This window comes from Oncorhynchus clarkii, chromosome 20 (genome assembly GCF_045791955.1).
Source record: "Oncorhynchus clarkii lewisi isolate Uvic-CL-2024 chromosome 20, UVic_Ocla_1.0, whole genome shotgun sequence".
Taxonomy (NCBI): Eukaryota; Metazoa; Chordata; class Actinopteri; order Salmoniformes; family Salmonidae; genus Oncorhynchus; species Oncorhynchus clarkii.
In genome coordinates this window covers 44,593,076-44,665,164 of record NC_092166.1, presented here as the reverse complement: position 1 = coordinate 44,665,164, position 72,089 = coordinate 44,593,076, and the positions used below count along the sequence as shown (strand labels likewise).

Genomic DNA, 72,089 nt, shown 5'->3' with positions numbered 1-72,089 from the left:
CACTCCAGATCAGACTGCCCTCGACAAACACAAAAACATCCTGCAATAGCATCAAATAGTCCCCGCGATATGCAACTGTTCAGGGAAGTCAGGAACCAATACACGCAGTCAGTCAGGAAAGCAAAGGCCAGCTTCTTCAGGCAGAAATTTGCATCCTGTAGCTCTAACTCCAAAAAGTTCTGGGACACTGTGAAGTCCATGGAGAACAAGAGCACCTCCTCCAAGCTGCCCACTGCACTGAGGCTAGGTAACACGGTCACCACTGATAAATCCATGATTATCGAAATCTTTAACAAGCATTTCTCAACGGCTGGCCATGCCTTCCTCCTGGCTACTCCAACCTCGGACAACAGCTCCGCCCCCCCCGCAGCTACTCGCCCAAGCCTCTCCAGGTTCTCCTTTACCCAAATCCAGATAGCAGATGTTCTGAAAGAGCTGCAAAACCTGGAACCGTACAAATCTGCTGGGTTTGACAATCTGGACCCTCTATTTCTGAAACTATCCGGCGCCATTTTCGCAGCCCCTATTACCAGCCTGTTCAACCTCTCTTTCATATCGTCTGAGATCCCCAAGGATTGGAAAGCTGCCGCAGTCATCCCCCTCTTCAAAGGGGGAGACACCCTGGACCCAAACTGTTACAGACCTATATCCATCCTGCCCTGCCTATCTAAGGTCTTCGAAAGTCAAGTCAACAAACAGGTCACCGACCATCTCGAATCCCACCGTACCTTCTCCGCTGTGCAATCTGGTTTCCGAGCCGGTCACGGGTGCACCTCAGCCACCCTCAAGGTACTAAACGATATCATAACCGCCATCGATAAAAGACAGTACTGTGCAGCCGTCTTCATCGACCTTGCCAAGGCTTTCGACTCTGTCAATCACCATATTCTTATCGCCAGACTCAGTAGCCTCGGTTTTTCTGATGACTGCCTTGCCTGGTTCACCAATTACTTTGCAGACAGAGTTCAGTGTGTCAAATCGGAGGGCATGCTGTCCGGTCCTCTGGCAGTCTCTATGGGGGTGCCACAGGGTTCAATTCTCAGGCCGACTCTTTTCTCTGTATATATCAATGATGTTGCTCTTACTGCGGGCGATTCCCTGATCCACCTCTACGCAGATGACACCATTCTGTATACTTCCGGCCCGTCCTTGGACACTGCGCTATCTAACCTCCAAACGAGCTTCAATGCCATACAACACTCCTTCCGTGGCTTCCAACTGCTCTTAAACGCTAGTAAAACCAAATGCATGCTTTTCAACCGTTCGCTGCCTGCACCCCCGACTAGCATCACCACCCTGGATGGTTCCGACCTAGTATATGTGGACATCTATAAGTACCTAGGTGTCTGGCTAGACTGTAAACTCTCCTTCCAGACTCATATCAAACATCTCCAATCTAAAAATCAAATCTATAATCGGCTTTCTATTCCGCAACAAAGCCTCCTTCACTCACGCCGCCAAACTTACCCTAGTAAAACTGACTATCCTACCGATCCTCGACTTCGGCGATGTCATCTACAAAATAGCTTCCAATACTCTACTCAGCAAACTGGATGCAGTTTATCACAGTGCCATCCGTTTTGTTACTAAAGCACCTTATACCACCCACCACTGTGACCTGTATGCTCTAGTCGGCTACATATTCGTCGCCAGACCCACTGGCTCCAGGTCATCTACAAGTCCATGCTAGGTAAAGCTCCGCCTTATCTCAGTTCACTGGTCACGATGGCAACACCCACCCGTAGCACGCGCTCCAGCAGGTGTATCTCACTGATCATCCCTAAAGCCAACACCTCATTTGGCCAAATTGCAAAAATTGCTGAAGTTGGAGACTTTTATCTCCCTCACCAACTTCAAACATCTGCTATCTGAGCAGCTAACCGATCGCTGCAGCTGTACATAGTCTATCGGTAAATAGCCCACCCAATTTTACCTACCTCATCCCCATACTGTTTATATTTATTTACTTTTCTGCTCTTTTGCACACCAATATCTCTACTTGTACATGACCATCTGATCATTTATCACTCCAGTGTTAATCTGCAAAATTGTAATTATTCGCCTACCTCCTCATGCCTTTTGCACACAATGTATGTAGACTCTCTTTTTTTCTACTGTGTTATTGACTTGTTAATTGTTTACTCCATGTGTAACTCTGTGTTGTCTGTTCACACTGCTATGCTTTATCTTGGCCAGGTCGCAGTTGCAAATGAGAACTTGTTCTCAACTAGCCTACCTGGTTAAATAAAGGTGAAATAAAATAAAAAATAAATAAAATAAAAACCCTAGACCCACACCAATTTGCATACCGCTCAAACAGATCCACAGATGATGCAATCTCTATTGCACTCCACACTACCCTTTCCCACCTGGACAAAATGAACACCTACGTGAGAATGCTATTCAATGACTCCAGCTCAATGTTCAAAACCATAGTGCCCTCAAAGCTCATCACTAAGCTAAGGATTGTAAGGGAATTCCGCCCTATGTGCACACAAGTGACCACAGGAAACTTATTTGATCAGAGGTTAGTTTGTTTAATAAGGATTGCAATCCAGACTGCAACCTGGAGTATACACTTACAGTAGTTTGCAAGTAACACACAGTACAAAAGATGGTGTTCTCCCTTTTATCTCCTACTGAGGTTCATCCCGCCCAGGGTGATGTCCCTTAACTTTAATACCATATAAGCTCATAATTAATAGTTGCTAATACAAAGATGTCTCTGCTAGGTGGAGTTCAGTTTATTGTTATTTGCAGTTAGTTTCCCAGTCCTTCTTCCTCCTATTGCTATCATGTGCTAGCAGAGGTAAGACTGGAACATAGTATCAACAGGAACTGAAAGTATAGTTTCAACACACAGACATCCGACTTTTGTACAGTTGACCTCTTCATGTACTTGCAAAGTCTCTAACACGGATTCTTAATCTCAAGCAAAACATTCATCATTGTACTTTTGTAATTACAGGTGTTGCTATAATGTACAGATATTATAAAATTATTTTCAGGATCCGGCGACTAAACACCTCCCTCTGCAACTGGATCCTGGACTTCCTGACGGGCCGCCCCCAGGTGGTGAGGGTAGATAGCAACGCATCTGCCACGCTGATCCTCAACACTGGAGCCCCTCAGGGGTGCGTGCTCAGTCCCCTCCTGTACTCCCTGTTTTCCCACGACTGCATGGCCAGGCACAACTCCAACACCATCATTAAGTTTGCAGAGGACACAAAAGCCCTGTATCAAACGCAACCCTAGACTGCCATGACCACCTCTCATCTCCCCAAGAGAGCCCTTTAGCATTCAGTCCTCCTGTCTTTTTCCCTTTCATCTTTAGCATCAGGCCTCTTTATCTGTGTGTTCCTTTTCATTTACATTGCAGTGAGGGAAGGACAGTGGGTCTCTCTGATCTGATATAGCCAGGAGGGAGAGTCAGGAGAAACCTGAGGGAAGACCTGAGCCCCCCCTCCACTTCACAACTTTTGGGTTGATTCTTAAGAGTCTGCAAATGTTTAAATTACTGAAGGAAATTAAGAGGTAGTTTGCTTTAGGAATTTCCTGGGAAATCATTGTATTCCTCTCCCACCCTATTGTCAAAAATATGAGAGAGAGGAGAGGGATGGGATTTGGTCTTGGAAGGTCAAATGTGATGATAGCTGGAGAACACCAAAGTCAGGTATAGCACTTACTCAAGTTCTAGAGAACCTGCATGCATTCAGTGAGTCAGTCACTTTTACAAACTAAGACCTAAACTCATGCCAAACCATATTCCAACCCGTGGTGTTTTTTTCTTTGCATGACTTGATGTACCACAGTGTGTGCTGTGCTGGAGAACATTGTATTTTACTGAACAATTCCCCACCTCTCAAATGCTTCACTGTTCAGACATTGTCCCTTGAGGCATTGAGAAAATAATAATCTGTGCTATTTCCACCCGGAACAGTTAGCTTCAGTCAAAGAAAAAACAGAATAGTGCACAGGAGTACTGATAGTGGAATGAGAGACAGGGAGGACACTAGGAGTGTGTAGCTGCTTCTGATCCTGCATATCGTGGCTTCTCTCTGTCTAGCTAATTAGAATACAAACACACCCATTTCTCACCCTCCTGGCAGCATCGAATTGGCCACTTTGAACCATGTGACACGACGCTGATCGAGCTCTCCTGTCTCCATTTGGAACAATACAGCTGATTAATAAATGTATGCAAAGAGGCACTGCGGGTAAATGAGGGTAGGTTTTCTGTGACAGCACTTTAACCTTATTCTACTCAACCTGCCATGGTTACAACCGTCTTGTCTCACCACCCCTCCATAGTGCTGCTTCGTTACTCTGCTTTTTTGCAACTCTTGTTTTTCTTACGCCAAACAGCCATGGTGAACTGACAGACACAAACTATTAAGGTGGTCATTTGGATCCTGGAGGCTATTCTAGCAAGTATCAAGAAGTTAACCCTGGCCTAGCCACTTGTCCCCCCTGGTTAGCCTGCTTATAGGGTAGAGAATGGATGCAGTTGCTGGAGGACTTTGGAGGGTTGGCCTGCAAGTTGGCTTAGGGATCCAGATAGAAAAGAGCCTCTCAAGGAGAGGGAAGGTTTTGGAGATACCTAGGAATCATGCAGAAGCAGGACACATGTGCCGTTTTCTTTGAGGCCTACCTGAACACCTAAAGATATTTTATCCTGGTTCTAAAATGTTTAGGATGCCATCCTGATTTCTGCTTTGATAATCAACAAAAGTGACCTCTGTGCTGCCCATGAAATCCCCAACTCCCTAAACCATGAATAATGTATCCAGTTCAGGCCTGCTGTCCCTGCCTTGATGGTTGGTGTCCCTGCAGAGCACAGGAGGTTGGTGGCACCTTAATAATTGGGGAGAACAGGCTTGTGGTAAAGGCTGGAGCGGAATGGGTGGAATGGTATCAAATACATCAAACACATGATTTGAAATGAAATGCCACAGTGCAACCAAAGGCCAATGAAGTGAGCCAAGCATTCATCTTGTAAAAGAGCTTGCAACAGCTGCAACCAGCATGGGGCTCACTGTTCATCTGCCTCAGAAAATGTTAGCATGAAGAAATAAGGATGTTCAAAATATTGCAAAACGTTGGTTTGTTGCTTTGCGTCTGTCTTTATGTTTCTGCTGGCATTCATGCTATAACTCAGTGGTTCCGAAACTTTTTATAGTCCCGTAACCTTTCAAACATTCAAACTCCAGCTGCGTACCCCCCTCTAACACCAGGGTCAGCGCACTCTCAATTGTTGTTTTTTTGCCATCATTGTAAGCCATAAACATAAGAATGAGGGTGAGTTTTTGTTACAACCCGGCTCGTGGGAAGTGACAAAGAGCTCTTATAGGACCAGAGCACAAATTATAATATAATAATAATCAATAATGTTGCTCTTTATTTTGCCATCTTACATATAAAAACTTATTCATTCATCAAAAATTGTGAATACCTTACCACAGGTTAATGAGAAAGGTGTGCTTGAAAGGATGCGCATAACTCTGCAACGTTGGGTTGTATTGGAGAGAGACTCAGTCTTAAATCATTTTCCACACACAGTCTGTGCCTGTATTTAGTTTTCATGCTAGTGAGGGACGAGAATCCACTCTCACATAGGTACGTGGTTGCAAAGGGTAGCAGTGTCTTAACAGCGCGATTTACCAAGGCAAGAAACTGAGCACAGCCCTATCCAGAAATCTGGCAGTGGCTTCTGACTAAATTCAATTTTCACAGAACTGCTTGTTGCAATTTCGATGAGGCTCTCTTGCTCAGATATTGGTAAGTGGACTGGAGGCAGGGCATGAAAGGGACAATGAATCCAGTTGTTTGTGTTGTCCGTTTTGAGAAAGTACCTGCATAATTGCACACTCAGGTGCTTCGCTATTTATCACATTTGACATTGTCCGTAAGCTTGAGTTCATTTGCACACACAAAATCATACAATGATGGAAAGACCTGTGTGTTGTCCTTGTTAATGCAGACAGAGAAGAGCTCCAACTTCTTAATCATAGCCTCAGTTTTGTCCTGCACATTGAATATAGTTGCGGAGAGTCCCTGTAATCCTAGATTCAGATCATTTAGGCGAGAAAAAACATCTGTTTGAAAATGTGAAGAATTATATATATTTTTTTAAATCAAATATTTGTATTTTATTTATTTAAAAAAAATGTGAATCGCATTTTTATTTGGCGTACCCACAATGGCGCGTTTGGGAATACCTGCTATAGCTTATGGCAGGGTTCCCCAACTGGCGGCCCACAGGACGAATTTAGTCCACAGGTGGTTTTATTTTGTCCCCCAAGTTTTCAATAACAAAAAACACAAAGAAAATAAATATATATATATATATATATTTAAAATATATATATAAATATTGATATATTGTTGGACATAAAAACACTGGAAAAACATCAGGAAATCAGCTCCAAGTGATTTTCATTTAACAAATATTTTCCCAATATTTGTCTATGGAGACTGTGCTCGATTTTATACACCTGTCAGCAACGGGTGTGGCTGAAATAGCCGGATCTACTAATTTGAAGGGGTGTCCACATACTTCTGTATATATAGTGTATGTACATGTAGGTTGGGGTAAAGTGACTATGCATAGAAAATAAACAGAGAGTAGCAGCAGCGTATGTTAAGAGTGTGAAGGAATGTGTGTGTGCGTGTGTCGGAGTGCCAGTATAGTAAGTGTGAGTCTGTGGTTAGATTCCAGTGAGTGTACATCGAGCCTGTGCAAGAGAGTCAGTGCAAAAAATAAGAATAAAAACAAATAAAACAAGGGGCTCAATGCCATTTTATTAACTGTTCAGCAGTCTTATGGCTTGGGGGTAGAAGCTGTTAAGGAGCATTTTGGTCCCAGACTTGGCGCTCCGGTACCGCTTGCCGTGCGATAGCAGAGAGAAAAGTCTATGACTTGGGTAGCTGGAGTCCTTGACAATTTTTAGGGCCTTGCTCTGACACTGCCTGGTATAGAGGTCCTGGATGGCACGGAGCTCGCCCCCAGGGAGTTGCCATACCCAACGGTGATACAGCCAGTCAAGATGCTGTCAAAGGTGCACGATGTGAATGGGGGTGTGCTCGGCTCTCTTTCTCCTATAGTCCACAATCAGCTCCTTTGACTTGCTCACGTTGAGGGAGAGGTTGTTGTCTTAGTCCTGCATTGACGCTTTTGCCTGTTTTATGGTTCGTAGGAGGGCGTTGCGGGATATCTTATAAGTATCCGGATTACTGTCTCACTCCTTTAAAGCCTTTAGCTCAGTGTGGATTTGGCCTGTAATCCATGGCTTCTGGTATGTATGTACAGTCACTGTGGGGACGAGGTCGCATGTGACTGATATGGATAAACTCCTCATTGCCATCGGATGAATCGCGGAACATATTCCAGTCTGTGCTAGAGAAAGAGTCCTGTAGCTTAGCATCCACTTCATCGGACGACTTCCGTATTGAGCACGTCACTGGTACTTCCTGTTTGAGTTTTTGCTTTTAAGCTGGAATCAAGAGGATAGAGTTATGGTCAGATTTGCCAAATGGAGGGTGAAGGAGAGCTTTGTATGTGTCTCTGTGTGTCGAGTAAAGGTGTTCTAGAGTTGTTTAGCCTCTATTTGCACAGGTGACATGCTGGTAGAAAGGAGGTAAAACGGATTTCAGTTTTTCTGTATTAAAATCACTGGCCACTAGGAGCGCAGCCTCTGGATGACCATTTTCCTGTTTGCTTATGGCCCTATACTTCTCATTAAGTGCAGACTTAGTTCCAGCGTCGGTTTGGGATGGTAAAAAGACAGCTACAAAGAATATAGATGAAAATTATCTTGGGAAATAGTATGATCTACAGACACATGTATTCTAACTCAGGCGAGCAGAACCTTGAGACTTCCTTAGTATAGAAAAAACAGCTAGATGTATATTATCCACGTCCTTGTTCAGCCAGGACATAGTAAGATGGTGCCGGAGCAGAAGGCAGACGTTTTACATGCCCCCAACCGATTGTGTTTTTTTTGTTTGTTTATCTGTGTTGTTTGTAACTTATCTGTTTGTAACTTATTTTCTTCTTTCATGACTCTGACGAGCCCGAGGCGGAGGATATACGGCTCCCTCGGGAACAGTCCCCGACCCCAGTGATCTGCATGAAGAGGAGGCGGAGAAAGAGAGGCTGGAGAGCGGGCTGCCTTCTGAGAAGTCGGAGGCGATCGAATAAACCCCCACTTCCCCTCAATTCTGCTAGCAAACATGCAATATTTGGACAATTAACTGGACGAGTTACTGGGGAGAATAAACTACCAACGGGACATTAAAAACTGTAACATCTTATGCTTCACGGAGTCGTGGCTGAACGACGACAATATCAACATACAGCTGGCTGGTTATATGATGTACCGGCAGGATAGAACAGCGGCGTCTGGTAAGACAAGGGGCGGCGGTCTATGTATTTTTGTAAATAACAGCTGCAGACTACACTACCTGGCGAGAAAGTTTTCATCTATATTCTTTGCAGCTCTTTACATACCACCACAGTCAGAGGCTGGCACTAAGATAGCATTGAATGAGCTGTATTCCGCCATAAGCAAACAAGAAAACGCTCACCTAGAGGCAGCGCTCCTAGTAACAGGTGACTTTAATGCAGGGAAACTTAAATCAGTTTTACCAAATTTCTATCAGCATGTTAAATGTGCAACCAGAGGGAAAATAACTTTGGACCACCTATACTCCTTACAAAGAGATGCATACAAAGCTCTCCCTCGCCCTTTATTTGGCAAATCTGAACATAATTCCATCCTCCTGATTACAAGCTAAAATGAAAGCAGGAAGCAACAGTGACTAGATCTATAAAAAAGTGGTCAGGTGAAGCAGATGCTAAGCTACAGGATTGTTTTGCTAGCGCAGACTGGAATATGTTCTCTGATTCCTCCAATGGCACTGAGGAGTACACCACATCTGTCATTGGCTTCATCAATAAGTGCATCGATGACGTCGTCCCCACAGTGACCGTACGTACATACCCCAATCAGAAGCCATACAGTCAACATCCACACTGAGCTAAAGGCTAGAGCTGCCGCATTCAAGGAGCGGGACCCTAACCCGGAAGCATATAAGAAATCCCGCTATGCCCTGTGACGAACCATCAAACAGGCAAAGCGTCAATACAGGACTAAGATCGAGTCGTACTACACCAGCTCTGACGCTCGTCGGATGTGGCAGGGCCTGCAAACCATTACAGACTACAATGGGAAGCACAGCCGAGAGCTGACCAGTGACAGGAGCCTGACGAGCTAAACTACTTCTATGCTCACTTCGAGGTAAATAACAGTGAAACATGCATGAGAGCACCAGCTGTACCGAAAGACTGTGTGATCACGCTCTCCTCAGCCGATGTGAGTAAGACCTTTAGACATGTCAACATTCACAAGGCCGCAGGACCAGATGGATTACCAGGATGTGTACTGCGAGCATGCACTGAACAACTAGCAAGTGTCTTCACTGACATTTTCAACATCTCCTTGTCCGAGTCTGTAATACCAACATGTTTAAGGAGACCACCATAGTGCCTGTGCCCAGGAATACTAAGGTAACCTGCCTAAATCACTACCGACCCGTAGCACTCACGTCTGTAGCCATGAACGTCTGTAGCCAGTCTCTATTGCACTCCACACTGCCCTTTCCCACCTGGACAAAAGGAACACTTATGTGAGAATGCTATTCATTGACTACAGCTCAGCGTTCAACACCATAGTGCCCTCAAAGCTCCTCAGTAAGCTAAGGACCCTGTGACTAAACACCTCCCTCTGCAACTGGATCCTGTACTTCCTGACGGGCCGCCCCCAGGTGGTAAGGGTAGGTAACAACACATTCGCCATGCTGATCCTTAATACAGGGGCCCCTCAGGGGTGCGTGCTCAGCCCCCTCCTGTACTCCCTGTTCACTCATGACTGCAGGCCAGAAACGACTCCAACACCATCATTAAATTTGCCGATGACACAACAGTGGAAGGCCTGATCACCGACAACAACGAGACAGCCTATAGGGAGGAGGTCAGAGACCTGGCCGTGTGGTGCCAGGACAACAACCTATCCCTCAACGTGATCAAGACAAGGAGATGATTGTGGACTACAGGAAAAGGAGGACCGAGCACGCCCCTATTCTCATTGACGGGGCTGCAGTGGAGCAGGTTGAGAGATTCAAGTTCCTTGATGTCCACATCACCAACAAACTAACATGGTCCAAACACACCATGACAGTCGTGAAGCGGGCATGCCAAAACAGAAAAGATTTGGCATGAGTTCTCAGATCCTCAAAAGGTTCTACAGCTGCACCATCGAGAGCATCCTGTCTGGTTGCATCACTGCCTGGTATGGCAACTGCTCGTCTTCCAACCTACAGAGGGTACTGCGAACGGCCCACTACATCACTGGGGCCAAGCTTCATGCCATCCAGGACCTATATACCAGGAGGTGTCAGAGGAAGGCCATAACAAATGTCAAAGACTCCAGCCACCCTAGTCATAGACTTTTCTCTCTGCTACCACATGGCAAGCGGTACCGGAGCGCTAAGTTTATGTCCAAGAGGCTTCTAAATAGCTTCTACCCCCAGGCCATAAGACTGCTGAACATCTAGTCAAATGGCTACCCAGACTATTTGCAAGCTTTAACTTCCTGACTGATATTTTGAGATGTTGCTTCAATTTATCCACATAATTTTCCTTCCTCATCTATTTTGTGAAGTGCACCAGTCCCTCTTGCAGCAAAGCATCCCTACAACATGATGCTGCTGGCCCCGTGCTTCACGGTTGGGATGTGTTCTTCGGCTTGCAAGCCTCCCCCTTTTTCCTCCAAACATAACAATGGTCATTATGGCCAAACAGTTCTATTTTTGTTTCATCAGACCAGAAGACATTTCTCCAAAAAGTACAATATTTCTCCCCATGTGCAGTTGCAAACCATAGTCTGGCTTTTTTATGGTGGTTTTGGAGCAGTGGCTTCTCCTTGCTTAGCGGCCTTTCAGGTTATGTTGATATAGGGACTCGTTTTACTGTGGATATAGATACTTTTGTACCTGTTTCATCCAGCATCTTCACAAGGTCCTTTGCTGTTGTTCGTGGATTGATTTGCACTTTTTGCATCAAAGTACGTTCATCTCTAGGAGACAGAACGCGTCTCCTTCCTGAGCGGTATGGCGGATGCGTGGTCCCATGGTGTTTATACTTGCGTACTATTGTTTGTACAGATGAACGTGGTACCTTCAGGCATTTGTAAATTGCTCCCAAGGATGAACCAGACTTGTGAAGGTCTACAATTTATTTTCTGAGGTCCTGGCAGATCTCTTTTGATTTTCCCATGATGTAAAGCAAAGAGGCACTGAGTTTGAAGGTAGGCCTTGAAATACATCCACAGGTACACCTCCAATTGACTCAAAAATATGCAATTAGCCTATCAGAAGCCTCTAAAGCCATGACATCATTTTCAGGAATGTTCAAAGCTGTTTAAAGGCACAGTCAACTTAGTGTATGTCAACTTCTGACTCACTGAAATTGTGATAGAGTGAATTATAAGTGAAATAATCTGTCTGTAAATAATTGTTGGGAAAATTACTTGTGTCATGCACAAAGTAGATGTCCTAACTGTTTTGCCAAAACTATAGTTTGTTAACAAGAAATTAGTGGAGTGGTTGAAAAACGAGTTTTAATGACTCCAACCTAAGTGTACGTAAACTTCCGACTTCAACTGTACATGTACATACTACCTCAACTAACCAGTGCCCCCGCACATTGACTCTGTACAAGGTTATTTTTTTACTGCTGCTCTTTAATTACTTGTTACTTTTATCTCTTATTCTTATCCGTATTTTTTAAAACTGCACTGTTGGTTAGGGGCTCGTAAGTAAGCATTTCACTGTACAGTCTACACCTGTTGTATTTGGCGCATGTGACTAATAACATTTGATTTGATTTGACTCCGAGGAGCATAGTATATTACGCAAAAATAAATCATAATAATGAAGGGGGAAAATGTTAATAGTCTGGATAGCCATTTGATTAACTGTTCAGAAGTCTTATGGCTTGGGGGTAGAAGCTGATTAGGGGCATTTTGTTCCCCGACTAGGCACTCCAGTACCGCTTGCCGTGCAGAGAACAGTCTATGACTTGGGTGGCCTGGTATAGAGGTCCTGGAAGACATGGGTCCGGTTATGTCTAGCGAAAACCAAACACTGCATTCCACAGTAAGAACCTGATAACAACGATTAAGCATGGTGGTGGTAGTGTGATGGTTTGGGGATGCTTTGCTGCCTCAGGAACTGGACCACTTGCCATTATTGAAAGATCCCTGAATGCTGCTCATGTATCAGAGAATTCTAAAGGAGAATGTCAGGCCATCTGTCCATGAGCTGAAACTGAAGCTGAAGCACAGCTGGGTCATACAGCAAGATATTTATCCAAAACACACAAGCAAGTCTCCATCAGAATGGCGGAAAACCAACAAATGTAAAGTTCTGGAATGGCCTAGTCGAAGGCCAGACCTAAACCTGATTGAGATGTTGTTGTAGCAGGACCTGAAAGGAGCAGTTTATGCTCGAAAACCAACAAATTACACTGAGTTAAAGCAGTTCTGCATGGAAGAGTGGGACAAAATTGCTCCACAGAGATATGAGAGACTGATCAACAACTACAGGAAGTGTTTGGTTGCAGTCATCGCAGCTAAAGGTGGCACAACCAGTTATAGAATGTAAGGTGGCAATTACTGTTTCACACAGGGCCATTGTGTGTTCTATAACTATGACTATTATTCACTCAGGTTCCCTTTATATAATATTAGGTTTTGGTTGAAGGTCTGATAACGTTCAGTGTCAAAAATATGCAAAAATAGAGAAAATCAGAAAAGGGGCAAATAGATCTTTATTTGGTGTATTAAAAGCAATTATTGGTGCCATGATTGTCTTCGTAACATTTTCTTATTTACATGAAGATTGACCATGAATATTGGGGGAATTTTGTGGGATCCGGTTTTCTGCTAAGAATGCCTGCATTACACCGGTCTGCCTTGAATGTCCGTGGCGTCAATGAGGTGGGGCAGTCGTTCTCCCCTGGTTAAATCCCTGGCCCTGCTTGCTCTATATTTTCCAGTTAGAGTTGTAGTGCCACAGTGACAGGCTGGTAAAAAAAAAACATCCTACATCTCCCTGGTTGAACATCTGTCTCCATGGTACTGACTCCTCCATTGCTGGCTATGACACCTCCAGATGGAGAGCCCGGTGGGAGCTCTGAGGTATTACCGAGCAAGAGGACAGGAATCACACCTCTGGGTCTCTCACTTGTATTCCCTTGCCTGTTTTTGGTGGATCTGTCTCTATATCTACTGCAATCCCCTCCAAAGGCCCCATTGTGACTGTCAGGGTAAAGAAAATATACATATCAAATATTCTCTTTTTTAACATTGACGCTCAGTGTAAAGTTGAAACTGAAACAGTAATTAGTTGAAAATCTACAGTTGAAGTCGCAGGTTTACATACACTTAGGTTGGAGTCATTAAAACTTTTTTTTCAACCACTCCACAAATGTCTTGTTAACAAACTATAGTTTTGGCAAGTCGGTTAGGACATCTACTTTGTGCATGACACAAGTAATTTTTCCAACAATTGTTTACAGACAGAATATTTCACTGTATCACAATTCCAGTGGGTCAGATATTTACATACACTAAGTTGACTGTGCCTTTAAACAGCTTTGAAAATTCCAGAAAATTATTTCATGGCTTTAGAAGCTTCTGATAGGCTAATTGACATCATTTGAGTACATTTGAGGTGTACCTGTGGCCTACCTTCAAACTCAGTGCCTCTTTGCTTGACATCATGGGAAAATCAAAAGACGGTAGACCTTCACAAGTCTGGTTCATCCTTGGGAGCAATTTACAAACACCTGAAGGTACCACGTTCATCTGTACAAACAATAGTACACAAGTAGAAACACCATGGGACCACGCAGCCGTCATACCGCTCAGGAAGGAGACGTGTTCTGTCTCCTAGAGATGAACATACTGTGGTGCAAAAAGTGCAAATCAATCCCAGAACAACAGCAAAGGACCTTGTGAAGATGCTGGAGGAAACAGGTACAAAAGTATCTATATTCACAGTAAAACGAGTCCTATATCGACATAAACTATAAGACCGCTCAGCAAGGAAGAAGCCACTGCTCCAAAACCGCCAAAAAAAAGCCAGACTATGGTTTGCAACTGCACATGGGGACAAAGATTGTACTTTTTGGAGAAATGTCTTCTGGTCTGATGAAACAAAAATAGAACTGTTTGGCCATAATGACCATCGTTATGTTTGGAGGAGAAAGGGGGAGGCTTGCAAGCCAAAGAACACCATCCCAACCGTGAGGCACGGGGTGGCAGCATCATGTTGTGGGGGTGCTTTGCTGCAGGAGGGACTGGTGCACTTCACAAAATAGATGGCATCATGAGGAAAGAAAATGATGTGGATATATTAAAGCAACATCTCAAGACATCAGTCAGGAAGTTAAAGCTTGGTCGCAAATGGGTCTTCCAAATGGACAATGACCGCATATTTCCAAAGTTGTTGCAAAATGGCTTAAGGACAACAAAGTCAAGGTATTGGAGTGGACATCACAAAACCCTGACCTCAATCCTATAGAAAATTTGTTGGCAGAACTGAGAAAGCATGTGCGAGCAAGGAGGCCTACAAACATGACTCAGTTACACCAGCTCTGTCAGGAGGAATGGGCCAAAATTCACCCAAATTAATGTGGGAAGCTTGTGGAAGGCTACCCAAAACGTTTGACCCAAGTTAAACAATTTAAAGGCAATGCTACCAAATACTAATTGAGTGTATGTGAACTTCTGACCCACTGGGAATGTGATGAAAGAAATAAAAGCTGAAATAAATAATTCTCTCTACTATTATTCTGACATTTCACATTCCTAAAATAAAGTGGTGATCCTAACTGACCTAAGACAGGGAATTTTTACTAGGATATAATGTCAGGAATTGTGAAAAACTGCATTTAAATGTATTTGGTTAAGGTGTATGTAAACTTCAGACTTCAACTGTACATCCAAATCTCCATATTAAACGCCAACCTATTGCGTAACTGCAGCAACAAAATTTTGCCATGGCTTGACATTTGAATTACGCCATGTGGTGCCGTATCTTAGCTGTTAATGAAACTCTGAAAAGGTTAAACTAAAATGTAAGTTTAGGCATTAATTCTGAATGGCCAAAGTTAGGATCAAGATTAGGGATAGGGTTAAACATAAGGCTCGCACACATCCCACTGAATGTGGAGATAGCTTTCATCTGCTGATCATTCAGCACGCTGTGTTTTAGGGACCACCGCTGTAGACGTCTGGCTGCCGATTCTACAAGTAAAATCGGTGCACACTCGGTTCACAAATTAAGTTCAGAAGTGCTAAATACTCTCAGCCAGCAAACGCTATTGGTGTTTCTAAGCCCTTAAGTTTAGGCATGAATTCAGAGTGGTTAAGTTAAGGGTTAAGGTTTGATAAAGGCTTGAGGAGCGGCTGGTCAAAAACATGTATTTTAGTTTCAAAATGGACTTAATAGTGTAAATATTGTAAATAGGAGAATCAAAATATAGTTCAGGTGCATCCTGTTTCCATTGATCAACCTTTAGATGTTTCTACAACTTGATTTGAGTCCACCTGCGGTAAATTCAATTGATTGGACATTATTTGAAAAGGCACACACCTGTCTACATAAGGTCCCAAAGTTGACAGTGCATTTCCGAGCAAAAACCAAGCCATGAGGTCAAAGGAATTGTCCGTAGACCTCCGAGACAGGATTGTGTCAAGGCACCGATCTGGGGAAGTGTACAAACCCATTTCTGCAGCACTGAAAGTCCCCAAGAACACAGTGGCCTCCATCATTCTTAAATGGAAGAAGTTTGGAAACACCAAGACTTCTTCCTAGAGCTGGCTACCCGGCCAAACTGAGCAATCGGTGGAGAAGGGCCTTGGTCAGGGAGGTGACCAAGAACCCAATGGTCACTCTGACAGAGCTCCAAAGCTCCTTTGTGGAGATAGGAGAACCTTCTCTGCAGCACTCCACCAATCAGGCCTTTATGATAGAGTGGCCAGATGGAAGCCACTCCTCAGTAAAAGGCACATGACAGCCCGCTTGGAGTAGGCCAAAAGAAACCTATAAGACTCTCAGACCATGAGAAACAAGATTCTCTGGTCTGATTTAAGGACCTCAGACTCGTGCGATGTATAATATGTCAAAGTTGTTTCCAACTAATTATTTGCCTACTTTAGCAATGTCATCGTATTTCCATGCCACTCTGTCATTTAGAGGAAACAGTCACATTAGCCTCTGAAGTGTAACCCATGTCTAGGGCACAAATAAATATTGGATGGAGCTATGGTGGTACTATCTAACTTATGTCTGACTACAACAGTGTACGAACTAGCAGCAACAAACTCATACCAACCAACAAACTCAAACCAACCAAGGGACATACCAAAACATGTCACAGTTGGTTGCATAGTGAAACTGCGTCATTGCCTGAATCAAATCCAATCTGGAGTCAGCCAGTCTACATCTGTAAAGAATAGAATTAGCTTCCAACTGAGATTATACTATTTGTCTTGTTATGTTTATAATTGAGGGATGATGACAATCACTGTTTTTCTGTTAGACAAAGTTTGTTCCAAACTGATCCCCAGGTTATGAACATATGCCGGGACCTACCAGAAGAAGCAAAAGTGGGTATCATAACATGTCCAGAAATGTGATTGCAATGGTTTAGCAACCTCCAAAAATGATTTCATTCCAAGAGTATAAGCCAATTGGGTATGGTGAAGATGACCACAGATGGTATCCTGTCATGGCTGCCAGCATCTCTTCAGGAGCAAGTCAAAGTAGTTCAAATCAGTCGGTGCAATTCCCATAAAAATAAAAAAAAATTGTGCCTGGGATTGAACAGCAACCCTCAGAGCCAGAGTCTGTGGCTGGTTCAAGTGCTTAAATTAAGGGTTAAAACCTCTAAAAGTCTAAGCCTTTGCGGGTGTTCTACTAAGCTAACATATGGAATTGTTTTAACATGGTCATAGCATGGATCATTTAGCTATTTGATTTGGAATTTTATGTCCCCTGTAGATATTTAAAAATATATATATATAATATTGAATTTGACCTTTACTACTACTGTATAGCCCATAGAAATTATTTGAATAACACATTCCTAGAGCAAAGTGAATACCATCTTGTTCGTTAGAATCTCATCTTTACATAGAGTGGTCATATTAGTTTGTAGGCCAAACTGTTCGGACACTACAGAAATTTTCGTGAGAAGGACGATTTTCGGGATGTCTCATGGTCTGACAAACACCGCTGTAGCTCGGCCAACTTCCACCACAGATGCGGTAGGCCAACATAGGAGGATGTGGTGGATTGAGATGCAACCCATATATCTATTTTAAACTGAGGGATTTTGATGGGTTTAAAAAAATATATATTACAGTTGTGTCAATAACCTTTAAAGGATTAAGGTTTGGGAAAGGCTTAAAACAAAAAACAGTGCCTAGCACTAGGTTATAACACCCATCCACCGTCTCCCATCCACAACACCCTAGCAAGCCTCAAGCCTACTATAAGGTAATAGGCGCTCACGTTGCCTCTAGTGGATGATATAGCTTCCTCGTTTTGCCTGGTCAAAGCGTGATCTGCTACCTGCAGAATCGGCATCTCCTGGCATATTCCAGAAGAGAATGAGATGAAAATATATCTATTACTAATGCCAATTGTTAGAAGAGAACGTAAAAACTCATGTAGATGTATTTCAAATCCTCAGGCTTGCCTGCTGACTAGCTGTTCAAACAGTCTGAAGAGGGAAATGGGGAAAGAGAGCTTGAAAAGAGAGAGACAATGAGGGGGGAGAAGATGGCATGGGTTGTGGGAGGCTGGAGGCAATGAGGCAGATATGCCTTTTAATGAAATTATCATCATCTAGCACGGGTTCCATCTTTGTTAACAATTAATGGTAACATTTTGAAATGAACTATGATGATTATCCACTTCAATTGTCTAACAAGCCATACAATATGTAGAGGAAAAAATATCCCCTGCCATTTTTAGCCTCGAATATTAAAGGAAAAGAAAAAGAAGAGAGGGAGACCTGTAGTTGACTCTTCAAAGCCATTCTGGTGTCCTGACTGATTGACTAGAAGACTTCGTGAATCCATTTGTGGGTGAACTTTGAATGAACCTCAGCTTTGGTGGAGAGGGCACTGACAGGCCAGTGCCTCTGGGGCAGGAACTGTGCAAACCTAACAACCAGTGCAAATATTGAGACTGCCTATACCATCCGGAGATGAATGAACAATTATAACAATCAAAGAGAAAGTGGCAAGTGCAAGTGAGAAACTGTGCTAATTGTTTGTGGATCTCAGGGCATATGTTTTACAATGGTAAATATGAAAATAAAAGCTTCCAAATGAAACACACACCCACCCCCTTTATGTTATTGTTTAATAAACCATTACGTTTATTTGTGGCTGCGCTGTCCACTCAGTAGTAGGACTGGGGCTGAATTTCGGCCTTAGCTGAGCACCTTTACATATGGATTTTCCTTTGCACTTCCTAATTTTCGCCATTTGTTTGGCATGGATATTTTAATAAAAACAGCCTTTATTCCAATGCGTTCGATTTATCCGTTGATTTATACTTGGGGATTTAGGTCACTTAGGTCAGTCAGCTGTTCATAGTGCTAATTGCTTTGTTTTTCAGATGCGCACGGATACTGGCGTTCTTCTTGCCATCTGTGGCCAGAAGAAGTAGACCATTTAGTTACCTTTATTATTTTCTATCGATATTTGTGGTCGAGAATATCACTAGACAACTAACCTAGAGCTAGACACCAATGCGCATCCAATCCATCCAACAAGTAGGCCATAAGTTAATGACAGTAGGCCTATAAGGTGACTTTCGGTTAGAAGAGGTTTAACGTTCGGTTAGAAGCATGTGATTTTGCAATGGCATAGACCTACAATGTTTTGGATGTGTGTGCCCATGAGAACTGTTTTCACGGCGAAACGTGTAATATAGGCATAGTTACACTTACAGGCGTTAGTTACACTTACAGTGCATTTTCCCCGAGATCTCCAAGATCCATAATTTGTACAGGCTTTAAATGCAATGTTCTATTTGAATTGTTGAATGCGTAAGAATTACAAATAGCCTAACACTGTCATAAATGTCCTTAACGTAAGGAAAGAAAGGTAGTATATTATGTAACAAGATTTGTGAAGACTCCAAGCATTAACTCGTGAATTATGGACAACTGATGAACTAGGGTGTAAGACATGTTTTGATTCAACTCGTGTATTATATTGAATGTAGGTTACCTGCTCTGCGTGTGTTCACGTGTGTATAATTGCCTCGGCTTAGAGGGTAGGCTACCGGCGGTGGTGTCGTCTTGGTGGAAGGTAAACGCAAGTAAGCCCCGTTTACCCACCTTTTCAGAAAAATGCAGTGAAAGTATAGGGACCATTACTTAATGTATTTAATATACTTAATGTTTACCCACGTGTTTTTTTTACCACTAGCCTACATCACTGGCTACCAGTAGGTCAATTTGAAGTTCGTGGTAATGCACATTTTAGCCTAGACTAGTAAATTGACCGTGTGTGTTAGGGTGACCATCACGTTTTTCCTGGGACAGTTTCAGACCCATTTCAGGTGTCCTGACTTTTCAGGCTACAAAAATTGTAAATTTGTCAACAAGATTAATCAATTAATTTAGGCCTAATCAATGACAATTGCTGAATGTCATTAGGCACACGTTTTGGTGTTTTGTTACAGATTTATATTTACATTCATCAAATGGCTCGAATATACATGCAGTTTGGATGCTGGAATTATTTTGGAGTGGAAGAACATGCACAGGTAGCCTACTTTTTGACGTGATTTGTTTGAATGATGAAAATATAATGACTGGTTGTGTTCATGCCACATTAAAAGGTCATTCATTTTGACCGTTGAAATTATATTTTTATTAGCCCCATAAACAATTTAGAAATCTGGTAACACTTCTAGTGTGAAACCTGGCGCCCTGCAATTTGTTGTCATGTTTAGAACCACTGGATGTATTCCGATGTGTAGAGGTCATTAGTAGCCATCCCATGTGTAGTGAAAGACTTCTCGTGTCACATTATGCAAAGAAAAACGATGAGTAAAACTCAACTGCAAAGAGAGAGAACATTGTATATTAGTTGTAGTTTTATAATATATATATATAGAAATCAATAATACGAGATTGACAATCGACCTGATTCCTGATTTCCTGAGTAGCCTAATTTAAAATAGTTTCACAAAACAGCGATATATGTTGCTTTCAAAATAGTATTTGCATAAAAATAACACCAAGAAGAAGAACTATAGATTTATGTTTTTTTGTACCATATCCTGTATGGGAACATTCCGTTCACTCACAAATATGGAAATCAGCACAAATACAGACGTACATTTTCTAAACAAATATTTCATTCATTTTATTTCTCTCATAATTAGTTAAATTATACGTCGAATTTGTCTGAAAATACCATGTTTGAATAGTGCAAACATTACACTGAATTGTTTGTAGAAATTAGTGCGCCTTAATCCTACCTGTAAAACCTGAGTTATCCTTGAAAATGTGATAAGCAAAGTGCAGCACCCTGAGTGCGGTATTTCAAATATTATTTGTAAAATGATTGCTTTTGGGCTTCGAGCTTGGTGACACATCAGGAGAAGATGGGGTGATCTCTACCACATCATTAGCCGGTGCTGCGGTGTCTATAAAAACCGTGCCTGCTTTCTCTCGCTTTTTCTGCTTCATCCTGCGGTTTTGGAACCAAATTTTAACTTGAGTTTCGTTGTGCTCTTCAGCGGCAATTTCCACTCGATCGGCCCTGGTTGTTGAAATGGAACTCCTTCTCGAGCTCTGTCAGCTGCTTTGTGGTGAAGTTGGTGTGGATTACATTATTTTGGCCAGGGACTCCATATTGTTAAACTGTAAAAGTGAATGAATGGATGAAGGAACTGATTCAATAAATGTAATTTTGAACAAAGAAATGAAAACAGGAATCAACTATGTAGACTTATTATGATTATGTGATGATTGTGAGCAGCCAAGCAAACAGTACAGTTATAATTATACAGAAACACATTCTATATTTGATCATTTATATTACGCATCACGGTACATTTGTTTATGCACAAACATGGACAGCACACACATTGATTAGGCAGCGTCTGTGTTAAATGTCCTCAAAAAATATATATATTTTGTAATGTTGTCTATAAATGAACTTTTGTCATGACAATGTTATTTCTGACCATGTCCTAGTAGTTAACCAACCTGTTTTACGGGATTCCTCTTAACTTTCATCCAGTCGAAAGTTTTTTAAGTTTGATCGGCAAAATCCTTATCACTACATTGGGAAGGAACTAATCTCGAGTAAATACTCTCCAAGTCTTCTTGCTGCCCCTGTTTCCCACTGCTAAAGTGAAGATACTAGCTGCTTGGTGCCGACCCTGGCCCACTGTTCCCCTCGTCCAGGTGGGGCAAGTTCGTTCCCATGGCTGAAACAGGAATCACAGGCGACAGAATGAAACCTCGTTCTTTCTCATGATTGAGAGCGTATTGATGAAGTACATAGTCCAAGTTGGGCCCTGTTGGCGAGCAATACACAGAGTTTCCCGTTGTGCCAAAGTGGAGATCTATATGATGTGGCTGATGCTGGCGGATAATGTGGCTCGAAGTCTTATGCTGAGGCACCGAAGAACCTGCCCATCGGACCCATAACTATCACTTGTTGCGCATGAATTGGAAGACGAGGACATGTAAACATTGTTTCAATTGTGGTATCCGGCCTTGGCATTGAATATGTTCGTCCCCCGGTTATTACTTGTATAATCTAAGTAAGAGCTCATACTGTATGTATTGTTATGGCAAAATGAATGATGACGGATAATTTATCTTCCCTGTGCCCTACAACCTAACCTCTAGGTTGTATGTCAAAGCTGTAAAACTGCCTACCAAAGCTCATATCACCTTAGTGACAGGCCATGTGACTCACTTTAGGTCAATGGCAAGGCACCTACAGCAGTTTGTCAAGTCGGGATCATCCCATCAAACGTTTGACATTTACATGACAAATGGTTGAATCAAACTCGCCCATCAATTTGATAAGAACGCGAACACGTAACAGAGCTTCTGCAAATACCTTCTGGTCAGACTGTGAGAGAATGATAAAGTCTTAAAAAATGAAAGATTTCGTTTCTTGATATTTTAGAGTTCGAATCAATCGGTTGATTTGGATTGGCTGCGTGCTCGAAGTAGTCAATTAGCTGTGCTTTTTTACGAGTGTGCTAAGAAAAGGCCTTTAGTGAACTGAAATGTTCCATTGTCATTCATGAGGTTAACAAGATGATACAAGATTGGTGTATGATAGCCTACCATGCATCTTCCATGAAAATTATGTTCCCAATGTGTATAAGTAAAGCAGCTCGTGAATTATTTTATTAACTCGGCGTGTTTTACTGGCTGAGAGATAAGTTTAGAGAGAAGTCTTGAATGCAATGATCAATCTTACGCTCCTCCTCTAAACGCTTGACAGCTGATTCTTCAATTTGTTCAAGCGGGAACAAAGAAACGGCTAAATCATTGAGCCTTTTAGACTTTTAACCATTTATTTATTGCATACAATTTTCAGCAGACTACACTTCGTGTGGCCTATTTCATTTGACATATTTTAATACTTTTCATGTATTTTAAATTGAGTAGATTTATAGGTAAGGCATGCTCTTTTTTTGTGTCATAAATAAATAACACACAGGTGCTGTAGAACGTCTGAACAACACATGCATTTTATTCAACAATACGACAATTCTTCGTCAGCATATAGCCTACTTGATAGAGTATAAAAATATATCACAATTAAATAACATTTTGAGGAACATTGATTGATTCATCGGTCCCTCGAGCATAAGAGTCAGTCTGTCTGTAAACACTAAGCCCTATGATAAAAATTGTCAGTCTTACAGAATAAAAAAATAAGAATTTCCCATAAATTAATTTAATAAATAGCCTATAAATAACACAAAATAACATTGTAATAAATGTGTTTCTAATATTCCAATGCATGCCTGCTCCAATTATAAAAGTACACCATGTCAAGTCCAACACAAACACACAAGTGAGAAACGTTTTTGCTTGATATTGATTTAAATTTGAACTACATTTGATGTTTTACATTAACCTGTGGTTTCAGATAATTGGATAAGAAACCAAAATAATATAAATAGAGAACTGTCCAACAGGATCAATAGCCTGCAGGTGCTGCATGCATTTGGATATTGCAAGTAATGTGCCTTTGCGCAACAACAACAAAGTTTAATTGCACAACCTGAAGTTTGGATTCCATCAACTAATGAGTCAGTTTAAGAGCGTGCTTGATTATTTCTTGAGAAGAATTATGCCCCAACAGGTATGATGTGTTTGGATCACATTGTAGGTTTATGTTGCCTTAATGTCATCTGTGCAGTATTATTACACAAGTTATTTATCCCATATGCAGTGAATGGCAAGTTCACGTCAACATAAACAGGGCCATCTTGAGCATTATGAATAAAATACTATCATTGTCCTGCATACTGCATGGAGCATATTCTGGGGTTGTGTTGGCCTTTTTCTGTTGGGTTTTCATTGAGTTTGAATAGACTGGTGCACTAACATAATATTTTTGTTGAAGCTTCTTGAATTGAACTAAATGCAATCTACTTGAATCCCCCAAAGTAATTATTTATCATGAGAGGGCCATAAACAATAACTAGTAATGCTACATACTCCAAGAAAGGTTCAAATATTACCTTTCTGGTAAAAAATAGTTATACATTGCTGAGGTGTAGTCACTTTTGAGGACAAGCTCAAGTACACAGTACAAATATCATAAAAGATGAAGGGATGAAATGTGAAAATATGAAACAGAATTTCCTATTCAACAAAACTGTATGAATAAGGCTTCACATATTTTTCTAAATATAGTTTAATACATTTATAAAACAACTAACTATAAGATTTCACCTTCCTTATAACTGTAAAATACATATTTGTATATTTAGAGTTAGAGAAATGTGCATATTTTCTAAAGGTCTCTCTTCATCAAAACCTCTGCCCCCATTGCGGTGAATGTCTCAAAGAGCTCTAGCTTGGTTTACCGAACTCCTTAGGAGCTCGCCTTTCATCTCATATGTATTTTATCCATCCATGACAAACAGAAAGTGGTTTTATTTCAAATCTATTAATTATTTTAGATTACTGGCTATAAATTAATCTCTGAATGTGTGAAAACACTCTCTTCTTCTGCATTACGATGTAAGGATTCGATTCATATGTGGTGTTAGTGGCGTTGACATAGGGTTCAGCTCGGAGTTGATGGACAGTTGAAAGAGCAAATTAAATGGTAGGAGGGACATCCCAGCTTCAAGTGGAGTCAGATTTCAAATCCAGCTTCATACAGGCAGAAGATACATACTCCTGTTTCAGTGAGAAACAGGGCTACCGTTCAATGCAAGCCGTTTCCACATATCGATTTATGAGCAAAAATTTTGGTCGGAAACCAGTACCAGAACCAAGCAGGTCCCCTAAACAGGGGATTTTACATCGAAGAGCTTTTAAAAGTGCAATATGCAGATATCGCTCCACCATTTCCTGGTTGCTAAACTTCTAATAGTTCCCCAAATTTCAGTTTATGTGACAAAACAAGCAATGCATAGTGTAGAGAATCATTGTACCGTCTAAACCACTGTGAAATATATAGTCAATGACCCAAAATATTGTATTTTCAGCTGTTTAAAGCTGGTGTACAAAACCTAATGTAAAATATGCAAAAAGAAAACTTAAGAACGGGAAGCATAGAAATAGCACAAATTGAACAGATCTACTGCTTCTTAGACTTGCTGTCAATGAGAATGACAGATCTATAACTCCCATTTCTATGTGAATTTGGTCGGCCACCCAGAAAGTTACATATTGTAGCTTTAAAAGATGGCGGGGAAACAGCGTCGTAATCATCATCATCATCACCCATTGCATTAATATAACCAAGACTGGTAAGAGCTTCTGGGCTACCTGATTAAGAGCACAGTCCTTTAACTTTTCATCTTTCTTGTACTTTCTTGTACTTCTCAGATTTTGAAACCAAATCTTGATCTGCCTTTCCTTTAAATTGATTTGGTTAGGCATCTCCACGCGCCTAAGTTGGCACATGAAACGATTTAAGTGGAACGCCTCGAGCTCCACCAACTGTGCGCACCCTTTTTAGGCTGTAGTTGTTGGGCTTTCCTCTTTACCAGAGAGTTCTGCCGGGATAAAATTAAATGTAACAATCATAAATGGAATCTTATCAACATTATATTATTATATTACATTATATCAACATTTAAGCTTCAGTCGAAACTGGAAATAGGCTACAATTAGCCATCGCCTATTGGTCGTAATCACCTAATAATATTAGCATTTATCAAGCTTAAAAATGTATTATTTGTAAATAGGATTTTGCCTACTGTCCATCTGTTTGGCTACGCATTTGAATACACACCATATACTTTTACAGGTTTGTCTCTGTTGTTCTTTTTACAGATCTGCCTTGTTGACTCCTTCATCCATGGGAAGATGCTTTTGGTGAAGGTAGAATTTGAGTTAGGGTCACACTCCTTTGGGTGCTGTGAATGCTGTGATTTCTTGTTGCCATTTAACTGCGATGAGCAATCGAAATCCTTCAGGTTGCTCTGGCTCTCCAGGTGGGCCAAGGGCTTTATCGCACTCTAGCGACTTCTTGTGGCGGGCCAGGTGCCTGCAGGCTGACCTCGGTCGTCAGGTGAACGGTGTTTCCTCTGACACATTGGTGCAGCTGACTTCCAGGTTAAGCTGGCGGGTGTTATTAAGAAGCGCTCTTTGGCGGGTCATGTTTCGGAGGAAATATGCCCATTGAGGAAACCATAGGGGAGTCCGTTGGGGAGTTGCAGCGATGATACAATAAAAGGGAGGTGTTCCAATGCCTTCAATAAAATAGTATTTCTTGTCCGTAGCTTATGCCTGCCCATACTATAACCACACCGCCACCATGGGGCACTCTGTTCGCAATGTTGACATCATCAAACCGCTCGCCCACACAATGCCATACACATGGTCTGTGGTTTTGAGGCCGGTTGATTGTACTGCCAAATTCTCTAAAAGACGTTGGAGGTGTCTTATTAAAAGGAATGTAAACAAATCTGTGCTCAAAATTTGAGAGAAATAAGCTTTTTGTGCGTATGTGTAACCGATGTGAAATGGCTAGCTAGTTAGCGGTGGTGCGCGCTAATAGCGTTTCAATCGGTGACGTCACTCGCTTTGAGACCTTGAAGTAGTGGTTCCCCTTGCTCTGCAAGAGCCTCGGCTTTTGTGGAGTGATGGGTACCGATGCTTCGTGAGTGACTGTGGTTGATGTGTGCAGAGGGTCCCTGGTTCGAGCCCAGGTATGGGCGAGGAGAGGGACGGAAGCTATACAGTTACATATGGAAAATGTCTGGGATCTTTTATTTCGGCTCATGAAACATTGGACCAACACTTTACATGTTGCGTTTAAATTTTTGTTCAGTGTAGTAGTTATGAAGTCATGGTAGGTATATTTTTCAGCATTGCCAAGAAAGGCCTCACCAGCTACTGGGGCCCTTTTGACCTTCTGAAGGATCATTTGCACCCAGAAGTCACATGATAGTTTTCTTCCAATGACCTCTTGGTTGCTGTCCTGAAAGGTTATGAAAAAAGACAGAATCAAGGAAAGAATCATATGTATTTATAAAGCCCTGTTTACATCAGCCGATGTACAGAAACCAAGCCTAAAACCCCAAACAGCAAGCAATGCAGATGTAGAAGCACGGTGGCTAGGAAAAACTCCCTAGATAAGGGGGGTGACAGTATGAATCCATCTTATCATCTCAATAGCATCATGACGTGAATAGGACACTTTCAACCGACTTAGAGGCAATGTCAGACTAACCTACACTACCTTTCAAAAGTTTGGGGTCACTTAGAAATGTCCTTGTTTTTGAAAGAAAAGCACATTTTTGTCCATTAAAATAACTTCAAATTAATCAGAAATATAGTGTAGACATTGTTAATGTTGTAAATGACTATTGTAGCTGGAAACTGCACATTTTTTATGGAATAATTACATAGGCGTACAGAAGCCCGTTATCAGCAACCATCACTCCTGTGTTCCAATGGCACGTTGTGTTAGCTAATCCAAATATAAAAAGGCTAATTGATCATTAGAAAACCCATTTGCAATTATGTTAGCACAGCTGAAAACTGGCCTTTAGACTAGTTGAGTATCTGGAGCATCAGCATTTGTGGGTTCGATTACAGGCTCAAAATGGCCAGAAACAACTAACTTTCCTCTGAAACTCCTCAGTCTATTCTTGTTCTGAGAAATGAAGGCTATTCCATGCGAGAAATTGCCAAGAAACTGAAGATCTCGTACAATGCTGTGTTAAATGAATAGACAAATGAATAAAACTAATTAAAGACATATGAATATAGCTATTGCATAATAATAACATTATTACAACTATCTATAGATATTTATCCAACAACACTCCACAAAAAAAAACAAGATAAGCCTGTCGATAGTCTCAATCATGAAGTCCCATTTACAGAAAAACATAAACAAAACCCTAACTTGCCACTGGCAGACTACCCATTTCTATATTCAATATCAGATACAGTGCCTTCAGAAAGTATTCACACCCCTTGACTTGTTCCACATTTTGTTGTGTTACAAAGTAGGATTAAAAGGGATTGAACTGTCATTTTTTGTCAACTATCCACACAAAATACTCTGTAATGTCAAAGTGGAAGACAAATTATTACATTTGTAAAAAATAATAATAATAATATTTTTTGAAACACTAATATAACACTTGATTAGATACATATTCATCCCACTGAGTCAATACATGTTAGAATCATCTTTTGCAGCGATTACAGCTGTGCGTCTTTTTTTCACAAAGGATCTAACGTGGTCAACACACACCAGCACAGTCGTGAAGAAGGCAAGGCAGCGCCTCTTACCCATCAGGAGGCGGAAAAGATTTAGCATGGGTCCTCAGATCCTCACAAAATTCTACAGCTGCACCATCGAGAGCATCTTGACTGGCTGCATCATCCGCTTAGTATGGTAAATGCACCGCCAATGCCCACAAAGCGCTACAGAGGGTGGTACAGACAACCCAGTACATCACTGGGGCTGAGCTCCCTGCCATCCAGGACCTCTATACCAGAGGAAAGCCCGAGAAATTGCCAAAGACTCCAGCCACTTAAGCCATAGACTGTTCACTCTGCTACCATCTGGCAAAGGGTACCGGAGCATCGGCTCTCGGACCAACAAGCTCCAAGACAGCTTCTACCCCCAAGCGGCAGGGTAGCCTAGTGGTTAGAGTGTTGGACTAGTAACTGAAAGGTTGCAAGATCAAATCCCTGATCTGACAAGGTAAAATTCTGTCGTTCTAAACAAGGCAGTTAACCCCCTGTTCCTAGGCTGTCATTGAAAACAAGAATTTGTTCTTAACTGACTTGCCTAATTAAAAAATAAATAAGACTGCTAAATAGCCATAACATGATGCAGCCACCACCATGCTTGAAAATATGGAGAGTGGTACTCAGTGATGTGTTGGATTTGCCCCAAACATAATGTTTTTTTTGTATTCAGGATATAAAGTTCACAGCCATTAAACACCATTGGCCTCATGGTGAAATCCCTGAAGAGTTTTCTTCCTCTCCAGCAACTGAGTTAGGAAGGATGCCAGTATCTTTGTAGTGTTTGTGTATTGATACACCATCCAAAGTATAATTAATAGTTAATAGCATAATTCACCATGCTCAAAGGGATTTTCAATGTCTGCTTTATTTTATTTTTTACCCATCTACCAATAGGTGCCCTTCTTTGCAAGACATTGGAACACCTCCCTGTACTTTGTGGTTGAATCTGTGTTTGAAATTCACTGTTTGACTGTCGGACTTTGCAGATAACTGTATGTGGGGTACAGAGATGAGGTAGTCATTCAAAAATGTTAAACGCAAAAATTGCACAAAGAGTGAGTCCATGCAACTTATTATGTGAATTGTTAAAGACATTTTTACTCCTGAACTTATTTAGGCTTGCCATTGTAGTGGTTTATTTGTTGAAATGTTGATGTTGAGGTTGTGCCTTGTGGTTATTTTTTATTGTAATGTAAATTGTTCTTCCTGTTGTGAGAAAAACATTGTGTCCTTAGGGCACCATTGGGAATGAGACCCTGTCTCAATTGAGCTACCCTGAATAAATAAAAGTTAATAAAAAAAGGAAAATAACTGTTAATGGTACATCATCAAACCGCTGTTGTAAATGTCTACTAACGTTTATTTACATTTACATTGATATCTTCAACATGAAGAAAATCAAGGTCTCTAAATTCATGATAACGATTATGCTGTAACGGGTATGCTATTATAAGTAACCAAAATAGGTAAAACATAAGATTAGACACAGTTGTTTTGAAGAGAAAACAAATGTCGTTTGGTATGGAGGCATACAGCTTTATGAACTCTGCTTGAACCGCGCGCGAGCCATATGGTCATAAATCAAAAAGAAAATAGCCAACCATTTACAAGCATTTTTCAGCCCTCGGCTTACCTTCTTTTAGCGTAGTGTAGCCATAACGTAGATCGCGGAACTACAGATTCATTTCACATACATTGCCTCTAGAATCAATAACGAGAGCTCTATCCTTTCTAAAACATAAAGGAGTATTCAAATCCAGTTCCAATGATTGGTTGCCTATAAACCATCGGCGGGAGGCGCCCACTGTGGGAGAGGTCGTAGGAGAACATGGGTAGCTTTTAGCCTAAGAAGCTGACTAGAAAGCGAAGAAGAGTAATGGCCACATCGCCTATTGGGAAACACTATTCGCCGATCACCAGGATCTCATTCCGTAAATAAGAATCAAATCCAATTTTATTGGAAGCATACACATATTTAACAGATGTTATTGCGGGTGTAAATGCTTGTGTTCCTAGGTCCAACAGTGCAGTCATATCTAATAATGCAAAACAAATCACGCAAATCTAAAAAGTAAAAGAATGGAATTAAGAAATATATAAATATTAGGATGAGCAATGTCTGAGTCCGGAATATAAATATATACAGTATGTATTATAGTTTACTTGCCTTACATTAATTAATGTAGGATATAATTGCTGACGTGAACATGGCTGCCTCGTGGACTATGAGTAGTTGTTTGAACATTAGTAAATCCATTTGATTTGCAAATCCTGTTTATTGTATTTAATCCCCCCTGTTACCAATTGGCATCGCATGAGAAGGGCAGCAGGAGGCCTTGCCGTTTTTAATAATCATTTGTCATATAACAATGTAAACGAATCCGATATATATATATATATAGTACCAGTCAAAAGTTTGGACACACCTACTCATTCCAGGGTTTTTCTTTATTTTTACTATTTTATTTTACTATTTTCTACATTGTAGAATAACAGTGAAGACACCAAAACTATTAAATAACACATATGGAATCATGTAGTAAGCAAAAAAAGTGTTAAACAAATCTAAATAGATTTTAGATTTTAGATTCTTCAAAGTAGCCACCTTTTGCCTTGATGACAGCTTTGCACACTCTTGGCATTCTCTCAACCAGCTTCACCTGAAATGCTTTACAAATGATTCCCACATATGTTGCGCACTTGTTGGCTGCTTTACCTTCACTCTGCAGTCCATCTCTTCCCAAACCATCTCAAATTGGGTTGAGGTCGGGTGATTGTGGAGGCCAGGTCATCTGTTGGAGCACTCCGTCACTCTCCTTATTGGAGCCTTACACAGCCTGGAGGTGTGTTGGGTCATTGTCCTGTCGAAAAACAAATGATAGTACTACTAAGCGCAAACCAGACTAGATGGCGTATAGCTGTGGAATACTGTGGTAGCCATGCTGGTTAAGTGTTACTTGAATTCTATATAAATCACAGACAGTGTCACCAGCAAAGCACCCCCAAACCATCACACCTCTTCCATGCTTCACGGTAGGAACCCACACATGCAAAGATCATCCGTTCACCTACTCTGCGTCTCACAAAGACACGGCGGTTGGAACTAAAAATCTCAAATTTGGACTCATCATACCAAAGGACAGAGTTCCACCGGTCTAATGTCCTTTGCTCATGTTTCTTAGCCCAATCAAGTCTCTTCTTCTTATTGGTGTCCTTTGGTAGTGGTTTCTATGCAGCAATTTGACCATGAAGGCCTGATTCACCCAGTCTCCTCTGAACAGTTGATGTTGAGATGTGTCTGTTACTTGAACTCTGTGAAACATTTATTTGGGCTGTAATTTCTGAGGCTGGTAACTCTAATAAACTTATCCTCTGCAGCAGAGGTAACTGTAGGTCTTCCTTTCCTGTGGCGGCCCTCATTGAGAGCCAGTTTCATCATAGCGCTTGATGGTTTTTGAGACTGCACTTGAAGAAACTTTCAAAGTTCTTGAAATTGTCTGCATTGACTGACCTTCATGTCTTAAAGTAATGATGGACTGTCATTTCTATTTGCTTTTTTGAGATGTTCTTGCCATAATATGGACTTGGTCTTTTACTAAATAGAGCTATCTTCTGTATACCACCCCTACCTTGTTACAACACAACTGATTGCCTCAAACGCATTAAGAAGGAAGGACATTCCACATATGAACTTTTAACAAGGCCAATCTGTTAATTGAAAAAATAAAAAATAAACTGTTAATTGAAAAGCATTCCAGATGACTACCTCATGAAGCTGGTTGAGAGAATGCCAAGAGTGTGCAAAGCTGTCATCAAGGCAAAGGGTGGCTACTTTGATATTTTGATTTGTTTAACACTTTTTTGGTTACTACATCATTCCATGTATGTTATTTCATAGTTATTTCATAGTTCTACATTATAGAAAATAGTAAAAATTTAGAAAAACCCTGGAATGAGTAGGTGTGTCCAAACTTTTGACTGATACTGTATATACATGGCATCAATTAGAATTGATCAAATTGTAACCAACCAACCATTTTCTGTTAGATAAATAAATGGCCCCATTCAACATTTCAGGAGAGGCCTAAGATGTGGGCATTGTTCAGGATATTACTTTTTTTTTATATATACTGTATATACTTGCCTTGCAGCACATCTATATGAGACCAGACCCTCTGCCAAAGAAATACGAGAGTTCTTATCTTTGTTCTTGAAGGCAAAGAAAAAACTATAAGTATGTTTATTTAATATTTGCAGCACCCTGCAAATAATATAAAACACAAAGTTGTACTGCTCTGAAGCAAGTTCCTAAATCATATGTCAGAAAGTCTGGTGATCAACCATAGTTGACCCCCACCATCTCTGTCACGTGATTCATGAAATACTCGAGAAAGAGTTTGCAGAGTAGGCGCATTGGTCAGGCCAACCACTGTTATTTACAGCCATCTGGTGTAAAAATCATATTCTTAAACTGTACATAACCTGAATGAAGAAGATCCTGCAAATGTATTATAAGTAGCCTATATCGACAATATTTTTTTCGGGGGGGAGGATATGATTGGTATAATATGAATGTAGCTTGCTCTGTGACATTGCAGAAAATGTATAGTCCAATTCAAAGAATGTTACATCATGTTGTTGGATTTTCTATATTGAGGTTTCAGTAAAGGAGAGATCCATGGGCTCGCTAGACTATCTATCTCTATTTAATTGATTTTGATGTTTTAGAATAGATGATGTATACATTGCTTCCTATGCTGTCTTCCTCTCTTTCCAGTCTGCCAGTCGTTCGTTTGATTTATAGACTAGTGATATGTGACCGAATGTCAGAGCCAGCTGCCAATCCTGCAAGACACTTTTTGTTTATGAATATATGTGCGATTCATCGTCAAATCTACAAGTGATAAGATTAATCGGTGCTTTCATCGTCTTTCTCCAGCCTTCATCTGGGCTGATCAATGACTGATATAAAGACTTTAAGAATGGAGGTCTCGGGTTACATCAACTTGGCAATAACAGAGACTTAAATGTTAAGTTTAAATCTTGAAAGAAATCATTGTCAAATTTCGACACCACATGTATTTATGCATCTTTTCGAAATGATGCATCGTTCCTCCAGGATAGGAGCTTATTATGAAGTAATATTGAAAACTATTATTATAGTATTCTCAGGACAGGGTATATGGCAAGAATTTGTCTTGAGATTCGAAGAATAGGCTATTATACCACACAAATATAGCCTATTTGATCACTGCCTCACTGAAAGATTATGGTATAGGCATGTATCATGATATATTGGCCTACATTTTTAATGACAATGTAAAGGGAAATAGTGGGAGATCGACAACAATTCAATAGAATTACGGTATCCATTTGATAGTTAAATTCAACACATCCATGTGCATGGTCTGAACGGTCACAGACATATCTCGGCAAAATTTCGTTAGATTGGCATATTTGTATTTGTATTTGATCAAATGACTGGTCATTCAAATGATCGGCCAGGTCGCAATTGTAAATGAGAACTTGTTCTCAACTTGCCTACCTGGTTAAATAAAGGTAAAATAAAAATAAATAAAAAATGTTTAGGTTATGTTGTGTTATCGCCTAATTACTTTCACTTGTAATTAAACATGAGCTATCCTGCCTGGGATAATACATATTTTCCCTAACGAATGAATCGAGGGGATTGAATATTTTCAAATAAAAGATGAACACGATAGATCAAAGCACCGCCACAGTCCTAATGGGTATCGATCCACTAACAACAATCCCATAGCGGCACGTCTGATCCTCACCTCCAGTAGGCTCAATGTCTAAGCTAAACTGTACAGCTAAGAGGCAGATGGTTACCCAAAGAAATTGATGCAATTTGGGAACTTTTGAGCCACGAATATTCTGGAATATAAACGTTACCTCTCCAAAACTGAATATGAGTCAGTGGTTGATGTTTTGACCTGTGGTGTGCAAAATAGTACGCTTTTCGTTGTGGTTCTCTGCCAGGTTAGACAGCAGCACAATCCTGAAACCTCAAATTCACAGATCAAATTCACAGATATTGAGATAGCAAATTTACATGAACGTTTTGTCAAATTCCTCATTGACATCATACATTATTCATGCAGGGATTCGATTTACTCGTGTGGCATTGGGCCATGCCATATTATGCAAAGTCATAAACTGTTCAAATCAAAATCTTAACCACAATTTAGTTTGGCACAGTTAAATTAGTAAACAATACAAACTTGTTTAAAAAAAAAGTTTTGTCCATGTATTTATATTGATTTAACCTTTATTTGACTAGGCAAGTCAGTTAAGAACACATTCTTATTTGCAAAAGGCAAAAGGCCTCCTGCGGGGACGGGGGCTGGGATTAAAAATACAAGTAAAATGCTATTCAGACCGCTTGATAATTTGCAAATAAATTCATTAAAAATACTACAATGTGATTTTCTGGATTTTTTTTTCTCATTTTGTCTGACATAGTTGAAGTGTACCTATGATGAATTACAGGCCTCTCTCATCTTCTTAAGTGGGAGAACTTGCACAATTGGTGGCTGACTAAATACTTTTTTGCCCCACTGTATAAGGTCCCACAGTTGACAGTGCATGTCAGAGCAAAACCAAGCCATGAGGTCAAAGGAATTGTTCGTAGAGCTCCGAGACAGGATTGTGTCGAGGCACAGATCTGAGGAAGGGTTCCAAAACATTTCTGCAGCACTGAAGGTCCCCAAGAGCACAGTGGCCTCCATCATTCTTAAATGGAACAAGTTTGGAACCACCAAGGCTAATCCTAGAGCTGGCCACTCGGCCAAACTGAACAATCGAAGGAGAAGGGCCTTGGTCATGGAGGTGACCAAGAGCCTGATGGTCTGTCTGACAGAGCTCCAGAGTTCTTTTGTGGAGACGGGAGAATCTTCCAGAAGGACAACCAACTCTGCAGCACTCCACCAATCAGGCCTTTATGGTAGAGTAGCCAGACGGAAGCCACTCCTCAGTGAAAGGCACATGACAGCCCGCTTGGAGTTTGCCAAAAGGCACCTAAAGCACTCAGACCATGAGAAACAAGATTCTCTGGTCTGATGAAACCAAGATTGAACTCTTTGGCCTGAATGCCATGCGTCACGTCTGGAGGAAACCTGGCACTATCCAGTCAGTGATCCATTGTGGTGGCAGCATCCTGCTGTCTGGATGTTTTTCAGCGGCAGGAATTTGGAGACTAGTCAGAATCTAAGGAAAGATGAACGGAGCAAAGTACAGAGAGATCCTTTATAAAAACCTGCTCCAGAGTGCTTAGGACCTCAGAGTGGGGCAAAGGTTCAACTTCCAAAAGGACAACAACCCTAAGCACACAGACAAGGCAACTCTGAATGTCCTTGAGTGGCCCAGCCAGAGCCCGGACTTGAACCCGATCGAACATCTCTTGAGAGACCTGAAAATAGCTGTGCAGTGATGCTCCACATCCAACCTGACAGAGCTTGAGAGGATCTGCAGAGAAGAAGGGGAGAAACTCCCCAAATACAGTTGTGCCAAGCTTGTAGCATCTTACCCAAGAAGACTACAGGCTGTAATAGCTGCCAAAGGTGCTTAAACAAAGTACTGAGTAAAGGGTATGAATACTTATGTAAATGTGATATTACAGTTTTCCAGGAACAATTTAGTCCATTTTAGAATAAGGCTGTAATGTAACAACATATGGAAAAAGTCAAGGGGTTTCCGAATGTACTGTACATAGATTTGTCGGCCAATTTCTCCACCCACCATGCGCACTTTAAATAGCCTACCTCCGTGTCAGTGAAGGGCTGTGATGTTAAAACCAGGAGTACCTTCAATTAAACAAAATGGAAAAAAGCACAGGCCTACCCATTGTTAGCTTAAAATGTTGAAGAAAATAAAACAAATCCGATTATATAAAGTGTACTACAGTATTACAGCACTTTGGTCCGTAATGCTTTATGCTGGAAACAAGCTGTAAAATACCAGGGAAAGACATGACTCCAATGCATATGGTGATGTCATTGTTTAGTTTCTTTGATATTCAGAGGCTGTGCTACAACCTTCTATAGCCGAGGAGACAAAAAAATGTACTTTGCTTGGGAAGTAATGTGATTCTGTCAATATCAATTGATTAAGCTAATTCACTTTCTGTATAATAGAAGTTGTTTAAACCCTGACAGCTTTTAGGGAAACAACTTGTGACTTTCTCTCATTTGGGTTTAGCCATAGAAGAAGAGTAGCCAGCAGTTAAAGCTTACATTTTTTTCTGCGTCGGTAGGCCTACTGTCTGGGGTGGAAAGGTAGGCCTAACTTTTGAAAGTACCATGCTCAGATTCCTAATGACATCTCAGATGTAACTATTTGCAAACATGGACAGTTTTGTTCCAAACAAGACAGACTGATTTGGCATTGGAGAAATATGATAAGATGAACACATAGGCCTATCTCTCTGTCCATTCTTAGCCTGTATTTTCTGTCATTTGTTTGGTATTAAAACATATTCTGTTAAAATGTAAAAGGATGTAGAATTAAATTAAATGTTTATGTCTGACCTGCAAATACAATGATAGATGAATGCAATTATTTTACTATAAAGGAGATCTTTCCACCACTACTCTTGTCCATGGTGGTCTGTGAACCCTCAACCTTCTGTCGCACTATCAAAATTCCTGCGTGGCCATGTTATGCTTACAGAACAGTTTCTTAAACGGCATATAAGGCTCTGGTCTGTCCAAGAAGTGAGGTTAAACGGTAAGGATCTTCTCTGCTATGCACTTTGTTTTACATATTATTTTGGGTATAGGGGAAAGTCACTCGTTTCATTTTTTTCAATAATTCAGGAAGAGTTTAGGTAAAACATATTTGCTGAAGGGAGGGCCATCTATTTTCATTTCAGAGATTCTTGGTTTTCCCCATGTAACCCATGTAAGGCATCCATGGAGGGCCTACTGAGTGGTGGCCAAGCAACTCGAGTTGGGTCTAAAAAGACACCCACTGGATTTAGCCTACCTGATATTTTTTATTTATTTTCCAAATCGACCTCTATTGGCCTCATGGGTGGAACGTTATTAATATTTTTCATAATTTAATATTTAAGAAACATTTTTTATTTCTTTACTGCAGAAAATCCAGTGTTTCTATGTCAAACAGTTTTGTTATATTTTTGTGTTCTGTGATCTATATGTAAGAATATTTTGAAGATAAATCAACAACGCAGAGGACGAGAGGTCAATACCGTACTAAAGGTCAAGAGGACTAAAAGTCAACAGAGTATTAACGATCAATGGAAATTGTGTTTTTTCTGTAATAGGGGATTTATGCAGAGACATGGGAGGAATTTGTCTACATATTGAGTCTGAAATAGGATACTTGTTATTTGGCCATTGACCCAGTTTTATTGCAAGGAATTGTAATTGGTCAACCACAGGCTAGGGCTGGGTTATAAAACTACATCTTGTCCCTTTGTTCTGTGCAGAGAATCACTCAGGAGAGAATCACTGAGGACAGAGGAGCACGAACATCTACCATCTATTTCCAAGCATGATTTGTCCTCTTTGAATAAACCTATTTTCCTCCCCGATTTGCTTTGGGGTCTGTGTTATTGAAGAGTAACATCAACTGCTAACATATATAAAGTGTAATATTGGGATGCAAACTCAAAACTGAATTACATTTCAATTCCATGTCTGACATGGTACAGGTGTTATTTTTTTAAAGCCCATAACCATGTGTGTGAGGTGTATACTTTTGTTTGAAAGTAGATTTGTTTAAGACTACCAAGAAACCCTGTGTGACCCTGATTCGCCCCACTGCGGTAAAAGGTTAGTCAAAACCGCTGCCCCTACAAACGTATTCAGTCCGATAGGTGACAAGTCTAATGGTCACTTTATGGACGATGTATTCTCGTTCTTATCAGAGGCTAGACATTCGGCCCACATTTCTTCTTTTTTTCCCCTAATGTCCTGGTAAATGGCCCTGTTAAAAATCTGTTATGTGGTTCTCGGTAACAGTCGGAAGGCACATGAAGAGAGGCGGGGAGTGTGTTGTGTACCTCCAATGAAGTTGATTTGCAAATGTTCATTGACATTGGCACCATATTGGCTTAGATATGATGGTAGGGAGATTTGAATTTAACATTGAGCTTCATCCAATGCCAACCAGCGCGACTATAATTGTTACGGATACAGGTATCCTGTGTGTGTGTGTGTGTGTGTGTGTGTGTGTGTGTGTGTGTGTGTGTATGTATCCTGTGTTCTTTTCTCTCCTTCTCCCCTCACAAAGTGAAAATCATCACTCCCCAATCAGTCACCAATCAATCATCAATCAGAAGACACACCACCTCCTGTTTCCTACCCAATCACAGTTCCTTTCCCTTGGTTTAAAAACCCTGTCAGCTGTTTGCTCTGCAGCGCAATCTCTGTAAATGCCATATGTCTGTAGAGCGCTATGGTTCACTCGCTCCTACTATGTCTCTATCTCGCTCCTACTATGTCTCTATCTCGCTCCTACTATGTCTCTATCTCGCTTTATGTATTGAGCTCTCTTTTGTTTGAGTACTTGTCTACTACCGAAAGGTTGCAAGTTTGAATCCCCAAGCTGACAAGGTACAAATCTGTCTTTCTGCCCCTGAACAAGGCAGTTATCCCACTGTTCCTAGGCCGTCATTGAAAATAAGAATTTGTTCTTAACTGTGATGGGGTAGATCCTCATCAAGGTTCTCTGATCACAGAAGGCGACCTGAAGCATAGTGGCCCTCTTGAAGACTGGTGTGATGGGTCAGATCTGCAGTGAAGAGAATCTGCGCATTACTAACACTTTATTAATTTGAGATTTTAAAAGAACTTAAAAAGGACATTTCTGAATAAGCTTTGTGGACACAGTTGGCTAACCATATGTTCATGGTTTAATGTCCTTAGTTATATCTAAATATAAGAGACTTCAATCCATTGGTTATTTTCAATGTGTTCTCACATTTGATAACATAAATGCCTAGTAACATACGAATGCTATGTTCCCAACTGCCCTCAAGCGCATGTGCACAAGTTGCAATATGAATTAACCCATTAATCACATCTCCCCTTTAATAAAACATTCCCCAATCGGTTATCAAAGGTGTGTTTACATTCAAACTCTGTCTACTGTTATTACATAATGTAGCTATCAAGATGACAGTTTACAATCACAAGTAAACCTTTACTGTGAGCATAATCCATAAAGTAACTATACGTGTAACTATAATGTTACACACACCAACCACAGTTTCATCTTAAACTTAACTGTTCCGTGTTTGGCAAACCAACAAGTAAGCTCATAAACAGGATAAACAACATTCAATGTCTCTTTTAACCATCTCTTTTTTAAATGTGTTTTACAGGAGAGGTGATTTGTAGCTGTCTATTTACCACCACAAACCGATGCTGGCACTAAGACCGCACTCAACCAGCTGTATAAGGCCATAAGCAAACAAGAATATACTCACCCAGAAGTGGTGATCCTAGTGGCTGGGGACTTTAATGCTGGCAAACTTAAATCCGTTTTACCTAATTTCTACCAGCAAGTCACATGTGCAACTAGAGGGGGGAAAAAACTCTAGACCACCTTTACTCCACACACAGAGATGCATACAAAGCACTCCCTCGTCCTCCATTTGGGAAATCTGACCATAATTCTATCCTCCTGATTTCTGCTTAAAAACTAAAACAGGAAGTACCAGATACTCGCTCAATACGGAAGTGGTCAGATGACGCAGATGCTACGCTACAGGACTGTTTTGCTAGCACAGACTGGAATAAGTTCTGGGATTCATCCAATAGCATTGACCACCTCAGTCCTCGGCTTCATCAATAAGTGCATCGACGACGTCGTCCCCACAGTGAACGTACGTACATATCCCAACCAGAAGCCATGGATTACAGGCAACATCCGCATCGAGCAAAAGGCTAGAGTGGTAGGCTTGATTACCAACAATTACCAACAACGACGAGACGGCCTACAGGGAGGAGGTGAGGGCCCTCGGAGTGTGGTGTCAGGAAAATAACCTCACACTCAACGTCAGCAAAACTAAGGAGATGATTGTGGACTTCAGGAAACAGCAGAGGGAGCACCCCCCTATCCACATCGATGGGACAGTAGTGTAGAGGGTAGTAAGTTTTAAGTTCTTCGGCGTACACATCACAGACAAACTGAATTGGTCAACCCACACAGACAGCATCGTGAAGAAGGCGCAGCAGCAACTCTTCAACCTCAGGAGGCTGAAGAAATTCGGCTTGTCACCAAAAACCCTCACAAACTTCTACAGATGCACAATCGAGAGCATCCTGTCGGTCTGTATCACCGCCTGGTATGGCAACTGCTCCGCCCACAACCGTAAGGCTCTCCAGAGGGTAGAGAGGTCTGCACAACGCATCACCGGGGGCAAACTACCTGCCCTCCAGGACACCTACACCACCCGATGTCACAGGAAGGACATAAAGATCATCAGGGACAACAACCACCCGAGCCACTGCCTGTTCACCCCGCTATCATCCAGAAGGCGAGGTCAGTACAGGTGCATCAAAGCTGGGACCGAGAGACTGAAAAACAGCTTCTATCTCAAGGCCATCAGACTGTTAAACAGCCACCACTAACATCGAGTGGCTGCTGCCAACACACTGACTCAACTCCAGCCACTTTAATAATGGGAATTGATGGAAATTGATGTAAAATATATCACTAGCCACTTTAAACAATGCTACTTAATATAATGTTTACATACCCTACATTATTCATCTCATATGTATATGTATATACTGTACTCTTATCATCTACTGCATGTTTATGTAATACATGTATCACTAGCCACTTTAAACTATGCCACTTTGTTTACATACCCTACATTACTCATCTCATATGTATATACTGTATTCGATACCATCTACCGCATCTTGCCTATGCCGTTCTGTACCATCACTCATTCATATATCTTTATGTATATATTCTTTATCCCTTTACACTTGTGTGTATAAGGTAGTAGTTTTGGAATTGTTAGGTTACTCGTTGGTTATTACTGCATTGTCGGAACTAGAAGCACAAGCATTTTGCTACACTCGCATTAACATCTGCTAACCATGTGTATGTGACAAATACATTTGATTTGATTTGATTTAGAGCTTCCTCTTTCTAGGAGCGGGACACTAATAAGAAACCCCGCTACTCCCTCAGACTAACCATCAAACAGGCAAAGCGTCAATACAGGGTTAAGATTGAATCCTACATCGGCTCTGACGCTCGGCGGATGTGGCCGGGCTTGAGAACTATTATGGACTACAAAGGGAAACCCAGCCGCAAGCTGCCCAGTGACTCAAACCAAGCAAACGAGCTAAATGCCTTTTATAATCGCTTAGAGGCAAGCAACACTGAAGCATGCATGAGAACACTAGCTGTTCCGGACGACTGTGTGATAACGCTCTCGGTAGCCGATGTGAGCAAGACCTTTAAACAGGTCAACATTCACAAAGCCGCGGGGCCAGATAGATTACCAGGACGTGTACTCAAAGCATGCGCAGACCAACTGGCAAGTGTCTTCACTGACATTTCAACCTCTCCCTGACTGAGTCTGTAATGCCAAAATGTTTCAAGCAGACCACCCTAGTCCCTGTGCCCAAGGAAGCAAAGGTAACCTGCTTAAATGATTACTGCCCGTAGCACTCACGTCAGTAGCCATGAAGTGCTTTGAAAGGCTGGTCATGGTTCACATCAACATCATCCTCCTGGATACCCTAGACCCACTCCAATTCGCATACCACCCCAACAGATCCACATATGACGCAATCTCAATGGCACTACACACTACCCTTTCCCACCTGGACAAAAGGAACACTTATGTGAGAATGCTGTTAATTTACTACAGCGCAGCGTTCAACACCATAGTGCCCAGGAAGCTCATCACTAAGCTAAGAACCCTGGGACTAAACACCTCCCTCTGCAACTGGATCCTGGACTTCCTTATGGGCTGCCCCCAGGTGGTAAGGGTAGGCAACAACACGTCTGCCATGCTGATCCTCAACACTGGGGTCCCTCAGTGGTGTATACTTAGTCCCCTCCTGAACTCCCTGTTCACCCATGACTGCATGGCCAAACACAACTCCAACACCATGATTAAGTCTGCTGATGACACAACAGTGGTAGACCTGATCACCGACAATGATGAGACAGCCTATAGGGAGGAGGTCAGAGAACTGGCAGTGTAGTGCCAGGACAACAACCTCTCCCTCAATGTGAGCAAGACAAATGAGCTGATCGTGGACAACAAGAAAGTGGGCCAAACAAGCCACCCATTAACATCAACGGGGCTATAGTGGAAGGGGTCAAGAGTTTCAAGTTGCTTGGTGTCCACATCAACAACGATCTATCATGGTCCAAACACACCAAGACAGTCATGAAGAGGGCATGACAAAACCTTTCCCCCTCAGGAGACTGAAAAGATTTGGCATGGGTCCCCAGATCCTCAAAAGATTCTACAGCTGCACCATCGAGAACATCCTGACCGGTTGCATCACTGCCTGGTATAGGAACTGCTCGGCATCTGACCATAAGGCCCGACAGAGGGTAGTCCGTAAGGCACAGTACATCACTGGGGCCAGGCTTCCTGCAATCCAGGACCTATATTATCAGCATAAGGTAAGACTCCGATGCAGACCGTGTCGAAGTAACAATGTTTATTACAGCAACAGAGTCAATGGTACAGGACAGGCAAGGGTCAAAAACCAGGAGGGCGAGAAAAAGAGGCTGGGAAAGACAGGAGCTGACAGGAACAAACCCTGGTAAGCTTGACAAACAAGACGAACTGGCAACAGACAAATAGAGAACACAGGTATAAATACACAGGGGATAATGGGGAAGATGGGCAACACCTGGAGGGAGTTGGTGACAATCACAAGGACAGGCAAAACAGATCAGAGCGTGACATATACACTGCTCAAAAAAATAAAGGGAACACTTAAACAACACAATGTAACTCCAAGTCAGTCACACTTCTGTCAAATCAAACTGTCCACTTAGGAAGCAACACTGATTGACAATAAATTTTACATGCTGTTGTGCAAATGGAATAGACAACAGGTGGAAATTATAGGCAATTAGCAAGATACCCCCAATAAAGGAGTGGTTCTGCAGGTGATAACCACAGACCACTTCTCATCATCAAATTTCATCAAATGTATTTATATAGCCCTTCGTACATCAGCTGATATCTCAAAGTGCTGTACAGAAACCCAGCCTAAAACCCCAAACAGCAAGCAATGCAGGTGTAGAAGCACGGTGGCTAGGAAAAACTCCCTAGAAAGGCCAAAACCTAGGAAGAAACCTAGAGAGGAACCAGGCTATGTGGGGTGGCCAGTCCTCTTCTGGCTGTGCCGGGTGGAGATTATAACAGAACATGGTCAAGATGTTCAAATGTTCATAAATGACCAGCATGGTCGAATAATAATAAGGCAGAACAGTTGAAACTGGAGCAGCAGCACAGTCAGGTGGACTGGGGACAGCAAGGAGTCATCATGTCAGGTATTCCTGGGGCATGGTCCTAGGGCTCAGGTCCTCCGAGAGAGAGAAAGAAAGAGAGAATTAGAGAGAGCATATGTGGGATGGCCAGTCCTCTTCTGGCTGTGCCGGGTGGAGATTATAACAGAACATGGCCAAGATGTTGAAATGTTCATAAATGACCAGCATGGTCGAATAATAATAAGGCAGAACAGTTGAAACTGGAGCAGCAGCACGGCCAGGTGGACTGGTGACAGCAAGGAGTCATCATGTCAGGTAGTCCTGGGGCATGGTCCTAGGGCTCAGGTCCTCCGAGAGAGAGAAAGAGAGAAGGAGAGAATTAGAGAATGCACACTTAGATTCACACAGGACACCGAATAGGACAGGAGAAGTACTCCAGATATAACAAACTGACCCTAGCCCCCCGACACATAAACTACTGAGAAGGAACCACTTCTCAGTTCCTATGCTTCCTGGCTGATGTTTTGGTCACTTTTGAATGCTGGCGGTGCTTTCACTCTAGTTGTAGCATGAGACGGTCTACAACCCACACAAGTGGCTCAGGTAGTGCAGCTCATCCAGGATGGGACATCAATGCGAGCTGTGGCAAGAAGGTTTGCTGTGTCTGTCAGCGTAGTGTCCAGAGCATGGAGGCGCTACCAGGAGACAGGCCAATACATCAGGAGACGTGGAGGAGGCCATAGGAGGGCAACAACCCAGACTCCAGTCACCCAAGTCATGGACTGTTTTCTCTGCTACAGCACAGCAAGCGGTACTGGAGCGCCAAGTCTAGGACCAAAAGGCTACTTAACAGCTTCTACCCCCAAGCCATAAGACTGCTGAACAATTAATCAAATGGCCACCGTACTATTACATTGACCCCCCCCCCCCCCCCATTTGTTTTGTACACTGCTGCTACTCACTGTTTATTATTTATGCACAGTCACTTCACTGCTACATACATGTACAAATTACCTCAACTAACCTGTACTAACCCCCGCACACTGACTCGGTACCAGTACCCCCATATATGCATTTTTTTTATTTACTTTAGCTTATTTGGTAAATATTTTCTTAACTCTTCTTGAACTGCACTGTTGGTTAGGCTTGTAAATAAGCATTTCTTACAATACTTGTTGTCTTAGCGCATGTGACAAATCAAGTTTGATTTGATTTGATGAATTAACCCATTCATCACACACATGTTAAATCTGGCAAGGCTGTCTGCCCAGACAGGATCCAAAGCCTCAGAGCACGTGTAAACCAGCTGTCTGGAGTGTTTACTGACATATTAAATCTCTCCATATCCCAGTCTGTTGTCCCCACTTGCTTCAAAATGTCCACCATTGTTCCTGTCCTCAAGAAGGCGAAGATAACTGAACTAAATTACTCTCCCCATAGCACTGGCGTAACGCAGTTTCTCTGGAACTCCTCAAAGTCAGGGTCCGGAATTTTTGTGTGCAAATGTTTTCACCATGGCCTATATGTCCAGGTTGCGGGCTTACTGTTTTCTCTACTGAGTATTGACAACCCAGACAGTCTTTCCTGAGACATTGTACATTATATGTCCATTGCACTGTACACAATTTCAACTTAGTCTTGAATGATGCATGCCAAGATATACCAGAGACAAGTGACTGTTGATATTGCAACCACACAACTCAAACGCCAGTTCACCAGTATTGACAAAAGCGCAAAACGGTTATATTTTTGTGCCCTCAAGAATTGGGTGTCCGCTAAAAATGATAATCTGTTTGCATCTGTCAATTTATTGGCTGTCTAGCATCCAGATGACCTGTCCCAGATCTTCCTATACAGTTAATATTTGTTTATTATTAAGGAGAATGCAAGAGGCTCAATTAAATATATTTTTGCAGAACTGCTGAATTTGAAGCACCACTCCCTTCTGCCCAGTTTCCTTGATGTTGCTTGACAATCAAGCTGTTTTTAACCATCCCTGTAACTGTCGCTTCTGCAAAAAGAGGTTTTCTAAACTACCTAAGAAGCATTAGGCTCTCGGTCTGATATGCACTTTTGAACACCTGAGAAAACTCCACTCATTGCACTGGCACAGTTGTGGCCTCGACCACGGTATTGGTTCACCGATATCCCCTTATTTTCAATCAGTTCAATTATATATTTTTCAAGGCCTGAGGCACTTTGATCAGTCACACACATTCTTGAAGTCCAAGAAACAAATACTTAGCTTCCTACTACATAGGGAAATGTAAAAGATTTCTGAATGACTTTTTGGAGGGTTACTGTCAATGATTTATTAAATTAAAAAAATACATACCAATGTCAGAAAGGCGCATGGGCCCCCAGAGCTCTCGACCCACTCCACAACAGCCCAGTCGATGTGGACGGGGGTGTGCTCTCCCATCTTTCTCCTATAGTCCACGATCAGCTCCTTGGTCTTACTGACATTGAGGGAGAGGTTGTTGTCCTGGCAACACACTGCTAATTCTCTGATCTCCTCTCTGTAGGCTCATCGCCATCGGTGACCAGGCCTACCGCCGTCGTGTCGTCAACAACCTTGATGATGGTGTTGGAGTCGTGCTTGGCCATGCAGTCGTGGGTGACCAGGGATTACAGGAGAGGACTAAGCACACACCTCTGATGGGGCCCACGTGTTGAGGGCCAGCCTGTCAGGAAGTCCAGGATCCAGTTGCAGAGGGAGGGGTTCAATCTCAGGGTTCCCAGCTTGGTGATGAGCTTGGTGGGGACTATGTTGTTGAATGCTGAGCTGTAGACTATGAAGAGCATCCTCACATATACTGAGAAAAAATATAAACTTAACATGTAAAGTGTTGGTTCCATGTGTTTCATGTTTCATGAGCTTAAATAAAAGATCCTAGAAATGTTCAATAGGCACAAAAAAAACGTATTTCTCTTAACATTTTCTGAACAAATGTGTTTACATCCCTCTTCGTGAGTATTTATCCTTTGCCAAAATAATCCATCCACCTGAGAGGTGTGGCATATCAAAAAGCTGATTAAACTGCATGATCATTAGACAGCTGCACCTTGTGCTGGGGACAATAAAAGGATACTCTAAAATCTGCAGTTTTGTCACACAACATATTGCAACAGATGTCTCGAGTTTTGAGGGAGCGCGCAATTGTCCAACCTGCCTCACAACCGCAGACAATGTGTAACCACGCCAGCCCAGGACATCCACATCCGGCTTCTTCATCTGCAGGATCATCTGAGACTAGCCACCCGGACCGCTGATGAAATGGAGGAGTATTTCTGTCTGTAATAAAGCCCTTTTGTGGAGAAAAACTCATTCTGATTGGCTGATATGATTGGGCAAGGGCGAAGCCATGGGTGGGCCTGGGAGGGCATAGGCCCCCCCACTGGGGAGCCAGGCCCACCCATGGCTTCGCCCCTGCCCAATCATATGAAATCCATAGATTAGGGGCTGAATTTATTTCAATTAACTGATATCCTTATATGAACTGTAACTAGGTACAGTTGCGTTTATATTTTTGTTCAGTATAGTTATTTCCATTTTGTCCATGTGGGAGAGGGCAGTGTGAAGTGCAATTGAGATGGCGTTATCTGTTCAGGCAATATTCGAATTGGAGTGGGTGTAGGATGTCTGTGATGATGGTGTGTACTGTATGTGTGTCATGACCAGCCTTTCAAAGCACTTCATAATTACAGATGTGAGTGTTACAGGGTGATAGTCATTTGGGAAGGTTATTTTGGAGCTCTTGGTAACAGGGACAATGGTGGTCAGCTTGAAACATGTTGAGATGACAGACTGGGACAAGTATAACCTGTCCTGAACCTTAGTCACTGTTCTAGCCGGCTACAACCAGGTATTCTACCCTGCACCTTCAAGACTGCTGCCCTATGTATATAGTCATTGAACACTCATCCTATATAACTTATTTTTTTATTATTCTGGATTATGTGTGTATTGTTTTTATATTTTTATTACTAGTTATTACTGCACTGTTGGAACTAGAACTATATATATGTTTTATTTAACTTTAATTTAACTAGGCAAGTCAGTTAAGAACCAATTCTTATTTACGATGACGGCCTACCCCGGCCAATCCCAAATGACGCTGGGCCAATTGTGCGCCACCCTATGGGACTCCCAATCACAGCAGGATGTGATACAGCCTGGAATCAAACCAGGGACTGTAGTGACACCTCTTGCACTGAGATGCAGTGCCTTACACCGCTGCGCCACTCGGGAGCCCACAAGCATTTTGCTGCACCTGCGATAAGATCTGCAAATCTGTGTACGCGAGCAATAAACTTTGATTTGATTTGGTACTTGTTTAAGTGTGTGGCAGTTATAGCTTAGATGTCTTCAAAAAATAGCATACTTTGCGTCCTCCTCCACCACGGCGGTCAGGGTACATTTTATGTCTTTCCAGAGTGCCCGCAAACACATCAACCTCCTGAGTTTTCTGGATTTTCATGACACTTACTGTAAGTATGAAAAGAGAAGAAAATAAAATAACAATTGGCATAATGTGGGCATGCAGGACAGGACAGAACAGAAACGCACAGTAAAATATCTTTAAAAGAATCTACAAAAAAAATCTATTTTTCTATGTCAAATGTCTCAACTGCTCACATTTACTTACCAACTACAATGGATCACACAAGAGTGGTAGCAAAGACATGTTTGCTCCTCTGTCCCTTCATATTGAAGTGGCACATTAAATCATTGGTCATCACTCTAAAATATTTTAAGAGGATATCAAAATTAGACAGTAGTTGGATAAAAAAAATGTGTAATTTAAAAAAAATCCTTCATAATATATGTTGTAATATTCAAACAACTTTTTTATAAACACATCGCTCCATAATCCTGAGGACTGCTGTCACACCCTGATCAGTTTCACCTGTCCTCGTTATTGTCTCCACCCCCTCCTGGTGTTGCTTGTTTTCCCCAGTGGTTTCTGTCTCTCTGTGCCAGTTCATCTTGTATTTTCCAAGTAAAACCAGTGGTTTTCCCGGTCTGCTTTTTGCATTCTCCTTTTTCTAGTCCTCCCAGTTTTGACCCTTGCCTGTTTCTGGACTTTGTGCCTGCCTGACCACGAGCCTGTCTGCCACTCTGTACCACCTGGACTCTGATCTGGTTTTGACCTTTGCCTGTCCATTACCATTTTCTTGCCTACCCCTTTGGATTAATAAACATTGTAGACTCCAACCATCTGCTTTCTGTGTCTGCCTTTGGGTCTCACCTTGATAAGGACATTGTCCCAGATAGAGGTTTATGTGTAAAGAGACAATTAAATATTCTAATTTTTTAAAAGTTGTGTCCATCTGATCATTCCTGCAACAAACACTGTTAGAAATCAGTGTAATAGACAAATCTCTACTTCTCCAACTGTGCACGTCTGTGAGATTGAGTGAGCGACAGGAAGAATAAGCAAGAGAAATGGGAGGAACTTTACAAGACTCACCAAGGTTGGTGTCTGTTGAATCAGGACACAAGGTTTCAGCACCTGAAAAAGGCAAATTAAAATAGGATTTTATTTGCTTTAAAAACATATATTATTAGAAGGGCAGCTGAATAGCATGTCTCTTGGGGAATCCAGTCTCAGTGAGACCTGATGTAGAGAACTTTAATAATCAGCATTGCTAGTACAAACCAAGCTGTTTAGTAGGAATCAATACACATTGAAGATCAGCATATCAAAAACATTTTCACAACTTACTGTCAATGACTATGGATTTAAGTAGGAGTCATTCTGCTCTCTCCTTTCCCTGTGATGTGGCAGAATAGGTAACGGAGTGGGTGGCCAAGCAGTGCTGTAGAGGCCATGGGAGAATCTCAATGGCATACTCTTCACATTGTCTCTCCTCTCTCCTTGCCTCCTTCTCAAACACCATTCGATGAGAAAGCCAGCGGTCCCTCCCTTCTGAGCTTCTCCTCCAATGGGTTTTGAGAGTGAAGCGAGGAGAGAGGACACTAGGAGTATGCAATTGAGATTCTCCCCTCGCATCAGGTAATTGACGTTTCAGGAACTGTAAAGACCGAGACGAACATTGATTAATTAAGCATTAGCTATGATCTTGACTAAGTTAGAATTAGCCTCGCAAGTACATTGACTATGTTGCCCCTCAGCAATCTGTCAGTCAGGAAGACAAATGGAGAGGGAGAGCCTATGTTTTGCTGTCTATTTACATTTCTTAATCAGCAGGCTGCACAACTTCTGTACTCCTTCCCTTTGTTCCGTCCTCCATTCTTCCATCCAAGGTCAAAAATCCCTGCAAAAAGAGAATCAAGAATTGAAAAAGGCAGTTGAGGTGTAACGTTAGGATGAGTGTTGAGGGGGAGCAGGGATAGGCAAAATGTATTGTCAAATACAAAACACACAAAAATACAAGGGTCCCTGATGAATCAAGAAAAACTTCCCATTCATATTGGGGATACATGTTTCAAGGATTAGGCTAGTTTACAATGTCTCTCTCACACACACTCTCTGACTCACACACACAGTTAGCATGACACAATGTTGACATGATGACAATCTTTTCCATAAGTTATTATGACCATCCCCCCCTTTCTCACACAGAACACACACACACATGCACACAGCTTGAATGACAACGTTGACATGACAATGTTTTCTAAAGTTATTGTGATCATCTCTCTGTTTCTTTCTCTCTCTCACACACACACACACACACAGACAGAGAGAACACATACACATACAGTGCCTTGCGAAAGTATTCGGCCCCCTTGAACTTTGCGACCTTTTGCCACATTTCAGGCTTCAAACATAAAGATATAAAACTGTATTCTTTTGTGAAGAATCAACAACAAGTGGGACACAATCATGAAGTGGAACGACATTTATTGGATATTTCAAACTTTTTTAACAAATCAAAAACTGAAAAATTGGGCGTGCAAAATTATTCAGCCCCCTTAAGTTAATACTTTGTAGCGCCACCTTTTGCTGCGATTACAGCTGTAAGTCGCTTGGGGTATGTCTCTATCAGTTTTGCACATCGAGAGACTGATTTTTTTTCCCATTCCTCCTTGCAAAACAGCTCGAGCTCAGTGAGGTTGGATGGAGAGCATTTGTGAACAGCAGTTTTCAGTTCTTTCCACAGATTCTCGATTGGATTCAGGTCTGGACTTTGACTTGGCCATTCTAACACCTGGATATGTTTATTTTTGAACCATTCCATTGTAGATTTTGCTTTATGTTTTGGATCATTGTCTTGTTGGAAGACAAATCTCCGTCCCAGTCTCAGGTCTTTTGCAGACTCCATCAGGTTTTCTTCCAGAATGGTCCTGTATTTGGCTCCATCCATCTTCCCATCAATTTTAACCATCTTCCCTGTCCCTGCTCAAGAAAAGCAGGCCCAAACCATGATGCTGCCACCACCATGTTTGACAGTGGGCATGGTGTGTTCAGCTGTGTTGCTTTTACGCCAAACATAACGTTTTGCATTGTTGCCAAAAAGTTCAATTTTGGTTTCATCTGACCAGAGCACCTTCTTCCACATGTTTGGTGTGTCTCCCAGGTGGCTTGTGGCAAACTTTAAACGACACTTTTTATGGATATCTTTAAGAAATGGCTTTCTTCTTGCCACTCTTCCATAAAGGCCAGATTTGTGCAATACACGACTGATTGTTGTCCTATGGACAGAGTCTCCCACCTCAGCTGTAGATCTCTGCAGTTCATCCAGAGTGATCATGGGCCTCTTGGCTGCATCTCTGATCAGTCTTCTCCTTGTATGAGCTGAAAGTTTAGAGGGACGGCCAGGTCTTGGTAGATTTGCAGTGGTCTGATACTCCTTCCATTTCAATATTATCGCTTGCACAGTGCTCCTTGGGATGTTTAAAGCTTGGGAAATCTTTTTGTATCCAAATCCGGCTTTAAACTTCTTCACAACAGTATCTCGGACCTGCCTGGTGTGTTCCTTGTTCTTCATGATGCTCTCTGCGCTTTTAACGGACCTCTGAGACTATCACAGTGCAGGTGCATTTATACGGAGACTTGATTACACACAGGTGGATTGTATTTATCATCATTAGTCATTTAGGTCAACATTGGATCATTCAGAGATCCTCACTGAACTTCTGGAGAGAGTTTGCTGCACTGAAAGTAAAGGGGCTGAATAATTTTGCACGCCCAATCTTTCAGTTTTTGATTTGTTAAAAAAGTTTGAAATATCCAATAAATGTCGTTCCACTTCATGATTGTGTCCCACTTGTTGTTGATTCTTCACAAAAAAATACAGTTTTATATCTTTATGTTTGAAGCCTGAAATGTGGCAAAAGGTCGCAAAGTTCAAGGGGGCCGAATACTTTCGCAAGGCACTGTACATACATTTACTGTCATTAACTAAACAGATATAAAAATGTCTAAATGTTAGCTAGCTAGCTAGCTAGAAAAGGTAAAAATGAAAACTTACCATGTCCATGGAGGATTAGCCAGAGAGCTAATGTAAGCTAGCTAAAAGTAGCCAGCTAACGCAAGTTAGCTAATGTTAGCTAATTAGCAAATATTTCCTTGATGTTCTTCTCCCTAACTAACCGCCGATTTACTTACAAAAGTAAAATATATCTATTGCTGCGCTCAAGGCACAGATTTCAATCCAAGTTTTAGCTTGAACTGATATGTACCGAAGTCAGGAGAGGACATATGAATAAAAAAACTATTCCATCATTATGTCGAGATCACCACTTATGATCACTATAAGTTTTGTCGAGATCCCGAGATAAGCAAAAATACCACACATCAACCATTCAGTTGTTCAGATACACGATAACCACCTCATCAAGGAGCCTGTGGCTGCATTGATCACAATGAACTCGTGAGTCATTTAAGCCCTGAACATGCCTGACAGGCTGTACTGTCTCCCAGGCTTCGTGCAGCCCCCAAGACCACAGCCAATCACATGCAAGAAACAACGCAGCGAATTTGGCTTGTGAGCTAGCTAGGTAGCTAGCTTGTTATCTATGCTGGTGGTTAGCTTGCATATCTGATATGAGTATAATTACAAGGGACACTTAATGTTTTGTGGATAACATTCAAATTGACAGTGGATGAGCTCCGTTCCTGACAGGCTAATCAGATTCAATTTCAGCCTTAGAGACTGATTTCTAGGTAAGGCTCCTTGCAGGCAGATTAGCTATTAGCGCTTTATAGGCTGATGCATATCATTCAGAGTGGGTGAGCTCTTCCTGGCAGAGTGATCAGATTCAATAGCAGCCTCAGAGGCTGATGAATCAGGATGCTGCCTTGTAGGCTGTTTGATATGTAAGGCTCCTTGCAGACAGCCTACAAGGCGGCATCCTGACTTATCAGCCTCTGAGGCTGCTATTGAATCTTATCAGACTGCCAGCAATAGAGTGCACTCACTCTTGATCATATACATAATGCACTGACTGCCAAAATGCCTGCAAGGCATTCTCTCTCTCGGAGGACCTGAGCCCTAGGACCATGCCTCAGGACTACCTGACATGATGACTCCTTGCTGTCCCCAGTCCACCTGGCCGTGCTGCTGCTCCAGTTTCAACTGTTCTGCCTTATTATTATTGGACCATGCTGGTCATTTATGAACATTTGAACATCTTGGCCATGTTCTGTTATAATCTCCACCCGGCACAGCCAGAAGAGGACTGGCCACCCCACATAGCCTGGTTCCTCTCTAGGTTTCTTCCTGGGTTTTGGCCTTTCTAGGGAGTTTTTCCTAGCCACCGTGCTTCTACACCTGCATTGCTTGCTGTTTGGGGTTTTAGGCTGGGTTTCTGTACAGCACTTTGAGATATCAGCTGATGTACGAAGGGCTATATAAATAAATTTGATTTGATTTGAAGGAGCTTTACATATGAAACAGGTTGATAATGCTGAATCTGATCAAGCTCTGAGGCTGATATGGAATTTGATCAGCCTGTCAGGAATGGAGCTCACCTACTCTGTAAATGTAAATAATATCCATAAAACATAGTGACCCTTACAATTATACACATATCAGTAATGCAAGCTAACAACCAACAAGACTACCTAGTTAACTAGCTAGGTCGCTAGCTCACAAGACTAGCCAAGTTAGCTGCGTTGTTGCTTGCATGCGACTGGCTGTTGGCTTGGGGGTGGCACACAGCCTGGGAGACGGGCCTGTCAGGTATTGTTCAGGGCTTAAATGGCCCACGGGGGCGCTTAGCTCCCCCACTAGCTCTTAGCTCGAGACAGGGGTAATTTAGCTTGCTAACATTCTAGCTCCAAACACAAATAAAAGCATGATGTTAGCATGAAATCTGATCCCTTAGTGTAGCAATCACTAAAAACGTATGTGCTGATCCACTGTAGGCTCTGCCTCCTCAGCCATACTATCAATCTATCAACAATATTAACACTCCTATTTATAGAGTTTATCTCATGATCTCGACAAAACAACGTTCGTTATGTCTTGATCATGAGAAAATTATCTTGTGATCTACACAAAACAACTTTTGTTATGTAGTGATGATGAGATAAATAAGTTGTGATCTTGACATAACGAAGGAATAGTTTTTTAAATTAATGTCCTCTCTGGACATCCGTTGATATGCCTACCTCCTTATTTAGCTACTGAAATTAAAGTAAAATTAGTACACACATTATGTTGCTTAAAATCTTTATTACGAGAAAATATATCATATTATCAGTGTCAAATTCAGGTGAATAATATTTTTTACTAATTATTGATGGAAGTAAATGCGATACAAAAGCGGTTTTGTCCTGGTGAATTGTAGTAGGATATTTAAATAAATGGCATAGGCCTATGTGTTATTTGTTACATTCTGATAACGAATAGTTAGTTAGTTATAATAGAACATCAAAATTACATTCAGTGGAACAGAAGAAAATGTGCAGCACAGTTAGTAGTGCAATTAGCTAAGACAGACAAAAGATTACCATTAGAAACCAACACACACAGCAAGCTACCAGGTAGCATTAATTAAACAATCATTATTTAATTGTACTGCAGTGTTACTGCATTTTAACGGCAGTGAATTTTTGTGAGGGTATCCTGTATTGTTGTGCATGTTTACCTTTCTAGCTGGTAGCCTAGAACACATGTTATGGAAATGAATGTGCACTTTTGAATTGGGTGGACTGCAACTACGAAAAACTGCCATATAGACTGTAGTAAAATCAAAAGCGTTTATAGCATCGGAGATTTGCTAAATTACGGACCATCTCTGATAGCTATAGGACGTAGAGACTGTCACACGTTTTTGGTTTTGATAAATTCGATGACTTGGAGGTGAAATCTATTTAAAAAAATGTTTTGTAAAATTGGTATTTCATCACCTGCCCAATAAAAATCTAAAATATCCCAACTCCTGAAAAAGTTAATCGGGCAGGATAAATGGAAGTGTACTCGGCCCGAGTATCTGGAACCCAGTAGCCGGAACCCAGAGTAATGTGATTCTGCCGGACTCGGGAAGAGTTCGCCTGCATGAAGCCCCTTGAATCCAAGTCCATGTCGAGTCTCAAACGGAATAGACCCGAGTCCAGCGTGTTGACTGGGTGCAGTAGACCCTAACCCGCGTTGGTGCGCTCTGCCAGCTGTTTTCCAATTGTGCTTAAACTGAATCATGCAAACCCTGCTGAAAAAGAACATTACTCCAATTGTAATAATTGTAATGGCTCTAGTGTCTTAGGCTATCTCCAAAGCGTGCATGGCCCATAAACACATGCACATGTTCATATAGATTGGTGTCTATTTGCGTAGCATTTAGATAACTGGTCAGTAGTTCAATCAGATTACAACTAAAAACCAGATATCAACGAAAATAAAATGTAGGCCTATTTTTCATGACTTCAAAAAGATGTCATGAAAAATACGTTTTAATCTAGTTGTGATCTGGTATAAAACGTCGACCAGATTTCAACCAGAAAATGGGTCTTTATCACATCATATGGCCACTGGGTCCTAACTCTTGTTTGGTCCTGCCTTCCCGTGCAAACACCACTTGTCTCTCCTATTCAAAAAGCATGTAGTTGGCCTACTGGTGCTCTTTCATCGTGAAAATCCTGCCCCCTAAGAGGTGGACACAAGAGATTTCTGATTAATCTCGTTTTTTGACATGATGATCCGCGCGCCTCACGAATCCCATGGCATTTTAATATTTGTTAGACGTTGTGACCTGCGTTTCACCCCTCCCTCAAGGCCTCACACATTAACAATTTCTGATTTGTTCGATGATATTGAATAATGCAGGCCTAAGAGATCAGCAATGAAATGTATAGTGATTTACTAGAGTTAAATAGCAAACCGTATGTATAGGCCTAGACCGTGCATTCATTAAAACAGAATTCCGAATAAAATGAATGATTTTTAATCCAGAAGGTTGTTACATGTTACTCGAGAAAATGTAATTGTATCGCCCCTCATTGGAAATATAGACCATTATCTTATAATCAGACCTTTTTACACGTAATTTACACACTTTTAAACAATATTTGAGTAATCTAAACGTCATAAATGTGATCCATTTGTAGGCTATAACATGTTCATAGGCCTAGATGTATTGCGAGCCATAACAGTGAGCCCGGTCTGAAGCGCGCTCTGCTGGTGTGCAGGTGGCGTTACAACACGTCACTGAAAACGCATAGGCCTATCTGCTCAAATCGCATGTTTTAAGATTTACTTTGAGGTCACTTTGTGAGGCAAGATTATTATGCCATCTATCCATGCATATACAAATATTTGTTCGATTGCATTTTCTGCAAGACATGTTTTCAGAGAAATAAATAATATGTTGATCTCCCAATGTGTTTTCAATATGAAACAAAAAAAATCGGCCTACACTCTAATACATGTGTAAATAATATCCATGCAATTGTATTTGATGTAATAATAAGTAGGCCTAGAAACGTAAAAAAACGAAACAGCCAATTCAACACAAAACATGAATTATGTATGCATAAATCCATACAGAATACACAAGGTACAATTCCATAGGCTAGGATTTACGCTTCCAAAAGCACACATGAAAAAATTATTCAGACTTGTCTCGTGTAGGCCTATGTATTTCGAGGATGGTGTCTGAGAAACAGGCCTATTGGTATTGTAGGTTAGAGCCTCGGCTTTGCATCTGTGGACTGTGGCTCTCGTCTAGTGACCTCGCTATGATCCCAGGTCTATGAATTATTAATGAGATCCGTGCACAGATTACCTCTATCAATATTCAATACTCATTACCCTGGTTAAATGGCTATTTAACAGTTATGAATAGTGGAACTGTTTCAACCCAATGGAAAACATTGGCGTGTGTGTGCTTTAGCATCTTTATTTTTAATAACATCTTGCTTAATTATTTAAAGCAAAAAAAGTGTCCGACATCTTCTGGAATATTGCATTTAGTTGAATTTTCGATTATTAGATTACAGCTTTTTACGAAAGATGTCAAACACAGTGTTTTCATATTGGCCTAGATTTGATTGGATATCACTACGCAAAACTGCGATTGCATGGTTGAATTTATACAATTTGGTCAGGTACGCAATGGGAAAAATATCAAACTTTGAAAAGACATGATGCATTATAAAGCAAAGGCGAGAAAGCACCTATAGCAACGCGTAGGCCTAATTACAATGTAAAATAGTTTACAAGTACACAAGTCGTACGTAATTCCAAGTTTGGCATACACAAGCCTATACAATCAGGATGAGTGGGTGATGCGTTTATAGAATCATAAAGCCTAACATTTATATTGATAGATCTTCATATATCCAGCATAACTTGTTCAAATCGTCTGAGGTCTGATCCCCAAAGTTATCAGTGGATTCACCTATCCACTCTTAGACGCACGTTCAACGGCTTATCTTGGAGATCGACACAAAACCCCTCCTCAAGTTCCTGTCTATACCTTAGGCCATACGCTTTTATCAAGACGGTCCAGTTTTTGTATACAGACTTGAATTTCACATCAAGATTTTTTCCGAATTTTCTGAATTCAGTCTGAGCCATATGCAATATAGTAAAGCCTACATTGACTTTCCATCAAAGCAACTGTTGACTTTAATTTTCCTTCTCATATCAGAACCTCTACACTGACTGCACGAGGTTCAATTAAGTCAATCTAGAAATGCAATTACTTAGTGCCCTGTTCATAAAGCCACAGAATTTCCCCCAGTTTTTCTAGTTTTACGCAGCACAAAATTAATTAATTCATTCTTATTTGCTGGAGTTTAGGTAGCCAATAATTCGATTGTAATCCATGGATTCTTAAAATAATGTATTTTGAGGCTAATTCTAACATGAATAACATAACTATTTTTTTCATTATAATCCTATAAAGTGGAAGATTTATTTGACTTTATCACTGCATTTCTGATATGAACTTTCAATCCCAAGACTAGTGCTATCCAGTCCACAACCCTTTCTAATCCCCTCGCAGCAGTTAAACCGTCACTTTCCTTAGAGAATGTGAATTATATAGTACATTGCCTACTCCCCGAAACCATAGAACGAACTTTATGGACCCCACGTGACCTTTCAAAGTCAGTAAAGGGGTTATATGTTCTATGGTACGGAGACTTTTACTAACTTCGAGCCATGCACCTGTAAAACAGCCTACATCTTGGGACATTTGATGGGGAAACGAATATCTAAATACAAGCAAATAGAAGAGCAACTCAACCCAAAGTCGTTAGAGGGTAAGTTTAAAAGGCTCAACGTTTGTTTTTCTGGTAAAGAAGGCCAGCTTGCAAAAATAATGACTCCAATAGACTTGAAATGATGTCGGGCACTTTATAAGTGGCAATATAGGTTGGACTAAAACAATGCAAATACTTGCCACATTAAATCAACAACAAACCTGACTCAAATGTAATCCACGTATGAATCTAGCCCCAAAAAGTAATCTCAAAACGATAGTATGCATAGAAACGTCTATGGAAATATTTTTGTTAATGTGTTATTATATAATATATTCATTTAAAACAGCACAAAGGCTATAGAAAAATGTTTTATATGAAGTGGATTTGTTTGAACGTGGCAAGGTGAAGTAGGCTAGGTCTAAATTGTTGACACAAGTAGTACAAAATGCCATGAATGGTTTACGTTCACCAGTGTTAGGCTGTAGCCCATTTGTGTCGATAGAATATGTTCAATATTGCATTCAACATTTGTGGGGCTAATGTCTTATTATGTAATATGTTTAATGAAGAGGTGAATTAATTGCAATACTTTGCTTCAAATATATCAAGCGATGGAGAGAAACTTTATTTCCAGCTCTATAGATTCACATACAAATACAAAAAGCTTAATTGGCAAAATGTTTACCATCACTGTTGCCTTACAGGCTAATCCACAGAATACCACTCCCTCCTTGTCCACTACTAATGGATCACATTGAAATGTTGAATAGCCTACATTCACATTAGTATGCAACATAATAAGTACTTAGTTCTAAACAATTACAATTGATATATTTGTGCATTTGGTATAGTCTACATAACATATATAATTGTATTTTAAAACCTCCTTGAAAACCTAAGGCTCTGGCCACGATAATCAAGCATAAATACAGCATTAAAACGTACACTAAAGCACTTTGAATGATCCCATCATCTACAGGTTTACATTCAATGAAGAGCAGCATATGGTGTGGAAACATAGTCTACTGTACACGTTACACCTGTTAGACGGTTTACACAATATAAGAGCTCACGCGAAACATGACAACCTTCAAGAGATAAAACAGAGCACATGGCTTTAAACCCTTCGACAATGAGTCTTTTTTTATTTTTTCCCCCCCTATTTCCAAAGATAAGTTCTACAGGTTACCATAACACAATGGAAAACTAAACGCCTGTTTAAGACCACAGAACATCTTTCCGTCTAAAATCACAACATGCCGAAAGGTGCTGCGCTTTAGTTTTACACTCCGGATTCCTGCTTATCATCACTTGAAGTTCGAGCTCAGTTATGGAACGCGCTACCTCCTGTAACCAGACTCATACTTTTCAGTTTATTGTCCTTCTTCCATTTCATCCTTCGATTCTGGAACCATATTTTTATTTGTCGTTCCGTGAGGCACAAAGTGTGGGCTATCTCTATTCTCCTCCTCCGGGTTAGGTATCTATTGAAGTGAAATTCTTTCTCCAGTTCTAGCGTCTGGTAGCGGGTGTACGCTGTTCGGGCCCTTTTCCCATCAGGTCCAGCCATTTCTAAATTGTATGGAAAATCAAAATTAGAAGTGGACAACACATAGGGGAAATATAATTTCAAACATTACAAGAATAAACATGTTTAGTCAACAGAATAGACGAAATATGGAGCGGATATAGGTGTGGAATAGGCTGCAAGCGGGCGCGTGCCATGCACGTAATTGTAGCTACAGAACCAGAAATAAAACTTGCTTCCAGCCATAAATATAAATACCCACCAATTGTCCAACATTTAAATTCAATATTCGAACAGTAATTTCATACTGTTTTCAATCCACATTTCCTGCATAGGTTACCAATTATTATGTGTTGTCTTGCACTGGACCCCGTCAAAAAACAATGATCATTAAAATGCTACCCCATCCGTTGCCATATACCATCCTTAGTGACCTTACCGAGTTCATGCAACACTTGACAGATTTATGATGCTACAAATTTAGATTATAGCAAAACACAACAGCAAGCATGCAATCGACTCCAAAGCAAGACCACCACAAAACACAGTAGAAGATGTACCATGGTTAATGTGCAGTTTCCGCATCCAAGGGAATATTTGTGGCGTTTGGCAATCGTTTGCAGTCGTGGAGGTTGCGTTGGACTCCTGTTGTGGTTGTTGCGCCCGGGGAGCCGTGCTGCTTGTGTGTGCACCTTCCTCGGACTCAGAGACAACGGCGGTATCCTCTATCTCTGTGAAATGACTGTTGTTGCCTTTGTTGAGATTATTATTGCCGCCCGAGGTCGTGGTCCGGTCAGATGGAGGAGAGGGGCTTTTTATTTCCAAAGACTCGGGGGTGCCGCAAGGCAGGGGGTGTGGATGTGGAGACGAGAGCGAGCAGGTCGGCTGTCTGTACCGGGCGTCCGTGCCCGTGGTCGGGAAACCACGGGTATCATCCCCAACAGCCCCGAAGTGGCTACCAGTGTTGGTGCGATTTACGGTTAGGTCCATGCCATTGTAGTTGCAGCCAAAAGACCCGGAGTTCATGGTGCCAGAATCCCTAAACGTACCGTTCACAGCGCCGTTAGTCCCATAATTTAATAACTGATAGTCGGAGCCATTCGGATAGCGCCCTGAAAACGAGTTAACAAAGTAAGAGCTCATTTGGTTGTTTTTAAAGACTCGATTTGTAGATCTTTGTCGCTATAATCCTCTGCTTCACGATTTATGATGTAATCATGAATTATAGCAATGAAGCCTACTGAACTTTGCCAGGTATGCGGCCAAATATGGGAGAGCGCTCGGGAATCACGTGCCTTTGTTGACCAGTCGTAAATTCTCACTGATGACTTCAAGAGGTAATTCATGCTCTATGGTTACAAATGATGACGAAATGATGGTCGTTATGCTCAAATCAATGGTGCCTCCCCATTGCGCCCTAAAATCCAAGTAGGCAGACAGCGTCATCTACTGGCAGTGGAGATAACTGTCAGTGAGGACGATATGCAGGATTTTTTTCATTCTTAATTTATTTGAACATTCTCGGACATAAAAGTAAGCTAAACTATTTTACTAACAGGTATCTCAGACATGTATCCCAGTAATCTGTTATAGTAATACATTAGCATTTTGATCATTAAAGAGAGAGACTAAAGGTTGGGCTTGCTCAACTATGTCAATATTTACAGGAAATAATAATAATACAATAATTATGAAACCAGCCTGTACATCAATAAAACAATCAAACTTTCTATTAAATATTCACACAACTAAACAATGCTTTATTTGTATTTATAAAAGATGGCAAAACATTGCTTACATCACACATGACATCCAGATGTGCAAGTGCACAATAAATAACTTGTCAAAACATTATTTAGTTGAACATGACAAAGCGATGTAAAAGCCAAAAACGAACAATATACAACACACACTGGGCTATTACAAAGCCTCTCTCTTGTATCGATATTAAGGACATTTTTGAAGCTAACTATTGAATTATCGTGTCATTTTGACTAGGCCTGTTGTTGCACATCAACATCCCTGCAAAAAAAATGGTGCCCCTGCAATTATGTGCGAGTTTACTGTCAAGTAAATAGATTTACAAAACTAAAAACAGAAATAAGATCAAATAAGAATAGGCTAGCCTACAGTTGTTTTTAACCTGTTTCTAACCTACATACGCTATTTAATCGTGCAAATATATTAGTCTAGGCCTATTGACATATTTCACAAAAATGTGTAGGCCTATGCAGCTATTTTCTGAAAAACAACAACAAAAATTCAACAACTCTCAATTCATGTTACAACAGTTATGGCTTGTGTAGTTTATTTATTCAATGTCTTTTAATCTGTCTTATTTTCCTCTTCTTCGTCGCTGGGTTTCGAAGGATTCATAACTTTGTTCTCCTTTTTCCACTTCATTCTGCGATTCTGGAACCAAATCTTTATCTGACGTTCAGTGAGACATAGAGCATGCGAAATCTCGATTCGACGACGCCTGGTCAAATACCTATTGAAATGAAATTCTTTCTCGAGCTCAAGAGTCTGGTATCGAGTATAGGTCTGACGGCCCCTGCGCCCACTGCTGCCAAAGGTCCCTGCAGAAAAAGAAAAGCTAATAAAAGTCAGCCATTATGTAAGAAACAAAGGGATAGACAGGCTAAAATATTGATTATAACCTTTACACTATTATCACTTGTATAAGCTATACTGTTATAATCCCTATTAATAACTATTATCATAGACTACTATTATTATTGGATGCATTAAATACATAGTAATGATTTTTGATTCACATGATAGACTACTGTATTTTGACATAGCTTAGCAACATTTTGTTTCCTATACAAAACGAGTTTATCTATCTGTTCAGATATTTTTCACGTGAATCACGTCCTAGGCTATTGAATCCAATACATCATGCATGTGTTCACACAATGTCTTGTAGAATTATTCCTCTTTTCAAAATGAAAATGATTTTCCCCCGTCTTAATTGCATAAGAAACAGTTACTTATGGACTAAAATCTGAATGTATATTGTGGACAGGCAACGCTGTTACAGTAGTCACATGATTAATAGGCAACATGCTGATTGTAAACAGGTCAGAAGTTTAAAACATTTTTTACAAATAAAAAAGTTTCACTCACCGGCGGTGCAAGAATTCATCCTTTGCATCCACGGATAAAGCAGAGAAGAAGACTTGTCGTCCACAGCAGTGGTTATGTTTACATTTTGCTCGAGGCACTCTGACCTGCGCTGATCCTGAGTTACTAAGAGCGGCTGCTCCTCTCGACTTGCGAAAGCGCACGAACCGTCACTGTCCTTGTAAAAAGTTCCAGCTGGGTAGTCGCAGGGAGCGCTGGTGCTGTGGCGACCGTAGACACCAGAGGTTTGCTGGTAATATGAGGTTGGGTAAGCCTTCTCTTGCATATTGGCAGCTCCATATGTAGCGTTAGAAAAGTGTCTTAAAGGGTCAGTATATCCGGAGGAATATAATGGTATCTGACCCAGGAGAGACTCCTGTCCTCCCGGCAGAGAAACAGGAAAAGTTGAGTTGACAAAATAGGAACTCATTGGATGAACAACGGTATGCTCCGAGGAATATGATTTGTAATGTTTTATAGTCCAAGTGGTTTTGCCATTACTTTATCGGAGATTTGGTTCTAGCTGAAGAGGGCTTGCGTGATGCCACTGAATAGGGCAGAAGGGAACTGTACCATCTGATCAACGTCTGGCCAATAGCGAACGTCTGCGGTTGCAATATTGCCCTCCTGGGAGGCTCATGTTGCGTACAGGGGTCACCAGTGACTGGAAATTTAGCGCCCGGGCAAATATCAAATGAGCTACCTCGATCATTCAAAATTGAAGTATTTCGTTTTCGTTCTTAATTTCGATGCAAACAAATTATATAAATAAATAGTATAATGCTGGCAGCACCCCCCCCCCCCCCCCCCCCTTAAAAAAAAACAATTGTAGGCCTACTTGAGACGAATAATGCTGTTGTTCTCTGGTTGTCACTTTCAATTACCCACAAATGTAAATTACTGATTACTAAGAAGCAGGCTAGTTGCACAATGACAAGTGGCCACATCCAACTGGGCACAGACGTCAATTCAACGTTTAGTCTACATTGGTTCAAAGTAATTTCATAGAATACACGTGGAAACAACGCTTGATTCAACCAGTGTAAGTGTGCCCAGTGGGATTACATTGTTGCAGCTAAATGAATCTCTACTTTTATGCAGCTGTTTTAAACTGTTGGATAACATTTATGTTTCATCATTCATTCCATAAGTTAACGTGTTCGTTATGCTTTCTAGGCATTCCCATACTTGGCGGATAAAGACTAAAACACGATCAAGACGTCTACACGGACAAATCAACGCACAGATGCTCACACAGAGGCAAAATTATTTTCCCACGGATCAAAACCAAGTATATTATCAGTAGGCCTTTATTATTTAATTGAATATGTATTATTATTATGCTATTATCGTTATTTTTTGGATGACTAAAATGGTCAATAAATTAAAAAGTAAATAAACAAAGCTACTTTCTTTACAACATATGACGCATTTCCTTTTTCCAATAAATTATATTTTCCTTGTTGAAAATTACATGTCAACACAAATTTCTAATTCAAAATCATTTCGTATTATCTATCACAAGTAGCCAAATGCAAAGTCATTTCTAAAATCAACGTGTACGCCTTTGCTGAGCCAAGTTAATAGTTTATATGTGTACTCATTCAATTTTCCTTCAACAGCATTAGGCCTTTGTTTCAACAACTAATCAAACATTTTAGCTTAGTATCCTACGACTTCGCTGTATGCAGAATGACAGTTATTCAACTTCAATTAGCTTCTGTGCAAAATGCATATCAGTTTGCTTTTGTTTAATAAAAACGAAAGAAAAAAATAAATAATATGTGCCAATATGTCAATTGAGTGTATATGTGTGTGTGTTACTGAATGCATTTATTGACCTTGGTAAATCATGGAAATAAAGTAATTGAGAACGAATACACCCTTAACTCAAAAGTAATATGGATTTCTTTGGGAAAGAAGCCTTTTTGGAGGTGCCACCGCCACCAAATGTTATCGCCCCTAGATGGCGTCAAAGAGCAATATAAATGAGACGAGGTGAAGAAAATTCAGCATAAAGCGGAATTAATGCAGGCATTTCAGTTTCCTAGTTCCGAATAGCATATGAACGCGGCATAAATTAATATGAATTGGACTGCCGGTCGAAACGCAGAATACTTGTGGCAGATTCCAAGAGGTATCATATAGGCCTACCTATTTATCTGAAACCTTCCTCACCCGCCAAAGATGCTGCTGCCATTTTGCCACTAACACATTATCAGTATAGCAACCAGGTCTTGCAAATTGAAACAATGCTATACTTTAAGACACCGTAGCCATTTTGAGGGCTACCAATGTTTGTGTAACTGATTTTTATCGAATCCAATTTTAACCTCTAATGGCCTACTCTAGTATGATTTTGGTGGTATAGGAAATTACTGAGACTTGACGACCTACCTTTGTTTATAATCCATCATTTCGCTTGTGGGTATTCCGGATGCGATTATCTTGGTTCTTTTTAGATATTCAATTGTTGTTCCTTTGGTATAAAGCACACGGTAAATAACAATAACCAAAGGAGTCCCTCTGTTGAAAATAAAATAAATATTCCATTGTCCTGGCGTATATTAAGTCTTCTTTGACGGTACAATTCAGAGATGGCCACATTAGCATATGCTAGCATTGGATGAGAGATTCCTCATTGACTCCATCTCTCAGTTGGTGGAGCTGCACAGTTACTGGACACATTTCTTTGACACAATTAAACCACAGCTAAGACAAAGAGCCAAGAAAACGAAGGTGTTACTGAATGAGCCGTAGAAAACAGACAGCTGCAATATAACCTCATGGGGGGAAAAGTTCCCTGTCCAGAGTCCACATGACCAACCTCAGCCAATCCCAGAACCCAGGCAGTCGTAAAATTCCATCACAAAGTTATACATTTTCATAAAGAGACTCAAATTTATAGCATTTTTCAGTAGAAGGCATTTTTTTCTTCATCGCCATCTTTTTCTTTCAAAGACGGGTATGCATCTTAAGCAATTTTTGGAAGCTAAATTGTCTTCAAAGCGAAGACCAATAATATTTCAGGTTGGCATCATATTTAGAGAATTTGCATTAGCCTACATTTAGTTATTAATTTAGTTAAACTATATATCAACATAATCAACCGTGCAGTCTTTCTGACTCCCTTAGGTATGCCTACTTTTATAGCGTTGGCACACATTTTCAAGCAAATGCAAGCAAAATGTGTTAGATTTTGCTCACATATAAAATAGTTGTGTGTTAAGATAGAGCTATATACCAAATATATCCCTGTATGAAAACATAAGGCATATGAAGTGAAAAGTAAATATCAAATGAATGGAACATTTCTCTTTTTAAAATTATTTTTATTTAACCTTTATTTAGGCCTATCCCCAGCAACTGTTTGCATGGTGCCCTGTTCAATTTCATTTCGTTGACAAAAAGGATTTCCGACATTTATAGATGCAATAAAACCATAATAACCCCCCCATGCCACCTAATCCATCTGCAAAAGGTTGCACAGAGAGAATTCGGCCTAATCTCCCGATAACGGGGTACCCAAACCGAACACAGTTATTTAGTTCAATTATCGTAAAGGTAAGTATTTATTTTTATCGAAATAACCCAATTAACATCCACGATTATAAATTAAAATTCGTTTTCTATCATTATTTTCTAGGAAATTCTTAAATATTATGTATATTATGTAGGCTATCTTCTGATCTTTTGAATTTGATGTTGTCTAATAGTGCAGTTTGAAATGAAACATGCTAACAATCTATCAACAATAATTAAACTAACATAAAGCATTTCAATACATTACAGTTTTCATTAACTGCACATCTTTGGGCTTTGTTGGGTCATGAATGTGGATAAAATGAATTGAAATAGTGTGCGTGTCCCTCTTTCCTGGCATTAACTCCCTAATTAATCCACACTTTCAGACTTTTTTACATTAACCTTCAGTAGACACTTTTTTTTTACACTAGGCCAATGAATATATAATTGCCAAATTAGCATAAATGCATCAGTTACCCGACATACTTTTCTAAAAATACCTTTTCTGTATTGCCTTTATGTCTTTTGAATTTGGGATGATAGTGCCAAACTGTATAGGCTAGCCTATACTCAAAATATTGATATAACACTGAGGAAACCTGATACAGACCTGCAAGATGTTATCTTTGTTGTAAACGTTTATACCCCTTTTCCTCTCCGCGGAACCAACGCTTGAGGGAATACCATATGCCAAAGATCCCCAAAATTACACTTTTAAGTAGGCCTACTATGTTTCACAATAAAGTGAGGCTTACGTTTTTAAAAGGGGACATTTTATTGACAGTGTACATCCAGTATAGCCATCACAGCTAAGGCCTGACAAGACAACAGACAAAAAAACTGCCAATTAAAATGACAGGGACTCGATTTGCGCAAAGTTGTTTACGCACATCTCAAGTTAGGATTCAGTTCAATCTAACGAATAATCATTATTAGCGACAGAAAATGTGGCAGTTGTGCGACCATACTGCACTAAGTTACAAAATTATACATTCTAACAACATAAATTCCTGTTCAGACTTTTCTGCAAAGGGGATTCACACTTTAAACCTTTTGCGCAAACCTCTAATTAGAATGACGCGTAAAATGGTGCGTAAAAAGCTAGTTGTGCACGTCTTGTCAAGTTCAACTTGACAATGAATTATCAATAAACACAATACATTTCACTGTTGTGGCCTCTGTGTGGCCTCCCATCACCAAGTCTAGATCTAGTCTTATCATTTACCCTCCTCATCTGACGTCTGAATCGTATTGTCAGTTTCTTTGCTCTGTTTCTCGATTTCATTCTGATCCAGCATATTTACTGGAAATGTGTCCTTCTTGTTCTCCCTTTTCTATTTTACGAGTCTGTTTTGAAACCAGATTTTAATCTACTGATCGGTGAGTCAAGTAAGGTTGAATAGAAACTCTGTCTGTCTGCCTCTTCTCTGTCCCGTAGCTGTTGAGAGATGAATCATTTTAGACAAATTTACAACAACAAAAAAATGTACCCAATACCAAAGGCTACCCCAAACCATAGACGTTAGTGAACACACACAGTTTGTGTATGTATTATTCCTAACAATAAAAATAAACTATAATTCAGGCGAAGCAAGACCTTTTCTCACATCAAGAAATTGATTTACAGATTTACCTTGTATCCAGGGAAAGAGGTCCGACAGAGAGGAGCAATGTTCTGCGAACTCGGAATCATCTGCAACCCAGTGGATTTCAAATGACGATCAATGTAGGTCCTGGATACAATCCATATTATGGTTTTGCATAAATGGTTGGTCTCTTTATCGCATCGTGCGCATGATACAAGCTGCCCTTCGGCTGTGGAAATAAGCACGGATTTTGTTGGTGAGCGGTTTTGGACAACATGTGCCATTGGTAGAATTCCGGTAACTGCTTGGGTTGCTGCTGCTGGATGGTGCCACCGGCACAGTATCCCGGTAAGTGCTTGGGATGCTGCTGCTGGATGGTGCCACAGGCACGGTATCCGTATGCTGAAGAGGGTGTACTTTTCCAAATCATGTGCTAGCACATAATCGGAATGCAAGGACTCGCACTTCCTGTATTTTGAGAATAGACCAATAATGAAATAAGAGCTATTTTCGACTTTGTTTCAAATCTCATTCAACAGGCAGGCTACTACTTCATGGAATAACGACAGGTTTCGAAAGTTTAGGCATGAGTTGAGAGATAACCCTCGGCGAAGACCAACATTTTCATGTCAATTCAATACCTCGAAAGTGCATGAATGATGGATTGGACTACAGCTTCACGGGGTATAGTCCATCATGTTTTGGATACGATGATGGGCGTCTACAATCCACTGCAATGACTTCTTAATATCCAGACAGACAACAAACAAAGCATTGCGCCTTTGTCAAATGGAAAGTGAGAGAAACCAACAGAGGGGGAAAGAGGAAGAAAGAAGGGGGGGGGGTGATGAAGGGAGACAAGGGGAGAGCGAACCTGATACAAGTATTCAACTGTGAAGAGAATTTGCTGAGATAATAGAGAATGTTGATGCATTGGCTAGTTAACTGGATCGTATATAAGAAGACACAGCCTACATCTTATGATGTATTTCTAACAACAAATGGATAACCTATATTATTGATTTCTAGGCATTCAAAAAGGCCAATAATACAATTATATTTTTTATAATCAGTACTCAGACTGTTTCAATGGGCAAAGTACAGGCTATATACATACCCCAACCAGAAGCCATGGATTACAGGCAACATTCGCACTGAGCTAAAGGGTAGAGCTGCCACTTTCAAGGAGCGGGACTCTAACCCGGAAGCTTAAAAGAAATCCCGCTATGCCCTCTGACAAACCATCAAACAGTCAAAGCTCAATACAGGACTAAGATTAAATCGTACGACACTGGCTCCGACGCTCGTCAGATGTGGTAGGGCCTGCAAACTATTACAGACCACAAACGGACACAGCCAAGAGCTGCCCAGTGACACAAGCCTACCAGACAATCTTAATAACTTCTATGCTCGCTTCGAGGCAAGTAACACTGAAACATGCATGAGAGCATCAGCTATTCTGGACGACTGTGTGATCACGTTCTCTGCAGCCGATGTGAGTAAGACCTTTAAACAGGTCAACATTCACAAGGTCGTAGGGCCAGATGGATTACCAGGATGTGTACTCCGAGCATGCGCTGACCAACTGGCAAGTGTCTTGACAGACATTTTCAACCAATCCCTGTCTGAGTCTGTAATACCAATATGTTTCAAGCAGACCATCATAGTCCTTGTGCCCAAGAACACTAAGGTAACCTGCCTAAATGATTACCGACTCATGGCACTCACGTCTGTAGCCATGAAATGCTTTGAAAGGCTGGTCATGGCTCACATCAACACCATTATCCCAGAAACCCTAGACCAACTACAATTTGCATACCACACCAAAAGATCCACAGAGGATGCCATTTCTATTGCACTCCACACTACCCTTTCACACCTGGACAAAAGGAACACCTATGTGAGAATGCTATTCATTGTCTACAGCTCAGCGTTCAACAACATAGTGCCCTCAAAGCTCATCACTAAGCTAAGGACCCTGGGACTAAACACCTCCCTCTGAAACTGGATCCTGGCCTCCCCCAGGTGGTAAGGGTAGGTAACAACACATCCGCAACGCTGATCCTCAACACGGGGGCCCCTCAGGGGTGCGTGGTCAGCCCCCTCCTGTACCCCCTGTTCACTCATGACTACACGGCCAGGCACGACTTCAACACCATCATTAAGTTTGCAGACGACACAACAGTAGTAAGCTTGATTACCAACGATGACAAGACAGCCTACAGGGAGAGCTCTGGGAGTGTGGTGTCTGGAAAACAACCTCTCACTCAACATCAACAAAACAAAGGAGATGATTGTGGACTTCGGAAACAGCAGAGGGTGCACCCCCCTAGCCACATCGATGGGACTGCAGTGGAGAAGGTGGAAAGCTTCAAGTTCCTTGGAGTACACATCACTAACAAACTGAAAAGGACCACCCACATAGACAGTGTGGTGCAGAAGGCGCAACAGAGCCTCTTTAACCTCAGGAGGCTAAAGAAACATGGCTTGGTACCTAAAAAAAAACAAAGTTTTACAGATGCACAATTGAAAGCATCCTGTCGGGCTGTATCACCGCCTGGTACGGCAACTGCACCGCCCGCAACCGCAAGGCTCTCCAGAGGGTGGTGCAGGCTGCCCAATGCATTACAGGGGGAAAACTACCTGCCCTCCAGGACACCTACAGCACCTGATGTCACAGGAAGGCCAAACAGATCATCAAGGACATCAACCACCCAGCCCGCTATCATCCAGAAGGTGAGGTCAGTACAGGTGCATCAAAGCTGGGACCGAGAGACTGAAAAACAGCTTCTATCTCAAGGCCATCAGTATGTTAAACAGCCATCACTAGCACAGAGGCTGCTGCCTATAGACATAAACTAGAAATCACTGGCCACTTTAAGGAATGAAAGACTAGCCACTTAAATAATGTTTACATATCTTGCATTACTCATCTTATATGTACAGTATATACTGTTTTCTATACTATTCTACTGTATCTTAGTCCGTTCCGCTCTGACATCGCTCATCCATATGTATATAGTCTTAATTCATTCATACGTAGATTTGTGTGTATTGGGTCTATGTTGTGTAATTTGTTAGATATTACTTGTTAGATATTCAAATCAAATCACATTTTATTTGTCACATGCGCCAAATACAACAGGTACACCTTACAGTGAAATGCTTACTTACAAGCCCTTAACCAACAATGCAGATTTAAGAAAATACCTCCCCCCCCAAAAAAATAAAAATAAAGTAAGACATAAGAATAACAAATAATTAAAGAGCAGCAGTAAATAACAATAGCGGGGCTATATACAGCGGGTGTCACTAACATTGTTGTAAGAATCGGACCAAAATGCAGCGTGGTTTGGGTTCATCATCTTTATTACGTGAACCGGCAACAAAACAATAAAGAACAAAACGAACATGAAGCTATGCAGTGCTCAAGGCAACAATACACAAACAAGATCCCACAACAAACAGGTGGGAAAAAACTGCCTAAATATGATCCCCAATTAGAGACAACGATAGACAGCTGCCTCTGATTGGGAACCATACCAAGCCAGCCTAGAAATAAAGACACTAGAATGCCCACCCTAGTCACACCCCGACCTAACCAAAATAGAGAATAAAGGATCTCTAAGGTCAGGGCGTGAAAGTACCCCCCCAAGGTGCGGACTCCGGACGCAAAACCTGACTCTATAGGGGAGGGTCCGGGTGGGCATCTAGCCTCGGTGGCGGCTCTGGTGCGGGACGTAGACCCCGCTCCGCTCGCGGATCCGCCCACTTTGGAGGCGACTCTGGTGCGGGAATCGTCGCCGGAAGCTCTGGACCATGGATTGTCCCTGGAGGAACCAGATCGTGGATCATCGCCGGGGACTCCGGACCGTGGATCTTCGTCAGAGGAACCGGGCCGTGGATCGTCGCTGGAGGCTCCGGACCGGGAACCGTAGCTGGAGGCTCCGGACTGCAGACCGTCGCTGGAGGCTCCAACCTAACCAAAATAGAGAATAAAGGATCTCTAAGGTCAGGGCGTGACAGCGGGTACCATTACAGAGTCAATGTGCGGGGACACCGGTGTCAAGGTAGTTGAGGTAATATGTACATGTAGGTGGAATTATTAAAGTGACTATACATAGATAAAA

At 41.2% G+C, this 72,089-nt stretch overlaps 2 protein-coding genes and 2 pseudogenes across 2 annotated transcripts; all 4 read right to left on the bottom strand.

The window, feature by feature from the left end:
* Window positions 1-20,701: 20,701 nt before the first annotated feature.
* Window positions 20,702-21,945, bottom strand: LOC139377101 (homeobox protein Hox-B1b-like; annotated as a pseudogene).
* Window positions 21,946-23,441: 1,496 nt separating this feature from the next.
* On the bottom strand, window positions 23,442-46,375 carry LOC139377100 (homeobox protein Hox-B3a-like; annotated as a pseudogene).
* Window positions 46,376-59,518: 13,143 nt separating this feature from the next.
* On the bottom strand, window positions 59,519-60,865 carry LOC139377447 (homeobox protein Hox-B5b-like). Its single transcript, XM_071120478.1, has 2 exons — window positions 60,283-60,865; window positions 59,519-59,766 (listed from the first exon to the last, which is right to left on the bottom strand). Exons 1-2 carry the CDS (start codon window positions 60,863-60,865, stop codon window positions 59,519-59,521), a joined length of 831 nt encoding a protein of 276 aa, XP_070976579.1.
* A 1,182-nt stretch (window positions 60,866-62,047) lies between these two features.
* On the bottom strand, window positions 62,048-63,278 carry LOC139377448 (homeobox protein Hox-B6b-like). Its single transcript, XM_071120479.1, has 2 exons — window positions 62,852-63,278; window positions 62,048-62,301 (listed from the first exon to the last, which is right to left on the bottom strand). Exons 1-2 carry the CDS (start codon window positions 63,276-63,278, stop codon window positions 62,048-62,050), a joined length of 681 nt encoding a protein of 226 aa, XP_070976580.1.
* Between the last annotated feature and the right edge of the window lie 8,811 nt (window positions 63,279-72,089).

What these genes read in the sequence shown, in the direction of transcription:
- LOC139377447 (XM_071120478.1), bottom strand. Translation starts at nt 60,865, where the DNA reads ATGAGCTCTTACTTTGTTAACTCGTTTTCAGGGCGCTATCCGAATGGC. An exon ending in GAAACTGCACATTAACCATG is followed by an intron (nt 59,767 to 60,282) that starts GTACATCTTCTA and finishes CATACAATTTAG; the next exon opens with AAATGGCTGGACCTGATGGG.
- LOC139377448 (XM_071120479.1), bottom strand. Translation starts at nt 63,278, where the DNA reads ATGAGTTCCTATTTTGTCAACTCAACTTTTCCTGTTTCTCTGCCGGGA. An exon ending in GATGAATTCTTGCACCGCCG is followed by an intron (nt 62,302 to 62,851) that starts GTGAGTGAAACT and finishes CTTTTTCTGCAG; the next exon opens with GGACCTTTGGCAGCAGTGGG.